Below are 72089 nucleotides of genomic sequence, written 5' to 3'. Positions count from 1 at the left end.
TTTCAATCTTTATCTTATTTACATAGATAAAACACATACAAAAACAATAAAAATTAGGTAGCTTTGACAACTGCTTTGAAATATTTTTAACCAAATATACAAGTTCACAAGTTCATTAGACATTTATTTTATGTTCCACGTCACCACAAGTGACAGTCCTGCCAGTTATTTACCTATGTAAAATAGGTCTCTCATTTTCACTTGCTTCCAACAGCAATTTTCTCAATGCCCTTCCAACCAACTCTAATATTCTCCTCAAGGCTCTTTGGTCTCTGCCTGCCATAGCCGGTTGAAGTGTGTAGGGATCAGTCATATCCTTAATTGAAAAAAATTCCATTTAAGTTAAAATATGAATTTTAGATAAGGGTAGTAGAGAGGGAAGTGAAGTAATAGGAGGGAACACTTACACACACACACTCACATACACACAAAACGAAAGAAAAGAGCATCATCTGTGAGGTTTTGAGGTAGGAAAGAATGGAGCATATTTGAGAAATCAAGGATGGTTGGCTAGTTGGAGAGTGGCACAAGATAAAACAAAGCCTGGCTTAGTAATAATTGTAAAGGTCAAATCAGCTCCCCAAAAATATTTCTCCATACTAAATAAAACACCCACATATTTATGCTTTTCCTTGTGTTGTGTTTTAGGCAATGGAAACATAGTTATATTGGAATTAGATCAAATCCTGGGTATCTCCTGCAGTGTTAATTAACCCTCTGCTGATTCTCATAGTTTGGTTCTCAGAAGTAATCCTATTATATAATATATGCAAATAATACAGGGTAAAACTTCATTAAAATGAGCAAATACCTAAGCAGATTATTTGAAAATAGAAGGGGAGGAAATATCTATCGACCTTTCATTTAATTATGATTACATTTAGAGTTTTTAAATCTTTTATAAATACACTGATCATTCTGTAATTAAATTAATAAAATAAAAAATAACAATTTTAAATCTAGATGCACACATATTGATTCTCTAGTCTGTCCAATATAATTTTCTGGAATGAATGAAATGTTCTATAAGCATGTGCTTTCCAATATTAGCTACTGGCAATATTTGACTATTAAGCACTCAATATGGGACTAATATGACCAACTGAATTTTAAATTTTATTTAATTTTAAGTAACTAAAATTTATATTTAAGCATCCGTATGTGCTTGGTGGCTGCCTATTGGATAGTGCAGTCCTAGTCCAATACTCTCATTATATTTGTGAGGCAGTGGAAACCTAGACATGTTAGTGAAAGTTAACTGCTAAGTTCAGAATATAATTTTTCTCAATAGTCCATCAACTCACTGGGCTGGACATTGGTCATTTAGTCTAACCTGAGGTTAGTTCAGTTATGGAAACTGGGCCTTGATTATTCAAAGCATCTAGAAAGGTAAAGACAACAGATGCAACCTGCACCAGTTAGTTATTACTGCATGTAAAGCAACCCCCAAACAACAATTATTTATTATTGGCCAATTAACCTCAATATGGTTGATCTAGGCTGGTCTTGGCCAGAGAGTCCTGCTTCTCACTGCAGGACTGCACACAGCTCTGCTTCAGGCTGCAAAATCTGGGTCAGTTTGTTTCCATATCTCTTTCATCCTCATGCTGGCACAATGAGGCTAGATGAGGAACATTCTTCTGGTTATGACCCAGGCATAGGAAGTCAAATAGAAAAAAAATGAGGCTTCCTAAGGTCTATGCTAAGAACTAGCACGCTGCGTCTTCTGCCCATTCACCGCTGGCTAAAGTTCCACCTATGATGACAGAGAACAGGTATAAGCTCAGAGAGGGGTAAAGAATTGGGGCCCCTAAAGCAATGTATAACAAAAGCCTTTACTTAAGAGGCATCCATGCATAAAATCAAAAAAGCTGAATTTCATCATCAAATGCAAAGGGAAATATAGGACATAGAAAGAAAGGCAAAATCAATGCATCAGACTGGAAACGAGCATAGAGTGAAACTAACGCAATTACTGTGAAAGAATATATACATAGAAGAGTTGCAAAATGGATATTCATAATTGCAAGGAAGGACTAGTATAATTTAATGGCACTGCATTTGGGAAGATGGAAAAGCACTTGATTAGGAGATATCTTCTTATTTGGGCTCAATTTATCATCAATAAAAATAAGGAAAAATTTAATGTTATTTTATAGACAGATGTTTTAGATCATTTCTGTTTTAGGTTGTTCTACAAAATTAAATATTCAGAAAACATTTTTATTTTATAGTGTGAAAAAGTAGCTAAAATTGAGGTCTTTGGGTTTCATGCATATTTCAAATCTTTATGAATTAGGTGGCATAGAATATTTGCATAAGACTTATTTATGATGCTTCCTTATGCCTGTGTTTGTTTTTCATTAATTATGCAAGATCTCCTAAAACTACCTAAATCCCAACATGCTGCAGGCTGCATTCCAAAATTTTACTTTTATTTGTAGTGTGCACAATGGGAAAGCCCAATCCTGAGGGAAGTGTTTAATTCAATTGTTAGTGAAACAGAGAACACTATTTCTTCAAGTCTATTCTGTCTTTTCTATTGCTGAAAACTCATTGTTGTTTTCTCCAAATTTGGTGTTTAATTACACAATATTAGTATACGCACAAATGTTAATATTTTTCAGAGTCTTAAACAACCTCTATTGGAGATAAATCAGGTTAGTTCCACATACACATTCCCATTTAAGAGAAACTTCCCTTAATTCTAACTCCTATTCAGCACCCTGTAAAGTAATTAGGCAATAAAATCTGGACCCAACATTTTGACACTAAATCTCTCAGCTGTCTCTTAATAATTTTGAACTTGGAAATGAAGCTAGATTACTGGTCAGTTCATAAGTAAATTTTGTGCTGAAATGATTCTCTGAAATAATCCATAAAATGGCAGTAGCATGATGGACTATACATAAAAAGTAGTTATGAACAAATGAACTACTGAACTCATTAAGTGAAAAGAAGAATTACAGCATGGGCGTAGATGGGGATTACAAAAGAAGTAGAAACACAGTGACAATGAGAAAGATGGGGTGGGGGAAGGGAGAGAGATAAAGAGAGAGCCTAAGATATCATAATTGCAAAAAATCAAAAAATCTTATTGTTGAAGAGACAACATGATAATCTGGTGACTGAGGCCTCATCCCTGTAACTGGTGAATTTTTCCAGAACCTGAATTGTTGCAGTTGTTAACAGAGGTGACTGAGTGACCATTCCAGTATAAACACGGGTGTTTGGACTCCTTTTTTTCTTTTAATAAAGCCTCTTCGCCTGAAACAGCTTGAGTTGATACAAACCTAAGGATGCCTACAACCATGCCAAAGAAGCCATCCTCATTAGAAGAGAGGGGTTCTCTATCTCTACTTTGGGAAATATTGCGAAAGCATGAAAATGAATTTAGACAATTCAATACACTCGGTATCAATAAACCATTGTATCAACACTGCATTGTGATATAGTTATTATTTGCACTTTAAAAGTTAAGTTCAGAGAGGCATGCTGACAGAGCTATTAAATGCTAGAGTGTGGATGCAAATTCATTTTTCTCATTCTAATTACTAGGTTCTTGCTAAATCTATTAAATACAATATAAACTGTGTGCTGAAGAATAAATATGCTATGATACTATGAAAGGTGCTTTATTACTTGAAATGATATTTTGTAATCTATGATTATAAATTAATTTGAAATTATCAAATGTGAAGTGATTTTAAGGAGATTAAAAGCAAATTCAGGTACAGCAACATTTACCAACAGGTAGAATCATATCATCTATTTATGGGCACTGTTCTTTTCAGTGTAAATAATGCATAGATGTTAAGGATCATCACCTACCTATAGTCTGTAAATCCAGATGAAAGGACAGGTTTGTCACTTTGATCTTAACAGAAGGCAGAAATGTCATGCTGTTCACCATCTAATCTCTCATTGGCTAAAATGTCACTTCATCTATGGAGACAATTTATTTATTGCCTGTGTAATCCATAGAGTATATGAAACCTAAAATTGTTCTTGAGATGATACAATTAAATGCTTACTTAGAAATACATCATATAAATTTATGATGCTAATAATTACCTCTTTTTAAATATGTTTCCTGGCCACCTAAAGAATTTAAAAGAAGAGTCATTTCTTTAAAAGCAGGCAAGCATTTACACGTTTTCAATCAGTTTAATAAATGTTGGCATTTTGACATGAAACTTGTTTAGTCCGCAAGAGGAAAGTGGAAAAATTATGTGCCTTACATACAGTGGGCAAATAACTGTAATTTGCATTGAATTAAACATTATATCAGCATTAGGCTGATATGTTTGATATGTTTGCAATTTAACTGGATGAAATCAAAAGATTCATTTATTAGATTTGATGGTGGAATGCATAATTTGCTCCACAAATTTGAGTATTTGAAAATACCATTCCCAGAAATCATGTGTCTGTTCTTACAAGCAGAAATTGCTTTGATGAAACAGATTTTCCACTAGCCTTAGTCTTCACAGCTTAAGGTGAATTATATTTCACGAAACTTTAAACATTATTCAAGTAATATTTAAAATACATTTGGCTGTAATTTGAATACATAATTTAAAGAAAAAGGTCAGGATACAATAATAAATTATATTTTACCTATTAAGTGAATAATACTAGCACAAATGGACTTAGTACTTTGGGATGGGGATTTTAAGAGTATGTTTAGCAGACGCTTTTTGTTGATCATATAATTTATTTCCCCTTCCTTCTTTGCTGTCAGAAATCTTACTCTGCTCAATGCCTAACCCCTAGGAATGACATGATATTTTTAAGCCAATCATGACATTTTCATCCCTTCAGTCAACTTGGTAACTTTCCCAGTCTTCCTTGCAACTGGAGATGCCCAGTTGGGCACATTATATTTCTAGCCCATAGTGTGCAAGGAAATAGATGCTTGTGTTACTTAAGTGATAAAAAATGCTTCCCATAGAAAAGAAAATAACATAGAGAACCTCAGGAGGAGAAAGATTTTTAAACATATAACTTCCTTTCTCTGTAGGATGTGAGTTTTTGAGGATCTACAGTTATCCTACAAATATCATGAAATTATATTTCCTTGACATTGTAATCCAAAGTAAAGGACAACAGGATGATATGCCAGAGCATGGTTTGGGAATTGGGCAAGGAAACTAACAGTTGGCACTGGCCAAGATGTAGATTTGGACAAGTCAATTTTATCTGATTTCCTCATATTTTCAATGAAGAAATTAAGCAAAATACTGTCTTAGGCAAAATCTTTCTCTTAAATATATGTTTCAAGGGACATAAAAGAGTGAATATTCTTAGAGCAAATAAAATAGATGTGGCATAGTATGTAAGGGAAACAAAGATGATTATTTAACAGTTTTACATATAAAATTTACCAGAAATATCTTGTGACCACTTTCAATTGGAAATATAGGTTCTCTATTTAAACTCAACGTTCATGAGGAAAAATGCAATTTATGGTCAGTAGACTCTCTACATTTGTTCAAATATTATCAAAGAAAAATTTGAGTCTAAATGAGTGGGGAAGTTTTTAAGAACATGTTTAATAAACCAAAGTAGCATAAATAAATCAAAATTCACTAGCAAACCAGAGTTATAACTTAACTGACAACTATCTTAAGCTTTTCAGATTTTGAAGCTATAATATCAAAACATCATTTTCAGTTTAATATCACCCAGATATAATTATTCTGAGCATGAAAAGAACCTTCTAATTTAACTGGAAGAAAGCAAAAAAAAAAGAAAGAAAGAAAGAAAGAAAGAAAGAAAGAAAAATTCCTTATATAACATATTCTGATCAGTGAAAAACTGTTAGCTAAAGTAATTTGCTATTTGAGCAATATTATACTAAAGTGCAAGCTTTGATTTATTTATTTCTGGAATTTTCTAATTGTTTCCACATCCTGTGTTACCTCTTATAGAATTAAACTTGGTACATTTTGAGGACCAAATCTCATTTAACTTTCCCTATGATTGTATTGTATTTCAATAAGATTGAGATATTTCATTGCATTTATATAAAACAGAAATTTTTCTCCAGTATCAGAAGTGTGCATTGGATAAGATGCTTCTTGATTAAAAATATATATATATTTCTAAAATGCATTTTCCTATGTAAATATAGCATACAGTGTGGTATTTATAATATTCATTAATAACAGAGCAATTTCCTGAGAACTCACTCCAAGTTGTCATGAGTATCTGGCCAGAATTTAATCTAGACATATGAACCAAGGTTCCTGTACTGAATCTCAGAAGATAATAAACAAGGAGGACATCAATGGCCATTTTTCTGTTTTATAATTTATTCCAAATACTTGACTCCTTTCTTGACAGATAAACCTAGGCCACCTAAGAACCTCCCTTTTCCTTAGCCAAACTTGAATTTTTTGCCCTTTTTCCATGTACCATGAAAAATTTTTCACTACGTCTATTTTCTTCTTTGCTTTAAGAGCCTTATCTCCTAGTATTTTGGAAAAAATCATGACTTTGAGAATTTCTTTATATAAGCCTTCATCCTGTTATCCCCACTCCAGGAGCTAATAATTGAAATCTTGAAGACAATAATGGTGTACATGTGTCATAATTTGTGGGATGGGACTGAACCATTTCTTTTAGACACTTAAAGAAAACTAAATTGCAATGTCAGGAATTAATGATTCTAATTTCAGATACTGTGGTAAAATGGTTAACATTTTTATTCTTTTGATAACCATATACAAAATACAAAGCGTATTTCTATTTTTCTGTGCATAAGTAAACACAAGTTACATAACAATTTCCTAGCTTTTTATTGTGAACTATACCTTTGTTGTCTGAATTTTCATCATGTGCACACTCACACACGCGTGTATATTGTTGATATGTGTGCAGCTTGAGAGGAGGGAGTGTTCATACGTGAAATATTTCCTTAGCCCTTGTAGGTTTCATAATATACTTCATTTTTTTTTTTGACTCAAAAGCAATTTATCTTCAAAGAGATTTCTGGGGTCACACTCTTTTGTCTCAAAATGCAATTCTCCTCTAAATGTGTTTTCGTAGTATCGGTGGCCAGCCTATTTTCATACTCGTGATGTAAGAGGACATTGTTTTTGCTCTCATTTCTATGACTTTACAGTATGGGTCCTGTGGAATGTTTTATTTTACCTTGGATTTGGCAATCTGATAAATATATGTCTCAAACTCTATCCATCATTAATGGAATCTGGATCCTAGAACTGTCAAAAGCTGAGCTGAGCTGAGAAAGGACTGAGCTGCGCTACCAAGGACTGAAGGCAGCCGATTACAGCAATCAAAGCCACAATGGAAACAACAATAAAACCGTTAATCACTTATTGCCATGGTACAAGCAAGAGACTAACCTGGAAAAAAAGTACTGGCTCCTTTGTGTTCTATTTTCCCACATGGAGTGGTAGCACTGGGTGAGGCTCAGAAGGATCGGTGCAGATATAGTGTAGGTCTCACTGCTGAGGAAACCCTGAACAAAAGGGTCCTACCAATTTATGGATGTGGTGGCTAAAAGAGAGTAGTAAGAGTGAAAATGTACTGACTACTGAGTCAGAATGTAGAAAGATGTCTTCAAGGATGCCCCCTCTCCCACCCTAAACCCCTATAAGGAGGTCTCAGCAGAGACGCCTGTGGAAGGCTTCAGCTTAGGAATGCAGCTGTGTGTAAGGGCGTGACCTGCCAGGAAGTCCAGCTCTTGACTGCATCTCCCTTCAGAGACTGTAATGCACCAGTTTTGTACCCAGTATAAATGGAGGAGGGCAGCCTGCCAGGGAAAGCTTTTGTAATTGCTTATGGTCAGGTCTGAAAAATCACACATGGGATTTTGGCCAGGAGCTGAATCTGAGAGAACAAGTTATGCCACCTTAATTGCAAATGCAGTTTATTTTTCATTTAATGAAACTCCCATTTTCTATTATATGCTTTAATTATTTTTGTTCAATATATTCTATTTGATGTAACATAACCAAATGTTATAACTTATTAATTTATTTATGTTTGCATTTTTCTGAATTTTAGGATTTCTTAAATCTCAGATCTTTAAAAGCAAACTGAAACTTGTGTTCCATTAATTTGCAGAATAAAATACAAATTTAAACTATTTTTAAAATAACTTAAGAATATTAAAATTTCAAATACTTTTAGAGATTTTTAAAATTATTTTTCTATTTACTTACTATTCACAATTATGGCTAATGAGCAAATAATTGTTAGCTCTTCACATAGTGACCATAGGACTTTCATGTCATGTGATATTTATGATATCAGTTATTAATTTTAAATAATAAAGATATTTTGTAGAAATGTAGCTAAACCTCTGCTTTAAATGTTAGAGATAGCTTGGATAATTTATCTTTAAATAGTGGAATGCGTTATTTTTCCAATGTTGGAACATTCATTTACCTGCATTAAAGTTTCATTTTTTTACCACAACTTTGAAGAGAAATATAAAATAGGAACTCTTCTTAAAAAGTAAACACTCAAATCCTGATGTAAGTGCACAAAATCCAAGGCATGTAGCAATCACAATCATCGAGGCACCGTAAGCTTCAGTATTGATTTTGTTCTACAGATTCACTGTATCCTAACTAATGATAAAGTTCAGTTTTTGTGAAGCCATATAAAGGGAACTCTCCAGTAATACTCTGCCAGCCTCCTGGAGAGAAACACGTTGGAGAGTGACAACAAGTGCCAATACACCTTGGCCTAAATAGAGCTTACTTTGACCTTGGCATTTCAGTTTTCAACAGCAAGGGAAGCAGTCAGCCATTTCAACATCATTTGTGTGGATATGGTGTGACTTAATGGAAAGTAACAAATGCATTAAAAATCTTGATAGCTATTCTAGAAGCTTTTTTTCTGAAATGGGTGAAATAAGAGGTCTTTTAACAATGAACTCATAAAGTTAGTTGGACATGTGAGAGTGAAGAAAACATCTTGGAAGGATGATTGATGAGTGGCTCAGAACTTATCCTTGGGAAACTAGGTTCAAGGTGGACAAGTCACCAGAGCCTGAAGTATACCAGCTGAAGTAATTAAACCCTCTGCCACATGCAGGATTGCATGTGGAACAACATTATGATGATACAAATTTTGAAAATGTCTTTCTTTGGATATTGCTCTTATACTTTTTTAAAAGAATACACAATTATTGGTTCTTTGGTAAATTGATAGATAAAGTAACAATTATTCTGCATTCTATAATATATTTGTTACAAAATATAATCATGATAAATTAATTAGGTATTTCATTTTGTTATTTTAGGGGATGGTCATAAGTGTAATAGTTCATAAATTGAGAAAAAGAAAATGAATTGAGTGTGTTATTGTTTGAAAATTAGAAGCAAGATTTTTTCCATGAATATATTCAGCAGAATGGACAGTTCTACCTATTAGCATGATAGAAAGTCAAGAGCTATGCCATTGAATTTTTCAACTGTTTCATGACCATTGTGTATTCATGCACAAGATCAGAGGAGTGAAAAGATATGGGACACTACATTTTACTTACCATATTAAGATCCATTTATGCTTAGGAGTTTGTGTGTGTTTAGTATTTGATTTCCCTTGTCCCACAGGCTACTAAGACTCTGTAAGAGCAGTAAGCAGTAAACTCACATTTACTTTAACAACAGGTTGTTTGGGTGGTGATTATCAGTCAACAGTCAGCAAGGTCTTAATAAGTGCCATGAAAATCAAACATTTATTCATTCATGTATACAACAATATTCATTATGGGCGTCTATGTTCTTAATTTTATTAAAAAATGTTAATAACTTCAAACATGTTTAAATTCTGTAGCAACTGTCAAAGCCTGTTTTCGTGCAAAAGTGCATTATGAATTGTCAAGTGGGACCAATTCTTCACAATTTTCAAAGGAAATTTCTAGCAACTAATGTTTTGCATAGTACAAATATAGGAAGGATTATAGATGAATTACTGCCTGAGGCAAATCAAAGGAGAAAGTATTATTATCATCTCATCATTTGCAGGAAGTATTTTAATTTAGAGAGACTAACTTGCCTAAGTTCATTCTTACATTAGTAAGTACCAGTACTGGGACTAGCACTCTGGTCCTTCAATGTCATGTCTGGTATATATGTTACTGCCCAATGACCTACAGATATAGAACTTAAAGTAGCTACTGCATTAAGACAGCTATAAGAGTGAAGACTTCTTATTTTCAGCTTAAAGGAGACATAACTCGTACAGCAAGGTTAATATTGATTCTAAACACCTGAACATTTACTGCAGTGTTTTAGAGCTTTCAAATATGTCAATATTGATCCAGTTCTCCCCAGTCTTCCAGAATTGATATTCCAAGCATTCATGGATTCAGTATCAGGTAAGAGTGGGGGTCCATGCGATTGGCATCACATTCCCTTTATGTTATTAAAAACTTGATTCCTGTTACTCTCCACCTAATTTACTGCACTCTGATCATGTCAATATCTGTGTGATGCACATTGTTACCCGAAAGGTTTAGATACAAATTCTCATATTCTGGTCAATAGACAAATGATATTCACTCCAAAGCACACCCCTCTCCTGATCAAGTATAGAGTAACTGCATTAACAACTCAATTGTGGAGAGAGAGAAATAGGCATACAATGAAATCACTAATCATTTATAAAAGCTTCCTAGACAGATATTATATAGACTCCCTTTCTCAGTGGTGGACTAACTTATTTATAAGAACATCTTTGACAGGATTGTTCTTGTCTGCTCTGCCCATATCTAAAATAAGCATCCAAGAGAGTGTCTTACTGGTGGGGCAGTGCTTTTACACCCAAATCCCTTTGGGTTCATGTTTGTAGGTTTACGATTACCTGAGGAATTGAACAATCAGACTTTAAAGTTAGACTTGTTTCTGCGCAATCCAATTTTCTCAAACACTTAGGAAGTTTCTGATTTATTTGTCCTCATTCAGCAACATGTGAAAGAAACTACAATCAAAAGTCTCACCTGGACTAATACTTAAGCTTGGATGACTTTCCTCTTTTATTTACTGACATCTATATTCATTTTAGTGGCAGCTATCTTTATGTCATCCAAAATAATAAGTTGGGTGAACAGACCATATACATAATCCAATCTTTGCAGCTAGGCAGGTTACCATATATGTCCAAAAACATTTATGGGTAGTCTCTATAACCTTATTGAATGCTGTTCAGTGTACAGAAACAGTTGGCTTTTATAACTCTGTAAGACTCCAAGTTCGTGTGTCCTCAGACAATTTAGAATGCAGCTGCAATCAGAGAAAGCCTCAATGGTACAGTGGCATGTACTCTATCTTTGCTTTCTCTTAACAATCTGCCCTGTACCACCTTGCTAAAAGAAGCAAAGGATTAAAAAGAAATACGACATTTGGACTTTTCTAAAAACTTTGTAGATATTGTGTTTGCCTCCCATGGTAATGCAGTGAAAGTAAGGGTAGCATAATACATCTCAAAATCAGTTTACTTTCAATTCCAATTCTGATTATTAGCTCAGACACGGAAATTTAACAATGACTGTTAAAAAAGTTCATTGTTAAAACTGCAAAATGATTCTTTCTGCCAAAACTTTCATGGTGTAGATGGCTAGCCAAGAGAAGGAAAATTGTTCCACTTCAAGAGATCATCCATGAATCCTGGTTTGTTTCACCTTGTGACTCCATCGACTCTTAGGGCTTTGTTGTCATGGGCATAGCTGAAGCTGGCTCTCTGGCATCACATCTGAATTCTAGTTCTAGGGAAAGGGGTGAAAGGTAAAAAGAAAAATGAGTTTCCATTTGAAAGAATTGACCCATAAGATGGAAATGTCACTTCCACTCATGTCTGACATTGGAACCCTTTGGTTTCAGGACTATACACAGATGCAAGAATGTCTGTCATCTGCAGTTGAATAATCTTAGTGCTGCTACAACTCAGAAAGTGTTGGTTTCCTTTATGAAAGTACAAAGGGGAGAATTCATGCTGGGGTAGGAGGCACAATTGGCAGCTTCTACCATAGGTGATATACACTATGGGTCATTTATGTCCCCTCTGCTGTAAATAGCTGTGCCCACATTCTGTCTAATTTTATGTGAGGTTCATGCTTTCCCTCTTAATGATTTGTAGGTGATACACACACACTTACACACACATATGTATACACAAAAATATAATTCTACATTATATATAAAGTATCATATATATATATCTTCACAAACCTACAAATTAATCTTTATGTATTTTACGTATTCCATGTAATGCCTCACCATTTGAAGGAGAACACCTTTTATACATAGTTTTTTGAATTAGAAGTTCTTGATTTTAATGAAACTGAATTTTTCAAAATTATGCTTCATAGTTATCTTATTATGTTTTGTTTAAGAAATCCCTTCCTACTCTAAGGTCATAAAGATATTCTATACAACATTTTAAAATTTAAAATTGGCCTATAATAATTGTCTTTGATTCTTCTAAATAAAAACTAATGTGTAGAGGCGGGGCAAGATGGTGGGTTGGTGAGGTGTATGTTTTAGTTACTCCTCCAGGGAAGTAGGTAGAAAGCCAGGAACTGCATGGAATGGCCACCACAGAGCAATCTGACTTTGGGCATACTTCATACAACACTCAACAAAACGTGGAACTGCTGAGATCAGTGAAATCTGTAAGTTTTTGCGGCCAGGGGACCCGTGCCCCTGCCAGGCTCAGTCCCGTGGGAGGAGGGGCTGTCAGCACTGGGAAGGAGAAGGGAGAACTGCAGTAGCAGCTCTTATCGGAAACTCATTCTACTGATCCAAACTCCAACCATAGATAGACTGAGACCAGACACCAGAGAATCTGAGAGCAGCCAGCCCAGCAGAGAGGAGATAGGCATAGCAAAAAACAGCAAGACAAACTCAAAAATAAAAGCGGAGGGTTTTTGGAGTTCTGGTGAACATAGAAAGGGGAAGGGCAGAGCTCAGGCCCGCAGGCTCATTTGCAAAACCAGAAGAAAAACTGATCTCTCTTCCCCCTGGATCTTTCCTTAATAGCCCTAATTGCTTTGTCTCTTAGTATTTCAATAACGCATTAGATCTGCCTGGAGGGCCCTTTTTTTTTTCTTTTTTTTAATCTTTTTTTCATTTTCTAAAACAATTACTCTAAGAAGCCCAATACAGAAAGCTTCAAAGACTTGCAATTTGGGCAGGTCAAGACAAGAGCAGAACTGAGAGCTCTGAGACAAAAGACAATAATCCAGTGGCTGAGAAAATTCACTAAACACCACAACTTCCCATGAAAAGGGGGGCGTCCTCTCGCAGCCATCATCCTGGTGGACAGGAAACACTCTTGCCCGTCACTGGCCCCATAGCGCAGAGCTGCCCCAGACAACCGAATGTGACGGAAGTGCTTACAATTACACGCATACACCACAAAATTGGGCGTGAACATTGGCCTTCCCTGCACCCTTAGCTGGTTGTCCCAGAGTTGGGAAGGTGGAGCAGTGGGAATTAACAAGCCCCATTCAGACATCATTTCAGCAGACTGGGAGCCTCCCTACACAGACCGGCAGCCCAGAACCACCCTGGGGGTATGACACTCACCTGTGACATAGCACAGTCATCCCTCAACAGAGGGCCAGGGGGTACACAGCCTGGAATAGGGACCCACTCACAAGTCTCAGGGGTCACACACCAATACCAAGGACTTGTGGGTCAGTGGCAGAGACAAACTGTCACAGGACTGAACTGAAGGATTAAACTATTGCAGCAGCTTTAAAACTCCAGGAACACCAGGGAGATTTGGTTGTTAGAGCTGCCCCCCTCCCTGACCGCCCAGACACACACCCCATATACAGCGCGGGCAACACCAACTGTACACGCAAGCTTGGTACACAAACTGGACCCCACAAGACTTACTCCCCCACTCACCACAGAGGCAAAGTGGGGGAGAACTGGCTTGAGGGGAACAGGTGGCTTGTGGATGCCACCTGCTAGTTAGTCACAGAAAGTGTACTCCACGAAGCTGTAGACCTGACAAATTAGAGATAAGGATTTCAATTGGTCTACAAATCCTAAAAGAACCCTACCAAGTTAAGCACATGCCAAAAGGCCAAAAACAACAGAAAATTTTAAAGCATATGAAAAAACCAGACGATATGGATAACCCAAGCCCAAGCACCCAAATCAAAAGATCAGAAGAAATACAGTACTTAGAGCAACTAATTAAAGAACAAAAGATGAACGATGAGACCATGGCACAGGATATAAAGGACATCAAGAAGAGCATGGAACAGGATATAAAGGACATCAAGAAGACCCTAGAAGAGCATAAAGAAGACATTGCAAGACTAAATAAAAAATAGATGATCTTATGGAAATTAAAGAAACTGTTGACCAAATTAAAAAGATTCTGGATACTCATAGTACAAGACTAGAGGAAGTTAAACAATGAGTCAGTGACCTGGAAGATGACAGAACGGAAAATGAAAGCACAAAAGAAAGAATGGGGAAAACAACCAAAAAAATCAAAATGGACCTCAGGGATATGAGAGATAATATAAAACGTCCAAATATAAGACTCATTGGTGTTCCAGAAGGAGAAGAAAAGGGTAAAGGTCTAGGAAGAGTATTCAAAGAAATTGTTGGGGAGAACTTCCCAAATCTTCTAAACACCATAAATACACAAATCATAAATGCCCAGTGAACTCCAAATAGAATAAATCCAAATAAACCCACTCCAAGACACATTCTGATCACACTGCCAAATACAGAAGAGAAGGAGCAAGTTCTGAAAGCAGCAAGAGAAAAGCAATTCACCACATACAAAGGAAACAGCATAAGACTAAGTAGTGACTACTCAGCAGCCACCATGGAAGCGAGAAGGCAGTGGCATGACATATTTAAAATTCTGAGTGAGAAAAATTTCCAACCAAGAATACTTTATCCAGCAAAGCTCTCCTTCAAATTTGAGGGAGAGCTTAAATTTTTCACAGACAAACAAATGCTGAGAGAATTTGCTAACAAGAGACCTGCCCTACTGGAGATACTAAAGGGAGCCCTACAGACAGAGAAACAAAGAAAGGACAGAGAGACATGGAGAAAGGTTCAGTACTAAAGAGATTCGGTATGGGTACATTAAAGGATATTAATAGAGAAAGGGAAAAATATATACGACAAACATAAACCAAAGGGTAAGATGGCTGATTCAAGAAATGCCTTCACGGTTATAACATTGAATGTAAATGGATTAAACTCACCAATTAAAAGGTATAGATTTGCAGAATGGATCAAAAAAATGAACCATCAGTATGCTTTATACAAGAGACTCATCTTAGACATAGGGACACAAAGAAATTGAAAGTGAAAGGATGGAAAAAAATATTTCATGCCAGCTACAGCCAAAAGAAAGCAGGTGTAGCAATATTAATCTCAGATAAAATAGACTTTAAATGCAGGAATGTTTTGAGAGACAAAGAAGGCCACTACATACTAATAAAAGGGGCAATTCAACAAGAAGAAATAACAATCATAAATGTTTATGCACCCAATCAAGGTGCCACAAAATACATGAGAGAAACACTGGCAAAACTAAAGGAAGCAATTGATGTTTCCACAATAATTGTGGGAGACTTCAACACATCACTCTCTCCTATAGATAGATCAACCAGACAGAAGACCAATAAGGAAATTGAAAACCTAAACAATCTGATAAATGAATTGGATTTAACAGACATATATAGAACATTACATCCCAAATCACCAGGATACACATAATTCTCTAGTGCTCATGGAACTTTCTTCAGAATAGATCATATGCTGGGACATAAAACAAGGCTCAATAAATTTAAAAAGATTGAAATTATTCAAAGTACATACTCTGACCACAATGGAATACAATTAGAAGTCAATAACCCTAAGAGACTTAGAAAATTCACAAATACCTGGAGGTTAAACAACACACTCCTAAACAATCAGTGGGTTAAAAAAGAAATAGTAAGAGAAATTGCTAAATATATAGAGATGAAAGAAAATGAGAACACAACATACCAAAACCTATGGGATGCAGCAAAAGCGGTACTGAGGGGGAAATTTACACCACTAAATGCATATCTTAAAAAGGAAGAAAGAGCCAAAATCAAAGAACTAACGGATCAACTGAAAAAGCTAGAAAATGAACACCAATCCAATCCTAAACCAAGTAGAAGAAAAAAAAAATAAAGATTAAAGCAGAAATAAATGACATAGAGAACAAAAAAACAATAGAGAAGATAAATAACACAAAAAGTTGGTTCTTTGAGAAGATCAACAAGATTGACAAGCCCCTAGCTAGAGTGACAAAATCAAAAAAAGAGACGACCCATATAAACAAAATAATGAATGAGAAAGGTGACATTACTGCAGATCCCAAGGAAATTAAAAAAATTATAAGAGGGTGCTATGAACAACTGTACGGCAACAAACTGGATAATATAGAGGAAATGGACAATTTCCTGGAAACATATGAACAACCTAGACTGACCAGAGAAGAAACAGAAGACCTCAACCAACCCATCACAAGCAGAGATTCAATCAGTCATCAAAAAGCTTCCCACAAATAAATGCCCAGGGCCAGATGGCTTCAAAGGGGAATTATACCAAACTTTCCAAAAAGAATTGACACCAATCTTACTTAAACTCTTTCAAAACATTGAAGAAAATGGAACACTACCTAATTCATTTTATGAAGCTAACATCAATCTAATACCAAAACCAGGCAAAGATGCTATAAAAAAGGAAAACTACTGGCCAATCTCCCTAATGAATATAGATGCAAAAATCCTCAAAAAAGTACTTGCAAATTGAATCAAAAGACACATTAAAAAAATCATACACCATGACCAAGTGGGGCTCATTCCAGGCATGCAAGGATGGTTCAGCATAAGAAAATCAATCAATGTATTACAACACATTAACAAATCAAAAGGGAAAAATCAAATGATCATCTCAATAGATACTGAAAAAGCATTCAACAAAATCCAAGATCCCTTTTTGATAAAAACACTTCAAAAGGTAGGAATTGAAGGGAACTTCCTCAATATGATAAAGAGCATATATGAAAAACCCACAGCCAGCATAGTACTCAATGGTGAGAGACTGAAAACCTTCCCTCTAAGATCAGGAACAAGACAAGGATGCCTGCTATCACCACTGTTATTCAACATTGTGCTAGAAGTGCTAGCCAGGGCAATCCGGCAAGACAAAGAAATAAAAGGCATCCAAATTGGAACGGAAGAAGTAAAACTGTCATTGTTTGCAGATGGTATGATCTTATATCTGGAAAACCCCGAGAAATCGGCGATACAGCTACTAGAGCTAATAAACAAATTTAGCAAAGTAGCAGGATACAAGATTAATGCACATAAGTCAGTAATGTTTCTATATGCTAGAAATGAACAAACTGAAGAGACACTCAAGAAAAGATACCATTTTCAATAGCAACTAAGAAAATCAAGTACGTAGGAATAAACTTAACCAAAGATGTAAAAGACCTATACAAAGAAAACTACATAACTCTATACAAAGAAATAGAAGCGGACTTTAAAGATGGAAAAATATTCCATGTTCATGGATAGGAAGGCTAAATGTCATTAAGATGTCAATTCTACCCAAACTCATCTACAGATTCAATGCAATCCCAATCAAAATTCCATCAACCTACTTTGCAGACTTGGAAAAGCTAGTTATCAAATTTATTTGGAAAGGGAAGATGCCTCGAATTGCTAAAGACACTCTAAAAAAGAAAAACGAAGTGGGAGGACTTACACTCCCTGACTTTGAAGCTTATTATAAAGCCACAGTTGTCAAAACAGCATGGTACTGACACAAAGATAGACATATAGATCAATGGAATCAAATTGAGAATTCGGAGATAGACCCTCAGATCTATGGCCGACTGATCTTTGATAAGGCCACCAAAGTCACTGAACTGGGTCATAAAGATCTTTTCAACAAATGGGGCTGGGAGATTTGGATATCCATATCCAAAAGAATGAAAGAGGACTCCTACCTCATGCCCTACACAAAAATTAACTCAAAATGGACCAAAGATCTCAATATAAAAGAAAGTACCATAAAACTCCTAGAAGATAATGTAGGAAAACATCTTCAAGACCTTGTATTAGGCGGCCACTTCCTAGACTTTACACTCAAAGCACAAGCAACAAAAGAAAAAATAGATAAATGGGAACTCCTCAAGCTTAGAAGTTTCTGTACCTCAAAGGAATTTCTCAAAATGGTAAACCGGCAGCCAACTCAATGGGAAAAAATTTTTGGAAACCATGTATCTGACAAAAGACTGATATCTTGCATATATAAAGAAATCCTACAACTCAATGACAATAGTACAGACAGCCCAATTATAAAATGGGCAAAAGATATGAAAAGACAGTTCTCTGAAGAGGAAATACAAATGGCCAAGAAACACATGAAAAAATGTTCAGCTTCACTAGCTATTAGAGAGATGCAAATTAAGACCACAATGAGATACCATCTCACACCAATTAGAATGGCTGCCATTAAACAAACAGGAAACTACAAATGCTGGAGGGGATGTGGAGAAATTGGGACGCTTATTCATTGTTGGTGGGACTGTATAATGGTTCAGCCACTCTGGAAGTCAGTCTGGCAGTTCCTTAGAAAACTAGATATAGAGTTACCGTTCAATCCAGCGATTGCACTTCTCAGTATATACCCGGAAGATCGGAGAGCAGTGACACAAACAGATATCTGCATGCCAATGTTCATAGCAGCATTATTCACAATTGCCAAGAAACGGAAACAACCCAAATGTCCTTCAGCAGATGAGTGGATAAATAAAATGTGATATATACACACGATGGAATACTACATGGCAGTAAGAAGGAACGATCTCATGAAACATATGACAACATGGATGAACCTTGAAGCCATAATGCTGAGCGAAATAAGCCAGGCACAAAAAGGGAAATATTATATGCTACCACTAATGTGAACTTTGAAAAATGTAAAACAAATGGTTTATAATGTAGAATGTAGGGGAACTAGCGATAGAGAGCAATTAAGGAAGGGGGAACAATCATCCAAGAAGAACAGATAAGCTATCATGGGTAAATTTAATGTTTTGGGAATGCCCAGGAATGACTATGGTCTATTAATTTCTGACGGGTATAGTAGGACGAAGTTCACAGAAATGTTGCTATATTAGGTTACTTTCTTGGGGTAGAGTAAGAACACGTTGGAAGTAAAGTAGTTAGGTTAGTTGTCTTTTTCTTACTCCCTTGTTATGGTCTCTTTGAAATGTTCCTTTACTGTATTTTTTAATTTTTTTAAATTTTTTTAATTTTTCATACAGCTGATTCAGAAAAAAAAAGTTAAAAAAAAAAAAAGAAAAAAATATGCAGAGCCCCCTTGAGGAGCTGGTGGAGAATGCAGGGATATTGGCCTGCCCTACCTCGATGGTTCCTAACATGCTCACAGACATAGGGGACTGGTGTTTTGATGGATTGGGCCCTCTACCACAGGACTTGCCCTTGGGAAGACTGTTGCTGCAAAGGAGAGGCTAGGCCTCCCTATAATTGTGCCTAAGAGCCTCCTCCCGTATGCCTCTTTGTTGCTCAGATGTGGCCCTCTCTCTCTACCTAAGCCAACTTGAAAGGTGAAATCACTGCCCTCCCCACTATGTGGGATCAGACACCCAGGGGAGTGAATCTCCCTGGCAACGTGGAACATGACTCCCGGGGAGGAATGTAGACCCGGCATCGTGGGATGGAGAACATCTTCTTGACCAAAAGGGGGATGTGAAAGGAAATGAAATAAGCTTCAGTGGCAGAGAGATTCCAAAAGGAGCCTAGATGTCACTCTGGTGGGCACTCTTGCGCACAATTTAGACAACCCTTTTTAGGTTCTAATGAATTGGGGTAGCTGGTGGTGGATACCTGAAACTATCAAACTACAACCCGGAACCCATGAATCTTGAAGACAATTGTATAAAAATGTGGTTTATAAGGGGGGACAGTGGGATTGGGGGGGGCATAGGGATCACACTCCCATTTGTCTAGTTTGTGGATGGATAAGTCGAAAAGTGGGGGAAGGAAGCAAACAAACAAACAAACAGACAAGGGCGCCCAGTGTTCTTTTTTACTTTAGTTGCTCCTTTTCACTTTAATTATTATTCTGGTTATTTTTGTGTGTGTGGTAATGAGGGTGTCAGGGATTGATTTTGGTAATGAATGTACAACTATGTAATGGTACTGTGAACAATCAAATGTACAATTTGTTTTGTATGACTGCGTGGTATGTGAATATATCTCAATAAAATGAATAATAATAATAAAAGAAACTAATGTGTAGAAATGAGTTAGAAATCCCATTTAATTTTTGTTTCTATACAGATAAAAACTGCCCCAGCAGCATCGTTTTAAAGTTTAATGAAATCCTCTTGCTCAAAATAAGATACCTTATTTGACTGAGTTTCTTACAGATCAGTTTATTGAGTTTATTTTTCCATTTTAATTGCAGTACATGAAACTTCTATGTCAGCACCTTGACTATTTGTGACTTTTGGTCTTTCTTGGCATTTCAATGAAACTTGGAGATTTTTAAAGAAATACAAAGAAGCCATAAACATGTGGAGTGGTTTTGTATATTTATTATTTAAGCCTGCCATTTCATAGCAATGGTATATCTGTTCATTTATTTCACAATTTTGAATAGCTTTTCATAAAGTTTTATCATTATTGATATAGTTTGACAAATTTATTCTTATGTGTGTATAGTTTTAAATCATTTTTTATAACTATTGCAAATATTTAGAAATTTAAATTAACATTAGTATATGTTATTCTCGGAAATTGCATTTTCTTTCTAGACATCCCAGTAATATACTGAAATATCCATTTTTGTAATTAATGACAAATATTCATTCATTTTATTAGGAGGACTGATCATAAAACTTATTCTGCCATATTATTGACAGTGTTTTATACTATTACTGAAACACGTTCTAAAGCATGATGACCCTAAATTTTGAAACAGTTTTCCACCTATAGAAAAAAAAAAAAAAAACAATGCTTTGATATTCTTGGTGCTTTTGAATTTTCAGTTGACCATTAAAGTGAAAGAAATACAATCTATCTTTCTACTTGCTTTCTCTAAAAACATCAGTCATTCTTGTTTTGAAAATTATAACATTTTTTTTCCTATGTAGTTAGTCATATGGTTAAATAAATACATTGATTTTCAAATGTTGATCAGCCTTACTTGAATCTTAAAACAAACAAATAAAAAACAGGGAGAAACCAAACTTGAAGTAATAGAAGGGAAAAACTAAATAATTAGAGTGGAATATGAAAGCAAAAAATCTGTGGATAAAGCAATGAAACCAAGAGCTGGTTATTTGAAAATATTAAAGTATTGATTAAATTAATTAATCTAACAAAGGAAAAAAAGAGAGAGAAGATGCAATAGAAGCATAAGAAGAGGATAGAAAGAAACTTTATACACATAAATTTGATAACTTACATTAAATGAACTAATTTATTAAAAGACACAAACTTCCTAAACCCACTCAGAAGACTTAAATAACTTGAATACTCCAAATCTACTATAAAAATAGAAATTAAGCTTAAAAATATTTTTTAAAATAAGACACATATGTCTAGATGATTACTCTGGTGTATTCTACCAAACATTAAAGAAAGAAATCATACTAATTCTACACCACTCCTAAAAGAAAAAAGAAACAAAGGAAGACATTACAAGCAAATAAAACTACATACCAGTATCTCTCATGATCAAATATCAAAGAAAACATGAGCAAATTGAAACCAGAAATATAAAATTATAATAAATCACTACTGCATGAGGTTTATCCTAGGAATATAGGACAGGCAAACAATCAAATATTAATCAATGTAGTACAAAATATAATCAGAATAAAATTTTAAAATCCATACGATAATATCAATAGATACAGAGAAACAACTAAATTCAACAATCATTCATGATAACACCTTTTGGCAAACTAAGAATACATGGGCACATTTTTAACCTAATAGACTGCCTACGAAACATACATCTTACATCATACTTAATTTGAGAGACTGAATGTCATCTCCTTACTATCAGAAACAAGGCAAAGATGTCATCACTCACCAATTCTTTTCAAGATTCTGTTGGACAGACTCAGTAGGAAAGTTAAATAGCCAGTGCAATAGAAAAGTTAAGTAAAAGCTATGGAGATTAGAAAGGATGAAATAAACATGACTCTATTCACAGAAAACATGATTGTGTATGAAAAAATCCTAAAATATCTATAAAAAAGCCCACAATTCCTAGTGCCAATAAGTAAGTTTAGAAAAAAACACACAAAGTAAATTACAATATCATATACCAGCAATAAATAACTGCAATTTGACCTTAAAAATAACATTTCCAAGAGCATCCCAAAATAAATAGAATTAGATATAAATTTAATGAAATATGTACAGACACTTTTGATGAAAGTTACAAACCACGGAAGAAATTAATTAAAAAGTAAAATGGAGAGAGATACTGTATTAATGGATTGGAAGAATTCATATTAACATTTCAATTGTCCTTAATGTGCTCTATAAAGTAATGCAAAACAAACCAAAATCTCAGCAAGTCTTTTATAGATATTAATAAAGTGATTCTAAAATTTATATGGAAATGGAAAGAAACAAGATTAACCAAAAAAATTCTGAGAAAGAAGACTGAAAGAAAAAAATTACTTCATTTCAAGTCTTACTGTAAATAATACAATAATCAATGGCAGGGTGATATTGGCAAAAGGATATAAAAATTATATAGAATGAAACTGAAAATGTCTCAACATGAAAAAGAGTGTTAAGAAAATGAAAAGACAAGCTGGCAAGTCACATGCACAAATAGTTGCAAATCCTATATCGGATGAAGAATTTGCATCCAAAATGTGAACAGAACTATTAAAACTCTGCAGTAAGTAAACAAAAAAAAATTAAAAAATGGAAAAATAATGTGGACAGACATTTCACCAAAAAGGTTGTAAGGTCGCAAATAAAAAGAATAACAGATGCTCAAGTGCAAATTGAAATCTTAATGATGTAGCAGTGTACACATATTGGAATGGCTAAGATGAAAATAAAATATATACAATTTAAAAATGCTGATGAAGATGCAGAGCAACAGAAAATCTCATTCACTGGAGGTGGAAAAGCAAAGTGTTGCTGCCAATTTAAAAAAAATTTCGGCTGATCATTAAAAATATAATGTATCACCCTGCCATCATACTCCTGGGTATTTAATCAAGCGGATTGAAACTTAAGTTGACACCAAAAACTGTATAGTAAAACCTGTATTTATAGAGGCTATATTCATAATTTGAGAAACCTGAAAGCAACAAAGATGTCCTTCTCCTGGGGAACATACAAATATATTGCTACTTCCATACAATGGAATATTAACTATAAAAACAAACTATTGATGCAAGTAAAAATTGCATGAATCTTAAATTCGTTCTCTTAAAGGAAAGAAGCCAGACCATAAGGCTACTAATTGCTTGATTCCATTTATATGACATTCTTGAAAAGACAAAACTTCACAGACAGAAACAAATCAGTAACTGTCAGGGATTGCAAGTGAAGAGAGCAGTCAACTATGAAGGGGATTAGATGGGTATTTTGAGGGTGACAGATTTTGTTTTGTATGGATCCATGTTGGTAGATACAGGGTTCTATGAATCTGTCAAAACCGTTAAAATTGATAATGAACTTTAATGAATAAAACCGATCAGGTTGCCAAGGGATTCTAGGGTCCAAAGCAGATACTATACATAGATATATTCGTATCACCAATGTATGGCAATCACACTTAAAGTGGTGAGGGAAAAAGGAGCTGACTTAAGTAACATATCAAGTAATTAATTTCAAGTTACTTGAGTAACTTCTTCAAGTGCTGTTTCTTTTTTCCTTAGTAGTTCAGTTCTTAGTTTATCTCTTTCTTATCATATTTTACTGCAAGCAGCAAAGAGAAACCAGTCCATACTGCCACAATTTGCTTGGACATGTCCTCAGCTATATGTCCAAATTCATTACTTATATGTTCCATTTTCAATCCAATTAAAGCTTTTTCAGAGAAAGAAATGCCACATATAAATGTATTAAATTTGGGTGAATATAGGAAAAATAGATATTAATATATTATTTTGTTAAAAGTAAGAATATGATGCATTGTAGCACTTATAATTACTCTGTCAAGGGATATAATGCAGAAATAGTTGATTTACATATATTTGAAATATCACCACTCTCACCTATTACTGAACATCTAGTAAGTGCAATAATAAAGGAAAATGAAATACAATGTATTCAGATTGGAAATGAAGAAATAAAACTGCCTTTATTTGAAGATGACATGATTGCCTAAGTAAAATATCCTCCCAAAATGAGGAAATAATACTTATGGAATTAATAAACAATTATAGCATGATCACAGGATACAAGGTTAATATAGAAAAGTTAATTGTTATACTGTATACTTGCATTGAACAACTAATCTGAAATTAAAAGCAAAACACCATTTACAATAGCACCAAAGAGAAATATGTACATACAAAGTTAAAAATATGTACAGAATCCATAGGTGAAAAACTACAAATCCTTGATGAAGAATATCAAATACAAGCTAAACAAATGGAGAGAGAATTTATGTCATTGGATTAAAGGACTCAATATTGTTAAGAGTTCAGTTATTTCCAACTTGATGTATAGATTCAGTACAATCACAATAAAAATCCTAACAAGATATCCTTGAATATATCAACAACTTAATTCTAATATTTATATGAAAAGCTAAAAGACCTGAATAGCTGACACAGAGTTAAAGAAGAATTTTTTTTGCATGCACTGACACTACCAAGTTGAAGAATTACTGTTAAGCTGCTATAATCAAGTCCTGGGGGAGGAAATAAGATGGTGGCATAGAGAAGAGTGGAATTTAGTTAGTCCCCTGGAACAACTAATAAACAACCAGGAACAACTAGTAAATAATTTGGAATAACTGCTGGGAGATAACAATGACTGTCCACACATCGTACACCAACCTGGACTGAGAAGAATGCTTGAGATTGCAGCATAAAATTTATAAGTAAAAACAATGGAACTGCACTGGGAACCCCTTACCCCCACAGCAGGCTGAGCCATAAAACCTCATTGTGGTAGAAAGCACAGCACATTGTGAGCAAGCAAATATAGCTCAGCCCAACTCCAACTGAGGATTTAATTAACAAGTGTGGGCTTCTGAGTACAAGCTACAAACCTCTAACAAGCAGACAGAGTCTTTAGGGATGACTGATCTTAAAGAACCAGAAGAATCTGCTGTCCCAGGAGGCAGAGCCCAGAGGACCAGGTGTTACATCCGGTCAATGGACTGGCTCTGAAAGGAGGGCTTTCTGTTCATTTTTCTCTCCCTCAATGTAAAGGGCTTAGTGGAGAGAGCCTCAGCCATTTTCAGTTTATGGTGCTCTGAGCCAGACAAGGGTGGAGATAACAGAGCCAGAGAGACAAAGAAGCCATTCAAATGCAGATGATAATTCCCTAGGGGGTTTATCTTCCCTAAGAGGAAAGAGGTGCTGCCCAGCTCTACTACCAGTCTTCCCTTCAGAACCAGACCCTAGAGCCTGGGGAAAACAGCCAAAACAGAAACTAAAGGGGCCACACCACCTTACACCATTTGGGAGTGACAAGCTGACAGGCACCATCTGCTGGGCAGGTTAGGAAAAGCAGAGTGGCAAGACACCTCACAGGAAAGTCTGTCAGTCTCTAAGAAAAGCTGCAGGGAGACTTTAAACTGAATATAATCCCATTCTGAGATCTGAACCCATTCCGGTCTGGAAAAATCTGAGTGGGGTAACCAAGGAAACCAGATGACTAGACAACAGAAAACTACAATCTACGCTAGGAAAAATGAAGATATGGTTAAGTCAAAGGAACAAATTTACACCTCAATCAAGATACAGCTGAGATATTGTTTCACTCTAATGAAACAATCTATTAAAGATTTTAAAAGAAATATGCTAAATCAAATAAAAAACAAAATCAATGAATTCAGGGAAGATATGGCAAAACAGATGAAGGCTATAAGGAAAACACTGGGCAAATATGAGGTAGATATTGAAGGTCTGAAAGAAACAACTGACAATATCTATGGAAATGAAAGGCACCACTCAATAGATGAAAAATGCAATGGAGACAAATGATCAAGAGGCAGAAGAAAACACTCAGGAACTGGAGAACAAGACACCTGAAAGCCTACACACAAAAGAGCAGACAGGAAAAAGAATGGAAAAATATAAGCAATGTCTCAGGGAATTGAATGGCAACAACAAGTGCATGAATGTACATGACACGGGTGTCCAAGAAGGAGAAGAGGCAGGAAAAGGGGAAGAAGCAATAATAGAGGAAATAATAAATGAGTATTTCTCATCTCTTATGACAGACATAAAATTACAGATCCAGGAAGTGCAGCATACCCCAAATAGAACAGATCTGAATAGACCTATGCCAAGACATTTAATAATCAGATTATCAAACACCAAAGACAAAGAGAGAATCCTGAAAGCAGCAAAAGAAAAGTGATCCATTACATACAAAGGAAGCTTGATAAGATTATGTGTAGATTTCTCAGTAGAAACCATGGAGGCAAGAAGGAAGTGGGGTGATATATTTAAGATAATGAAAGAGAAAATCTGCCAACCAAGAATTCTGGCAAAACTGCCCTTAGAATATGAGGGAGAGTTTAAAATATTCTCTGACAGACAATGAGAGAATTTGTGAAAAAAAAAATACCTGAGCTATAGGAAATAGTAAAGGGAGCACTACAGACAGATAGGAAAAGACAGGAGGGAGAGGTTTGGAACACAATTTTGAGTGTTGGTAGCAGAGCACTGTAAGTACACTGAACAAAGATGACTGTGAATATGGTTGAAAGAGGAATGTTAGGAGCATGTGGGACACCAGAAGGAAAGAGGAAAGACATAGACTGGGACCGTATAACTCAGTGAAACCAAGAGTGCTCAACAACTGTGATAAAATGTACAAATTATTTTTACATGAGGGAGAAAAACTGAGTATCAACCTTGCAATGGGTTAAAAATAGGGTGGTATTGGGGAAAAATACAATCAATGCAAACTAGAGACTATACTTAACAGAAACAATGTATTATCATTCCTTTAATGCAACAAAAGCAATAGACCAAAGTTAAATGCCTATATGAGGGGGATATATAGGAGGCGTATGGGACTCTTGGCATTTGTGATGTTGTCTCTTTTATTCTACTTTAGTTTAATTCTATCTTTCCTTTTGTTTCTTTTAGCTGTCATGTTTTTTTTTCTTTCTTTTCCTTTTCCTTTGTCTTTCTACCTTCTTTGACTCTTCCTCTTTCTTTGCAAAAGAATTGGAGAGGATGTGGTGATAGTGGAGAATACATAAATGTGACTGAGTATACAGGGAATCATTGAATGTTTATTTAGGAAGGAAAGTATGGTGGGTAAACAAAACCATATTTAAAAAAAATGGGTTGATGAAGAAACCTTGAAGGCACTATATTGGGTAAAATAAGTCAGACACATAAGGACAAATACTACATGATCTCACTGATATGAACTAATTATAATATGTAAACTCATAGACGAGAAATGTAAGTTACTAGAGTATAGAATGAGGCTAGAGAATGGGGAGAAGTTGCTTATTATGAGTAGAATGTTCAACTAGGTTGAACTTACATGCTTGGAAATGGACAGAGGTGATGGTAACATATTATTGTGAGAATAACTAACAGTGCTGAATGTTGTGTGTGGTGAAAAAGGGAAGCTTAGAGTCATGTTTGTCACTAGAAGGAAAATTGGAGGTTAAAAGATGGGATGTATAAAACAGTGACTCTCATATTGGACAATGTCTGTGATTAACTGTGCAAATAGTAGAAATCACTTTCATGAATCAAAACTAATGTATGACACTATAACTAGAAGTTAATAATAGAGGGGTATATAGGGAAAAATATATCTATTGAAAACTATGTACTACAGTTAGTAGTATTTTAACATTCTTTCATCAACAGTGAGTAATATACTATACCAATACTATGAGTCAATAATGGAGGGGGGGTGGTAGTTAGGGGTATGGGAGGATTTGAGTTTTCTTTTTTTGTCTTTATTTCCTTTCTAGATTAATGAAAATGATCTAAAAATTGAAAAAAAAATTGTGGTGATGGATGCACAGCTGTATGGTGGTACCATGGGCTATAGATTATGCTCTTTGGATCTTGGATAATTGTATGGCATGTGAACAATTTCAATAAATTAATTTTTTGAAAAAAGCAGAGGGGTTTCTCCAGCTGGTCACAAAAGAGGAAGTCAAAGATTTGAAGAAAGAAAAGAATTTAAGCTACTGGTTTGAAAAAGGAGTGAGCATCATGAGAAAGAATGAGGATGACCTCTAGGAATGGAGAGCCACCCATGGTTAATAGCCAGCAAGGATACAGGGACCTCAGAGCTACAGTCCCAAGGAACCAAGTTCTACTCACAATCTGAACAAGCTTGGAAGCAGATTCTTCCCCAGAGTCTCCAGGTAAAAGCCCAGCCTGGCTAACAACATGGGGTGCTCTATGGGAGACCCTAACTAGAGAACCCAACTCAATCCACCCAGACTTCCAACTTCCAGGACCATAGACTAATAAATTAGTTTCATTTTAAGCAACAAACAAACAAACAAAACAAAACAGTATATTCCTTTCAATAAATGGTGTTAGACAACTTATATGTCCATATGAAAAAGTCATATACACACACACACCTTACAATTTTTACAAAACCTAATTCAAAATGATTTATACACCTATATAGAAAATGTAATAATATAAAACTACCAGCAGAAATTGTATGGGAAAATCTGTGTGACTTTGGGTTTCACAGTGTGCACAATACCTAGAATGAAATCAATGAATAAAATATTCAATGAAATTGAATTTTTGTGAATTGTAAAAACAAAACAAAACAAAAATTCTACTCTGTGAAGTACACTGTTAAGAGAATGAAAAGACAAGCCATTGGAGAAGACAAAATATTTGCCTGAGAAAAGACTTGTGTCTAAAATATACAAAGAACACTTACAATTCAACAATAAGAAAACAAGAATCCAATTTTTAAAATGGACAAATGATCTGAACAGACACCTCACCAATTAAGAGATATAAATGGCAGATAAGCACCTGAAAAGACCTTAACATTATTAATTATTAGGAAATCGTAACCTAAAACACCAATGAGATACAACTACACATCTGTATGAATGACTAAAATCAAAAAAAAAATGGCATTATAAAATGCTGGCAAGATTGCAGAGAAACAGTAACTCTCATTCAATGCTAGTGGGAATGAAAAATAGAATAGGCAATTTAGGAGATATTTTAGCAGTTTATTAAAAAGCTAAACATAATCTTCCCAGTCTTGCTTATAGATGTATACCCAAATGGCTTTAAAATATGTCCCCACAAACACCTGCAAACAAATCATTTTAACTATTCTATCCATAATCACCAAAATTTGGAAGCAACCAAAATGTCCTCACACAAGTAAATAGATAAACAAACTGTGGAAAACCCATACCATGGATTATTAGTCAATGATAAAAAGAAATGAGTTATTAAGCCATGAGAAGACATCAAAGAAACTTAAATGTGTATTGCTAAGTGAAAGATGCCAGTCTGAAATAGATACATATTTTATGATGTCAAAAATAAGACATTCTGTAAAAGGCAAAACTAGATAATAAAAAGATCAGTGATTGCCTGAGGTTTAGTTAAAGAGGAAAGGGATTAATAGGTGAAGCACAGGGGATTTGAGGGAGGTGAAGCACAGGGGATTTGAGGGAAGTGAAACTGTTCTCTATGATACTGTAATAGTGGTAATATGGCATTATTTGTCAAAATACATAGAACTTAACAGCACAAAGAGTGAAACAACAAATGCAAATTAAAAAAAAAAAGAAATGATTTAGAAGGCCAGGGGAACTCTGGGAGGAATTCAGACTGTGACAAGAGAATCTAACTGCATTGTAAATGTGTGAAACAACCTCAGTGAAGGGAAATGGGGAGTAGGGTGGGGGCAGGTGCTGACCTAAGAAACTTTGGAAATGTATAGGGTATATAAGACTCAAGTAATATAAAGAAAACTTCATATAAGGACTGTAGTCTAAGTGATAATATTTTTCCCATGGGGAATATTAGCAACTCTAATACTGCTTACATGTATACTGAAATTGCACAATGAAGTAAATGGATAGAAGGTGTTGACAGTCAGGTTTCCCCATTTAAGTAGGAATATACATGTAAGCAGGAGGAGAAGACTAGAATGATTCTTCTGGCAATAGATTAGACTTGGAGTAAGAACTCATAGTTTAATATAGATAAAATTATAATATATATAAATAAACTATTTATTGGTGTGTGATTTTATGCGGGTTAGCATGCCCTACAAGAAATAACACTCCAGTACAAAAAGCATATACAGAACCCATATGTTTTCTGATACTATTCTCCAAAAACAGGAAACAGGACCCCTTTTATAAATGGTTGATCCTAGGAAAATATACAATATGAGCCTGGCACTTCTTGTAGTGTCAGAAAATAAGGAAATTAAAAAAAAAATGCCTTCATTGATGGGAGTGAAAAAAGATACATAAGAACCCCTGAAAGAGCTCCCAATAGCCAGAGCTGAAACAATTTGATCAAGAAAATAAAGTATTATTGAATTGTAATTCAAAGCATAAACTAAGTATTCATGAGTTTATTTTGATATAAATAAATGATTTAATAAATAAATGATTTGGGCAAGAAGACATAAATCTTCCATGCAGAAGAATTTCAAATAATTTATGTTGCTGCTCCCACCTCAAGTAGGTGGAGCATAACTCTCCACTTCTTAAATGTGGGCACTCATAGTGACTTTATTCCAAAGAGTACAGTGTGGATAGGGGAAAAAAGGAGAAACTTTATATTGGAGAAACCTGAAAAGCACTATCTCATATGGGGATCAAGGTCTACCTCAACAGTCATTAATCATGTTGATGGCATGTACCACTGATATGTGATGAAAATAGCACTTTCTCTCTCTGATCATCTCTGCAGACTCACAACCTAATGTAATCACGTTAAATCATCAGAAAAATATTTCAGTATGAGGGCATTCTACAAAATACCTGACCAGTTGTCCTCAAAACTCTCAAGAACTTCAAAAAAATCTAAAAATCTGACACGGTCATAAGGAGTCCAAGGAGACATGGTAACTAAATGAGATGTGGTGTGTTGGATGGAATCCTGGCACATAAGATAGACTTTAGGTAAAACTTAAGGAACTCTGAATAAACAAGGAACTTTAATTAAGAAAATATATCAATATTGGTTCAAAGTATTATAATAAATGTACCATACTAAAGTCATAGGTTAATAATTGTGGAAACTGGATGTGGGATGAATTATGAATTATTTTGAAATTCTAAAACTTTTTATAATAAGATCACTGTCCTTAAAATAACCTTCAAAGTCCTCCATGACATGGACAAAATTCCACCTCTCTAATCACATTTTTCACTGCCTGCCTTTTTGTCATTCTGCCTCAGTCATGCTGGGCTCATGCTCATCCTTAAAAACACTATTATCTGCTTGCACCTCAGGGATCACCTACTGTTACTTCTACCTGGAATACTCCATCTACAGATATTTGCATAGCTCATAACCTCTATTCTTCAGGTTTCTGTTCAAATATCTCCTAATAAGGGAGAAATCCTGTGGTTATTCTATACAAAATAGGATCCTCTTCCCGTACTACCTCAAGTAATCACTATCATTCTTGCTCAGCTTTATAATCCTTCCAAGTATTCATCAGTATTTGATATGTTATATTTTTATGTAGTATATAAGCTATGTGTGTGGAGGATTTGCTTTATTCGCTGCTGTATACTCAAAATTTCAAAGAGTATATGTTTATGATTGATGTTAAATCAATTAATGAATTAATCATACAATAGGCTGATGAATGTATGTAGACTATCTATAAATATATAGGCTTGTATAATATATATAACGTATATTTATAAAGCCTATGTATACTAAGAGTTTTAATAATAATTTTCTCCTTGCTCATCCTTAATTTCTGTGAATTTTTCAGAGTTTAAGCTTGCATTTTATATCCATGCAGCAGTTTATAACACTTCCTTATAACAGCCACATTAAGCCTAATGCTGTTTGCATCTCAGTGTGGATCACAATCTGGAATATATAATGTTTAAACTCCTGACTGAACTGGAATATATGGTTTAGCAATGCAGTAAAAAAAAGTGCATCAGTTTGGCATTAAAAATGACAATAAAATATTATTACCAAAAAGACATTTTAGAAGGCTTCCTGAGTGAGAACTAGAAAGGAAATGCTTTACTAATAATCAGTTCATGAACTTTACTACAGAAAAAAAAATAGACGGTGGGGTTACATAGTGGTGTTACAATTTGGATGTAATATCAAAAAGCTGGAGGATGAGAAATGTGAGAAATAAAATACTAAATATGTTTTCTACTGAGAATTCAAATCTGTTTTAAACACAAAATGATGCTATAAAATTCTATTTTAATTGTCTTCCAACTGTATAAGGTGGAGAAATGCTGTGCTGTAGATTGAATATGTTGAAATTAGCTACAGTAGAGATTAAGATGTAAAACAAGTGATCTGGAAATACTCATTATTGAGAGACAGCTTTAAACAATGAAAAGTAAGATACGTTTATGACATTTCAAGTATTATCTGTAACATTGACTGCTTTTGGCAAAGATAGTAACAACACACTTCAAAAAATTCTCACAATGCTTAACAGTCATTAATATGTTCTTCATATGCATCATAACACCTAATATTTCTAGACTGTTTCTCATTACCATTTTTGACTGCATTAAGGCTTTCAGTAAAAGCTCCAGGTTTTGGGCTTGGAAAACTCAATGTGATCCAAATTTTTAAATGTATCTGAAATACTTTTTTAACACTTCATTGGAAAACAATAAACTAGTCATTGGATAAATATTCATATTCTTCAAGAAATATTTGTGGAACATCTACTATGCTGTTAAGGAACTATTCACAAAGAAATTTTCATTGCAATTTATTATATTGAAGGAAAATTCACAAAGAATAAATTTGAAGAATTATATAGCGAAGATAAAACTTCCTGAATAAATATTTATAATAAAAACACTATTTTAAGAGGTGTATAACTATTTCTGTACATTTTTCAATAGATAAGTGTGTTGTTCCACACAAGATATTTGGTAATATACATGGGTTTCTGGCTGCCTCTCCTAAACCCAGCCTTAGACATGTCACAGAAGAAAGAAAGGAATTATATGGATCTAAACCTGAAGTAACACCATAAGAAACCCTGATGGCATGAGAAAGCATGGAGAAGCTCTATGGGAGCAACAGACCAAGGGGGAGGAGGATTAAAATCAATGAGATTCGGGGGACGACATCATCAACATGGTGATGTAAACAGCTACTAAAGACGTCTCTCCAGAGATTCAATGAAAACAAACAAAGGACAAATCTGAATTGTTCAGAACTCTGGAGGAGGATATAGATTGGGGAAGGATTCTGCAAATGCTGAATTGAAGAAATAAAAAAGAAATATCAGGTAAGAATCTTACGTCTGGGACCAGGCAGTCCCCTCCCCTACACTTCACTAGGACTATGTGTGGGAAAGTCACAGAATCAGCATACAGGACCCCTCCCCAGGAGTCACAGACTGTAAAATCTCTCACAACAGTGGACTGTGTTTCCAGCCCTGGCTCTGAAAGCCCTTCCCCCACTCATGACAGTAGCAGCAGCAGGTGGCCATTAACTTGCCTGGGGGAAGGCTGGAGGACTGGGTCAGCTGGGAGACTCCTCTGCCACAGATAGAGCCCCATATCAAGCCAGAACGTGGCCAGCAATGTGAGGGCATAGGAATCCCACAGTTTCAGCTCACCTGTGAAGATGCAGCTTGTGCTCAGAGGCAAAGCAGCTTCTGAGGTTGATTATGTTACTGAACCACACCATCTGCTGGATAGAGCAGAAGGTGAAAGGGAATTGAAAGACTTTTAAAAAGATAGTCAATAGTATTTCTTAGGAACATAGGAGCTGGTCTACACATTCTGCATGGAAACCTGGCCCTGTTTTGGCTGAGAAATACAGATGACCTAACTGTTAAAGCAGGGCTCTAAAACAAACCCAGATTGTGCTGGCCAGTGAAAAACAGAGCATCACTGGAAGTCAGCAGATTTGTTTTACCACACACATTGAACTTGCTGGGGTGCCCAGAGCCTACATCCCATTCAAGAGGCGGGCCACCCGATTTTGGGGGGAAGACAGGGCAGGGCCAATCTAACAACTGGCTGGTGAGAGAAACAAAGAAAACAACATGAAAAACCTAGAAAAAAGGGAGGAAAATGACCTCTGGAATAAACTAATCAAGAAAATTAGATGCCTAGACAGCAAAAATGAGTTACACCAGGAATCATGAAGTTACTGTCCTATCAAAGGAACAAACTAACACCTCACTGAGATTTGGAAGTTGAAATTACTTAAAGATATTCAAACAAATCTAAATCAAATCAAGTTGAAAGAAAATGTGGCAAGAGATGAAGGATATAAGTAAGACACAGGGTGTCCATTCAGAAGAACTCAAAAGCTTGAGAAAACAAATGACAGAAATTATGGGAATGAAAGGCACAATAGAAGAGATGAAAAACACAATAGAGACATACAACAGCAGACTTGAAGAGGCAGAAGAAAGGATTAGTGAACCAGAGGATAGGATATCTGAAATCATATGCACAAAAGAACAAATAGGGAAAAGAATAGAAAAATACCAGCAGGGTTTCAGATAACTGAATGAAAACATGAAGTGCATGAACATACATGTCCCAGAAGAAGAAGAAGAGAAGAGAAAACAGGCAGAAAGAATGATAGAGGAAGTAATCAATGAAAATTTCCCAACTCTTATGAAAGGTTCAAGTTACAGTTCCAAGAACCACATTTTACACAAAACAGAATTAATCCAAATAGATCTACCCCAAGACATGTACTTGTCAGATTTTCAAATGTCAAAGACAAAGAGAATTCTGAAAGCAACAAGAGAAAAGCAAAGCATCACATACAAGGGAAGCTCAATATGACTAAGTGAGACTCTTTCAGCAGAAGCCATGGAGGCAAGAATGTAGTAGTATGATATATTCAAGATAATGAAAGAGAAAAACTGCTAATGAAGAATTCCAGATCCAGCAAAGGTGTCCTTCAATAGTGAGGGAAAATTTAAAATATTTACAGATAAACAGACACAGCGAGTATGAACAGGAGATCTGCTCTACAAGAAATAGTAAGGGAGTGTAGAGAAAGATAGGAAAGGACAGGAGAGATAAGTTTGGTGAAGAATGTAGAAATGAAGAATAGCAGTAAGGGTAACTAAAAGGGTAAAAAAAAATAAGATATGACATTTAAAATTTAAAAGGAAAAAAGTGGTTGAAGAAATAATGCCTTTACAGTAATCACATTAAATGTTACTGAATTAAACTCTCCAATTAAAAGACAGATTGGCAGAGTGGATAAAAACAACAGGATCCATCTATATGCTGTTTGCAAGAGACTCACTTAAGACTCATGGACAAAAGCAGGTCAAATGTGAAATGTTGGAAAAAGATATTTCATGCAAACAACAACCAGAAAAGAGTGGGGTAGCTATTCTAATATCAGGCAGAGTAGACTTCAAATGTAAAACAATTAATAGACATAAAGATAGACACTATATATTAATAAAAGGACACTCCAACAAGAAGAAATAACAATCATAAGTACCTAGGCACTGAGCCAAAGTGCCCAAAATACATGAGGCAGCACTGACAAAATTGGAGAGAGAAGTACACACTTCTCCAATAGTAGTTGGAGACTTCAATACACTACTGTCATCATGGATAGAACATCTAGACAGAAGATCAATAAAGAAACAAAGATTTTGAATAAAATTATAAGTAAAGTAGACTTAACAGACATTTGCAGAACATTACACCCAACAACAACAGGATATACATTTTTCTCAATTGCTCATGGATCATTTTCTAGGATATACCACAAGTTTGGTCACAAAGTTGGTCTCAATAAATTTAAAAAGATTAAAATTATACAAAGCACTTTCTCAGATCATAATGGAATGAAGTTAGAAATCAATAACAGGGGGAAGGACAGAAAATTCACAAAATGTGGAGGTTAAACAACACACTTTTAAGCAACCTTTGTGTCAAGGAAGAAATGATAAGAGAAGTCAGCAAACATTCCAAGGCAAATGTAAATGTAAACACAACAAATCAAAACATGAATTTATTATTTATTATGAACTTATTAGCAAAGGGAAATTTATCACCTCAAATGCCTATATTTAAAAGCCAATACTAAAAAGGAAGGAAGAATTGGGATGTCCTCAAAATTCAACACTTTTGTACATCAAAGGACTTTGTCAGAAAGGTAAAAAAGGAAGCCTACCCAATGGGAGACAATATTTGAAAATCACATGGCAGATGAGGATTTAATATCCAGAATATATAAAGAGATCCCAAAACTCAAACACAGAAAGACGAAAAAAAAAAAATTAAAAAATGGGCAAAAGACATGGATAGACACTTTTCTGAAGAGAAAATACAAATGATTCAAAAAAATATGAAAATGTGCTCAACTTCAGTGGCTATTAGGGAAATGCAAATCAAAACCACAATGAGGTATCATCTCATACCTACTAGAATGGTTGTTTTCAATAAAACAGAAAATTGCCATATGATCCAGCAATTCCATTACTAGGTATATACTCAGAGGAACTGAAAGCTAAGACATGAATGGAATGGACATTTGTAAACTGGTGTTTAGAGCAGCATTCATGATTGCCAAGAGACGGAAACAGCCCAAATGTCTATCAATGGATGAGTGGATAAAGCAACTGGTATATACACATGGTGAAATACTGTGCAGCTGTAAGACAGAACACAGTCACAGAACATATAATAATGTGGATGAACCTTGAGAACATTATGCTAAGCAAAGTTAGCCAAAAACAGAAGGACAAATACTGTACAGTCCCACTAATATGAATTAACATTAATGAGCAAACTTTGAGAGTCAAAAGCTGAGAACACAGGTTATTAGTAGATAGAAAGAGGGTAGAGATTGGGTATTTGGTGCTGAAGGAGTATAGAATGTTCAACAGGATTGATAAGATCCAGAAATGGATAGCATAATACTGTGTGATGGTAACACAATATTGTAAGTAAACTGAACAAAGATGTCTATAAGTAAAGCAGAAAGAGGAGGGCTAAGGGTAAGTATGACACCAGAAGGAAAGATAGATGATAAAGACTGCAATTGTATAACTTAGTGAAAACTAGAGTGGTCAGTGATGGTGACTAAATGTACAAATATAAAAATGTTGATACATGTGGGAGAACAAATGAATGTCAACCTTGCAAGGTGTTGAAGAAAGGATGGTATTGGGAAAAAATGTGATCAAAGCAAGCTGGAGTTTACGCTTAACAGTAACATTGTAACATGCTTCCATTAAATGTAACAATGGCAATATATGAATGCTGGATATCTATGAGAGGGATATATAAGGCTGGGGTATGAGATTCTTGGTAGGGATGATGTCTGACCTTATTATATTGTATTGATGGTATTTTAATTTTTTAAATATATTTTATTATTCTTTTTAAAGTTTTTAAAATTTTTTTTGAAGTAATGAATATGCTCAAGTGATGACTGTGGTAATGAATCCACAACTATATGATGATACTGTGAACTATTGATGGTACACAACAGAGGATTGTATAGTATGTGAATATATCTCTAAAAATTGCAAGGAAAATATAAACAGAGGGATACAAGTGCTGGAGAAAACATGGAGAAATGGATTTACCTATTCACTGTTGTGGGGAAGTAGAATGGAGTAGCCTATCAGGAGGACAGTGTGGTGGTTCCATAAGAAGCTAACCATGTGGTTACCATAAAGTCCTGCAACCTCATTATGGGGTATATACTTGGAAGATCTGAGAACAAGGACTTGAATGGACATTTGCCCACTGGTGTTTAAGGAATAGAATATTGAGGAGCTGCAAGAAGGAATGTGAGATATGCAACTAGGTGAATGGATCTTAAGGATAGCATTTTCAGTGAAGTACACCAGAAATGAAAAGAAACACATTATGATGCCTCTCTAATACGGACTAACTATAATCTGTAAACACTGAGAATTGAATCTTAGGGCACAGCTTATCAGAGGAATGCTTATTATAATGGTCCCTAGATTGTAAGTTCTTGCAGCAGTCACATCTATTCCTGAGTTGTAATGGTTATCTCCAAACTCTGAGATTCTGGGGTCTTTGTGTATGACCTGGTTGGTCTCTGGAACTTTGGGTATCTGTGTGACACCTGAAACTCAGAGCTAGAGCTTGGCAGCTATGAATGTCAGTATTACCTCATACAGCAACAGTTAAAAAAGCTGAAAAGGATTTCAGACCTCAAATAGATATATGAATGGAGCAGATCTGGTTTGGACTTAGTCAAATCAGACCAAGGTGTAAAGAACAATATTGACTGTTATTTAAAACTTCAACTTCTGGGTGAGACCAAGGGAAGACATGTTTATTGGTGCAGGATCCATATTTTCTGTAACACACTAAATAAGTAAACATGTATGGTCAGTTTATTCAAACACCATAATTACTTGAACTTTGAATAGGAAATGAAATCTGCTAGGTTTGTACAGTTTAGTGTGAAATTCCAATACATCCCAAAGTAATTTGGGCAGAGAATGAGGAAATATTTGCAGGGCCCCCTGGGGAACTGGGAAGGAATGCAGAAATATTTGACTTCCCCATCTGAGTTGTTACTGGTTTTCTCACAAATATTGAGGACTGAAAGTTTGGTAGGATAAGCCTTCAGTCTTGGGGCATGACTTTGTGAAATTTGTTGCTGCAAAGGAGAGGCTAAGCTTACTTATAATTTTGCCTAAATGTCTTCCCCAGAGAACTCGTTTGTTTCTCAGATGTGGCCTCTCTCTCTCTCTCTAAGCCCACAGGGCAGGTGAACTAACTGCCCTCTGCCCTACATGAAACTTGACTCCCAGGGGTATAAATATCCCTAGCAACTTGGGACATGACTCCTGGGGATAAGCCTGGATACAGAATTGTGGGATTGAGAACATCTTATTGACCAAAAGGGGGAATGAAATGAAACAAAGTATTAGGGCTGAGTGATTCCAAACGGAGTCAAGAGGTCACTCTGGAAGGCATTCCTATGTGCTATATAGATATCCCTTTTTAGTTTTTAGTGTATTGGAATAGCTAGAAGGAAATACCAGAATCTGTTGAACTGCAACCCAGGGTGTGACTGTATGATTGTGATAATTTCATGGCTCACATTCCCTTTGTACAGCATAGGGACAGGTGAGTAGAAAAAATGGGGTTAAAAATTAAATGAAAAATAGGGTGAGATGGGGGAATGGAATGTTATGGGTGTCCTTTTTCCTTTTATTTTTATTTATTTATTTATTTGTTTGTTTTGGAGTAAGAAAAATGTTCAAAAGTTGATTCTGGTGATGATGCACAACAATATGATGGTACTGTGAATAGTTGATTGTACACTGAGGATGATTGTAGGGTATCTGAATATATCTCAATAAAACCGTATGAAAAAAAAGATGAGAAAATATCAAGGACTTATCTGCTCACCTAGAGGAACTTGAGAAAGAATAGCAAACTAACTCCAAAGCAAACAGAAGGAAATAAATTACAAAAATTAGAGTAGAAATAAAGGAAATTGAGAACATGAAAACAATAGAGAGAATCAACAAAACCAGGAGTTGGTTCTTTGAGAAAATCAATAAAATAGATCGACCCTTAGCCAGGCTGACAAACACAAAAAGAGAGAGGATGCAAATAAAATTGGAAATGGGAAAGGGGACATAACTACTGACCCAACAGAAATAAGGGAGATAATGAGAAGATATTATGAACAACTGTATGCTAACAATCTAGACAACCTAGAATAAATGGACAACTTCCTAGAAAAATATTAACAGCTAACATTGACTCAAGAAGAAATAGAAGATCTCAACCACCCAAGTAAACAGACTGAATCAATCATCTAAAATCTCTCAAAAAATAAAAGTCCAGGACCAAATGGCTTCACATGTGAATTCTACCAAGCATTTAAGAAAGAATAAGTACCAATCCTGCTCAAACACTTCCAAAAAATTGAGGAGAGAATGCTACCTATATAATTCTATGAATCCAATATCACCCTAATTCCAAAGTCAGACAAAGATACTACAAGGAAAGAAAATTACAGACCATGCTCTTTAATGAGTATAGACCAAAAAATCCTCAACAGAATACTTGCAAATCAAATCTATCAGCAAATTAAAGGAATTACACTTCATGACAAAGTGTCCCCCCCACCCCCCGCCCAGGTACACAAGGATGGTTCAACACAAGAAAATCAATTAACATATTACACCATATTAATAAATTGAAGAGGAAAAACTATAAGATCATCTTGATTAATGCAGAAAAGGCATTTGACAAAATTCAGCATCCTTTCTTCATGAAAACCCTTCAAAGGAAAAGAATAGAAGAAAACTTCCTCAAGATGACAAAAGCAATATATGAAAAACCTACAGCTCATCATATACTCAATGGGAAAAGACTGAAAGCTTTCCCTCTAAGATCAGGAACAAGACAAGGTTGCCCACTGTCAAAATTGTTATTCAACATTGTACTAGAAGTTCTACCTAGAACAATTATGCAAGATAGAGAAATAAAAGGCATCCAAATTGGAAAGGAAGTAGTAAAAATTTCACTGTTAGCAGATGAGAAGATATTATATGTAGAAAATCCCAAAAACCTACAGAAAAGCCACTAGAGCTAATAAACAAGTACAGCAGCATGGCAGGATACAAGATCAATGTGCAAAGATCAGTAGTGTTTCTATACACTAGTAAGGAGCAATCTGAGGTGGAAATCAAGAAAAAACCCCAATTTACAATAGCAATCAAAACAATCAAATATTTAGGAATAAATTTAACCAAGAACATGACAGACCTATACACAGAAAACTATAAAAAATTGCTGAAATAAATCAAGGAAAACCAAATAAATAGGACATATGTGTTTATGGATTGGAAGACTAAATGTAGTTAATATGTCAATTCTACCTAAATTAATTTATAGATTCAATGCAATACCAAATTAAAATTTAAATAACTTACTTTGCAGAAATAGAAAAAAAAAAAAACAATAATTAAATTTATTTGGAAGGGCAGGGTGCCCCAAATAGCTAAAAATATCTTGAGAAAGAAAAATGAAGTGGGAGATCTCACACTACCTGGCATTAAAGCATATTACAAAGCTACAGTGATAAAAACAGCATAGTATTGGCATAAAGCTAGGTATACTGACCAATGCAATTGATTTGAGTGTTCAGAAATAGACCCTCTAATCTATGGGCAATTGATCTTCAACAAGGTGGTCAAGTTGACTCCACTGGGAAGGGCAGCCTCTTCAACTATGTTGTTTGGAGAACTGGATATCCACATCCAGAAGAATGAAAGAGGAACCCTATCTCACACCTTATACAAAAATTAACTCAAAATGGATCAAAGACCTAAACACTAGAGCTAAGACCATAAAATTTTTAGAAGAAAATACAGGGAAATATCCTAAAGATCTTATGACAGGATGTGGTTTCCTAGATCTTACAGCCAAAGCACAAGCAATGAAAGAAGAAATAGACTAATGGGACCTCCTCAAAATTGAAAACTTTTGTTTATCAAAGGACTTTGTCAGGAAAGTAAAAAAGGTAGCTGATACAAGAGACAATATTTGGAAACCACATAACAGAAAAGTTCTTAATATCTTGATATATGAAGACATCCTACAACACAACAATAAAAAGATAAGCATCCCAATAAAAAATAGGGAAAAGACATGGACAGACAGTTTTCTGTAGGGGAAATACACTGGCTCAAAAATATATAAAAAGATGCTCAACTTCACTAGCTAATAGGGAAATGCAAATCAAAACCACAATGAGATACTGTCTCACATCTACTAAAATGGCCTTTATAAATTAAAAAAAAAATACACAGAAAACTACAAGTGTTGGAGAGGATATGGAGCAAGAGGTACACTTATTCACTGTTGGTGGGAATGCAGAATGGTGCAACTGCTTTGGAAGGCAGTTTGGTGGATCCTCAGGGAGCTAAGTATAGAATTGATACAGCAATCCCATTACTAGGTATATACTCAGAGGAACTGAAGGACATTTGTAAACCAATGTGTATAGTGGCATTATTCACAATTGCCAAGAGATGGAAATAGCCCCCAAATATCCTTTATTGGACAAGTGACTAAAAGCATGGTATATGCATATGATGGAATATCATGCAGCTGTAAGACAAAATAAAGTCATGATGCATATAACAATGTATATGAAACTTGAGGACATTATGTTGTGTGAAATTAGCAAGAAACAAAAGGACTAATGCTGTATGGCCTCCCTAATATGAACTAATTATAGTTAGCAAACTTTGAGAGTTAAAGCTGAGAACCCGGGTTATCAGGAAATAGAATGAAGGTAGAGATCGGGCATTTGATGCTGAAGAATAGAATGTTCAATAGGATTGACTGTATAGTTCCAGAAGTGGATAGCACAATACTATGTGATGGTAGAACAATATTGTAAGTATAATGCATAAAGCTGAGTTTGAAAGAGGAGGTCTAGGGACATATATGACACCAGAAAGAAAGATGCAGGATAAAATGGGGACTGTATACCTTAGTAAATCTAGAGTGGACAATGATTGTGGTCAAACATAGAAATATAAGAAAGTTTTTACATGAGGAAGAACAAGTGAATGTCATCATTGCAGGGTGTTGAAAATGGGATGGTGTATGGGAAAAATACAATCAATGAATATTAAGGTCTATAGTTAACAATAACACTGTAATAGTCTTCATTTAATTTTAACAAAGGGAATACACCAAAGCTGATGTCAACAGAGGAGTGTATAAGGGACAGGTATGGAATTTTTGTTGTTGTTGTTATTATTATTGTTTCTCCTTTATTATTTAGCACTATTTTATTTTATTCTTTTGTCTTTTATCTTTTTTTTTCTTCACCTTCTTTTTTTCTAAAGAAATGGAATTGTTTTCATATTAATTTTAATGAAGAAAGTATAATTATGCTATTATACTGGGAACTATTGATTGGTTACTCAGGATGGATTGCATGGCATGCAAATAAAACTGTTTAAAAACCAGACAGAAAATACAAGTGCTGGAGAAGATTCAGAGAGAGTGACATATCTATCTCCTTTGGAGAGCAGTGTGGCATCCAGTTCTTCCAGTGTCCCCGCTGTGGGTCCCAGCAGCTCCTGTGGTGGGAGGAGCGGCAGTGCCCAGCAGCCCAGCTTCCCCAAGGTTCTCGTTGTGTGGTGGCCTGCAGCACCTGGCATGCACTGGCTTCACCACCAAGATGCACAACAGGAAGTTTAGCCCAGAGGAAGGCATGGGGAAGAAGGGGCCCAAGAGGAGGTCTGCAAAGCTGTCATTTAAAGCTTGCTCCTACAAAAGTGGAAACAAAGCCAGAAAAGGAGAGGAAAGTGTAAGTCTTCAGACAAAAATGTGCAACCAAAAGGGAGAAGAGGAGCAAAGGGAAAACAAGCTGAAGTGGCTAACCAAGAAACTTAAGAAGATTTACCTGCAGAAAATGGAGAAACTAAAAATGAAGAGAGTCCAGTCTCTGATGAAGCAGGAGAGAAAGAAGCCAAGTCTAATTAGTATCATATACCTGTCTTGTCAGTGCTCCCTGTTTCTCCCTTCTTGTACAATCCAGAGGAATATTTTTATCAACTATTTTGTAAATGCAAGTTTTTTTTTAGTAGCTCTACAAGAAACATTTTTAAGAAGGAGATTGACATGCCACCCCATCTTATTTTTTTTTAAGTGTAAATGCTTTTTATTTTAGGATGAGAAATCATTTGCTGGTTATTTTTTGGTACAACCAGAAAATAGTAGGATATTGAATTATGAGAGGCTTTGACTGTCTTGGATATCAATTTTAACATTCCAAAGGATTAAAAAGGATAGAAAAGGGATGATTTGAAGGAAGAATGACTTCAAAGGCAGAATCATGGAAGCTGAGGTCTGGGCTTAAGATATCTCTTTGGGCCAAGACAGCAGGCCCACTCATGGGTGTGGACAGAGAGGTCCACCCCTGGGCTTGCATGGGGCAGTTCATCTACCCCAGCCCTTGTAGGGGGCTAGCCTTTGGCTCTATTGTTCCCAAAGAGTTCTGCAACCCCAATGCTTGGAGTGGGTGGGGCTTGTGTCCCAATTGTGTAGAACCCAGATAATATCCTGATGCTTGGAGTGAATGAGGCCTGTGCCCAGGGATTTGCAGAAAGCCTGTTTCCCACCCCAACACTCAGCTTAGCAGCCACCCCAGTGTTCATGAAGAGCTTGGTCAATATCCTGATTCTCAAAGAGGATGGAGCCTTCACCGCAATATTCAGGGAAAGCATGGCCATTGTGCAAGCACCTGGAAGGGGTGGAGCTCCCACTGCATCAGGTGCAGAGAATATAACTTCAATCCATAGCTGGCTCTCAGACCTTCAAATTTAAAGGGAATTGTTAGGAACTAGTGACTCTTGTTTTCCTTCCAATTTCTGCCTTCTGGAACAGGAATGTATATCCTATGCCTGTTGCTCCATTGTATATTGGAAGCAGTAACTTGTTTTCTAGGTTTCACAGGTCCACTGACAGAGGAAAATTGTGCCCCAGGTGACCACACCTATAACCAATTACGATTAGACTTTTTGCTAGGCATTGTTACCAAAATGATTTAAGGTTTTTGGGATATTGTGTTAGAATGAATATATTTTTCATATAGAAAGAAGATATCTTTTGGGGGTCCAAAAGGCAGACAGTGGTGGTTTGGAGCTATATGCCTCAGAAAAACATATTTTTAAATTTAATCCACTCCTGTGGGTGTGAACCCATTGTAAATAGGACCTTTTGATGAGGTTGCTTCAATTACAATGCGGCTTAACTCAATCAGTATGGGTTTTAATTCTATTGGTAGAATTCTTTATAAGCAGAATGCAATTTAGGCAGATAAAAAGCAAGCCATGGTCAGCAAGAAGTGGAAAATTAATGAAACAAGGAAGAGAAGGGAGAGGCGAAAAGAGGCCACCGTGTGCGTTTCCATGTGACAGAGGAATGAAGAGCTAAGGATTGCTGGCAGCCAGCCTCAGAATACCAGTGTTCTGGGAGGAAGCATTGCCTTGATGATGCCTTGATTTGACATTACACCCAACTTCAAAACCATGAGCTAATGAATTCCCATTGTTTAAGCCAATCTGTTGCATGTGCTTTTTTTAAAGCTCAATCTATTATTCTCTCTTTTCATATGAGAATTCAGTTCAATTTCATTGATTAGAAAAATGGCATGTGGATTTTATCAGTTACATCTTACTTTAGTTGAACTGTTTCTTGTCTCCTTTTATTTCAATATTTCAATGTATCCTTGGACTATGAGTTTTATAAATTTGCCATTGTTCCAGTTTACTAATGCTGGCATTATGCAGAATACCAGAAATGGATTAGCCTTTACAAACAGGATTTATTGGGTTAGAAATTTACAGTTCCAAGGCCATAAATGTTTCCAAACTAAGACATCAACAAGAGGATACCTTACCTGAAGGAAGGCCGATGGTGTCCAGAACACCTCTGTCAGCTGGGAAGGCATGTGACTGGCATTTGCTGGTCCTTTGCTCTAAGGTTGCATTTCAAAATGGGTCCCTCCAAAATGTCTCTTCTTGGTTCTCTTGGGGTATTTCTCTCTAAGCATCTGGGAGTCTTCTCTGTTTCTCCAAAACAAACTCTGAGCTTCATCTCTTAGCTTCTCCAAACATCCTTCTTTCTGCATCTCTAAGTGTCCCCAAGCATCAGTGTCTGTGTTGGCTCTTGAGTGCTCTTAAATACTCTGGTGAACTAACCAAGACCCCCCTCCCCAAATGGGGAGGGCCACATTTCCATGGAAATAATCTGATAAAAATGTCTTGCCCACAGTTGAGGTGAGTTACTTCTCCATGGAAACACTCAAACAAAAGTTTCCACACTAATGAAAAGACTAATAAGTCTGTCCCCACAAGATTGCCTTAAAGAACGTGACTTTTCTGGGGGTCATAATATATCCAAACTGGCGCAACCATTTTCTCCCATTTTCTCTTTTGTTACTTTATCAAATGTACTCTCTTAATTTGTTACCTTGAAAAGTCAACATTAATTTCTAATTAAAAATCTACAAATACACCTACAGTATTGATAAACTAAAATACAATTAAACAAATATCACTAACACTCCAATGGAATATACATTTAAAATGAATAGGGATTATTACTGTCAACTCATCCAAGACCACAAGAATAACACATTTGTTAGGCAACAATAAGTTTATTAATTCTACTATGGTGATAGAGAATAGCACAATGAGGCAGCCAGTAATTTTCCAGTAAAACGAAATGAGAGGAGAGGAGTTTTGTAGAGTTAGAGTCTGTGATAAAGAGGTTAAAGGTGGGTACTTCATTCAAAACAGGTAACTGATGGGGATTGGACAGAGTGTATGTTATAATTGGTTAGGACTGGTAGATAATAAGTAGTGGGTATCTTAGAGTGCATTTCAATAAATAAGGTCTTATTTGATAAGCAAGCTGCTTAACCAGTTGAACCATCCATGGTTTTGAGAAAATAGTGTTTAGCCTAGATAATTAGCAAATTATTTGACTGGAAATATTGGATGGCAAGAATTTTGAGCAGTGAATAGAGAAATTTTTAAGTTGATTTACAGCCTTATCATTCTTAGCAATGATTTCCTGCCACCAATATTTGTCATATGGACACAATCCTTATTATTTCACAGTCCTGGTTGTTAAGCTACATGGTATAGGCTGTCGTAATTCTCACCCTTATACCTCCATGTTAATTTTTCATCTTGAGCTGGTAGATATACCATTAATATTTGGGAATCTGATAAATTCAGATATGTATTGCTGTTGGAAGTATTGCAATTACGTATTAAGTACTGGTGCATATAAAGTGTCTGGAACATATCAGGCATCAGGTTTTCATATTCTTGAACATTTCTTGATAATTTACAGGTCAATAGATGGCAGCAGCATTCAAAATTCTGGATATCTCACATTTGATCAATGCAACACATAGAACAGAGTACCTATCATACTTCCAAATAAGGGTCCAAATTGGACCAAGGAGGCTAATGCAAGATCAACATTCCTACTCTAATAAGAACCCAATCCCTGTCATGCAGTTGGTATTATATCTAAAGAACTGTTTTGAACAACACTTCTTGTACAATTTTATTAATCTCCCAGATAAAGAGCTTTATGGCAAAAGTGACATTTTCTCATTTTCATGCTCTTCTCTAAGCGATAGCATGTTGAATTTTCCCTTGCTTTCCTATCTTCTTGTAAAATGTGAAACTAAGAGGCTCGAGGACACAAAAAAGTAGTACACAATTTCCCTTGAGTGGTTAGGGTTTGGGGTCTCAATTTGAGATCCGGTTTTTCTTCTTTTTGAATTATGTTATATAACAATTTCTTCTACCAGAAAGAGGAATCAATGGGCAAAAATGGATTCTGAGTGATATCAAGTATTATCCTGAAGGTTACCGGAACCAATTTACTAATACAAAAAAAAAAAAAAATTCTGATTTGTAATTAGTAGCCAATAAGATTTTGTGGTACGAATCCAGCATGAGTGGCTATGGGTCAGCCAATGTTATGGTTTCAGACCAAATAGCCTATGATGTGTGAAAATTACATTGTATCATTTTTCACTGCTCATCAAGGGTAATTCAGCTTCAGGCAATCCAATTTGTGGTATAGAAATTATCAGGTAGATCTAAACAAGCAATCTTGACTTAAGTTTAAGTAATCTACCTTATTTGTAAGGTCTGTAAAAGTTTGACAGCCTCCAAATATGTGTCACTGGTTCCCTATTTTTCCCATATTCTATTTCTATTAAAGTTTGGTAACAAAATCTACCTCTTCTCAAAAGTTCCTCATGTTATTTCGGTGCAACTGGGACCTACCTTTGTAGAATAACATAGTAGTGCAAGGGAAATATATTTTGGCAGTTAGGCTTCTTTTAATGTTGGCCATCTTAAAAAGAATCACTTAGTGATTGAAACCAGTTACCCAGGAAACCAGTTGATGTATTAGAAGGAACTGGTAACAAATGAAAAATGGGAACAAATCCAGCAGTCAGTTTGATTTTTTTTCTTTCAACCAAATCTCATGCAAAGCATTGCCAGGTTTTGGACTCATGCCAAGAAGGGACCAAGGATACAAAAATCATTACTGAGGACAGGAAACTCATTAGAGTTAACATTCATCTGTTAGTTACCTATAACTTAAATTAACAGAGAGGAAATTAAATAGATAGGGAATGAAGAATAAAAGCACACAGTTTCAAGTTTGAAAATATGTTGCTCCGTATATCTGGATTTTGTTTTCTGGGATTTCATTTGTTGTTTACCTCATGCAAATGTTTGCTTTATTTGATGATCTTGGGTGTAAGCAGTCTCTTCCTGAAGATCATATACATATTGAAGACTCGTAAGAATCCTTGATATATCTTCAGTCAAAACAACATCTAATGAATTAAGAATTATTTCTGTCTCTTTTGTTCATAGATAGAGATCCAAGGAATAGCCTTTTAGCATTTTACTATATGCTAGCTATTAGTAATATGCATATGGATCCACTGGGGTTTGAAGGCTATGTTTCTCTGATCTCTTTTCCAGATGACCAGATATCCAAGTTTATGTCATGCATGGGTTGTTAGAAAATATGGAGGAAAGGTTGCCTGTTGATGACAAGACTTAGTGTTTTGCATGAGTGCCTTGTATTATTTGCCCTTTTTTGCTTGCAATAGGATAGAGCCTAGAATTGGGTCTGACATTCCTAGATGACTGGGCTTTCCTATAACTAATTCATAAGTAAGGAGTTAATGAAGCCCAGTTAACCCTTCCGGTTTTTGGTTAATACTTGACAGTTGTTGTTGTTGTTTTTACTAATGTCCTTTTGAAATACAGTATATACAATTGTGTTTATCAAGAAAATCCTCCCTTTGTTTGGAGTGGATACATCCAGTTGTTTGATCTGCAAGGCTGTATGTTTATATAGGGTTTTATTTTGCTATTGTTCTAGGTCTCTTGAAAATGTTTGGTGATGAGTTGTAGAGCTAGCAAAGGGAATTTTTCCTATTCCAGTTTTGCATGCTAAATCCATCATTCTGGGTTAAAGCTTTTCACAAAAAGTGGAGTCACATCTGGTTAAGAATCTACTACTGATTGCTAATTGAACATATCACAGAGCCTATCCTTAAAGTCTCTAATGAACTCAAAATGTTTTTACTGTAAAACTGGATTAAAGGACAATCTGGTTTCAAAAGAATAACTTTGGAGTAGACCCTAAAAGGCCTGGAGTCTGTCTTCAGCTTTTCTGAAACTTGTTTTCTTTAAATGCAATTTAGGGTCCTTAAAGTCATTTTCAGTGTCTTTGCAGTCTTCTTTTCAATCCAATTTTTCCTGAGTCCAATCTGCATAAATCTTGGACCCTGCATTTTTTATTTAGAGAAATTCTGATTTCTTCTTTAAATTTCTTCCTCTCTTTAAGCTTTGGAAAGTCTTTGACAATAGTGAGCGGCTCAGATCAAGGCTAGCACTTATAACTAACCATACAAGGAACGTCACCTGATGAAAGAGTTTGACTTTAAGAGGTAATTAAGTTCAGAAATTTCTGTATGTACAGAAATGAAAAGAAGCAGATCATAAAGGAGGGTGGGGCAAAAGCTCAGTAAAAGAGTATAGGGTAGGTTTTTGAAAAGTGATGGAGGGATAAAAGGCATTAGTTTCATGTCAATATTTGGAGTAATCTAATAGATAAATTTAAAATTTTTACATTTTTATTTGCTTTGGCTTTGGAATTTGTGAGGAAGGGATTTCTTAGGAAGCATTTTCATATTAATTAAAAATGTTAAGACTATTAGCAGCTTTAGGAGTTTATGGTATCTTTTCCTCTTTTTTCTTTGTATGCTGCCTCTCAAATGAACAATTTTGTTCATATCAAAAGTTCCCCTTAAGTTGTGACTGTAATTTTAAATAATCATTGGTAAAAGTATGCTATTTAGAAATACAAATCCATGGATTAGAGATATTGTTTTTAGGACATTGAAGAAAGGATTTGGACTTAGACTAAAAAGACAGTGTGATGTTCAGGGGATGTGTCACATATATCCCCATGTATCAGAACAAAATCTCATGGCTGGCTTTCTCCACTTGCAGGTCCAACAAATTTGCCAATCTCAGTGGATAAAAGGCTTGGAACAGGGATTTCTACCAGAACTAGATTCTTTCCAACAACAAAAAAATATATAACTAAAAAAGGTTCTTACATTTTTTTTTTAATTGTATTCTTTTTTTTTTTTTTTGGAGTGATGGGATAAAGAAGCCATTGTGTTTTTACATCATATACTGCACATAACCCTTATATTTTACCAACAAACAAGCAAACTAATCTTATACTCATTTTCCAAAAGAATAAAGGAAAACCCAGATTTCTTTCTTTTAAGGCATTGTAAGTCATAAGTTCTTTTATTTTTCTGTGTGCCTACACAATTTTCATACTTTTCTCGAGAATTCCTATCCTGGCAAATAAGATACCTGTAGATTTCTCATAATGGAACACTTAAATTCTACAAAGTTAGGTATTTCCCTTTGTTGTAATTAATTTTCCTTGAAGTTTTAATACGAGCAAAAATATATTTTCTCCTATTTTTTTCTAGCACATACAGACAGATCCATGCCTTAAGGTCATCTGGAAATCACTGGATAAGATATTTAGGTAAGGATGAAGTAGCATGTTAATAATTGCCAGAGTGAATAAAACTGAAGTATTAGATGGTTAAATTTTGGAGCATATGATTTTTCTTTTTTAGTCAAGATCTTTAAGCTCTAAACAAGGAATAAATTCTCCCTGTCAAGGGCTTCTGGATAGAGAGAGAGGAAAGAAAAGGAACTGGGGTTTTTGCTCCACTCATCAGTCATTAGGCTCACACTTGACCTCCATGCATTTGCCTGAGCTACTTCCTTTTTAGTTTTTTCATGCTTGAATGGAAGAAATTTTGAGGTCCTAGGAGTAATCCATGCCCAAGAAAGTCAGAGGCCACAAGTAAAGTCACAGAAGGGTCTTAGTGGTGAACAACTCAAGATATAAAGCTATGGCTTTTCTCAAGCAAAGTTATCAGCCTAATGAAAAGTTCCAAGCAGGCATCAATAATCTTACTGAAATAACTGGAAAGACTAAAGGAGAAAATTAAATGAATGTAAATATACTTTATAAAAATAGTCCTAAGTAAATAAGAAAAGAAAAAGCATTAAGTAAAAGCAGGATAGGAGAAAGTCGGTTAGGGAATTTAACACTTTTCTAGCTGAAGGTAATAGATCTCAGACCAACACGAGACCATCATGATATTTATTATATATTTTTCAGAAAGATGTTTCTATTTCTCAAGAGGTTTTCTTATTTGGTTTCCTCTTTATGAAAATCATCGTCAACCTGTAGCACCAACACTGGAATATTCAGCACCCTCAAGGCAGAGTTTGGTTTTCTTGCAAATGAAACATGCTTCACTTTGACCATGACTGTGCAATAAAAGCTGGCTCAGTGTCTTATTATTCTTCCCTGGCCCTGAAGAACAGAATTTTCAAACAAACCAGGATAGTTGACTGGAAGTAGATGAAGTTATATGACTGATTCAGTTGCCTGGTACAGAATAGAAGGCCATTTGATGTAAATGAGGGAGTTTTTTCAAAATGACGTTTTTGCAAAATATGTTTATGTTTCCTAGATAGAGAGCTTTTAGGACTTGAGCCTCATATGTAGGTTCCTTTAAGTTGTGGGACCTGTATCAGACTCTGGGCCATGTAACTGGTAGATTCCCATGACTCCTTTCATAAGATTTTGATAGGTGTCAAGGCAAACTTCATCCTATGAAGATACTGGTATAACAAGAATTTCTAGATAGCTCAAGAGATAACTTATTGGAAATTTTAACTTGTCCATTTCCTTAGGAACTTCATCTTAGAGACTCACATTAAAAACATAAATTGCAGACAGAGAAACAATCAGAAGTTGTAATAGAGTCTGATTCCATATTTAGATGTTTGCTGACAAATTTTAAGCCTCTCCTTTCCTTCTCTCCATCTGCCTCACATCTGGGAAAATTGAAAAGAAAGCCTGGGTGAGTCTGTCTTTCATGCTAATGGAAGATTTAAGCCACACAATCCCCTGCTCATGCATATCCACCCTCAACCCATCCCCACTCCATAACCACTTAAAACCCTAAACCATTCTCCTTTCCCTGCTCTTTCAAACTGTTTTTCAAAACAACTTTGGAGGCTTCCTTGTTCTGCCTATAAAGCCTCATATATAAGTAACTAAACCTTTCATATTCTTTTCATGCTTGTAGCATATTCAGTTCTACTGAACCAAATTTTCAGTAGAGATCCATCCCGTTCCTGTAGAAAGGCTACGGCAGTAGTGCTAGTAATAAGGTAGGCTTGCACCCAGGATACAAGTTTTCAAATATTATTGGACAATTAAAGGATTTCTAAGAAAGTGTTTCCGATTTGTAGGAGAGAAAACCAACTCAGGATTTGGGAGCTTGATGAAAAGAAAACAGAGTGCAAATATCTTGGGAGACTTAACATCAACACTGCAGTCAGTGAGATGCCCAGGTTTAGATCAAAGGTCCTCAGGGGATTAAACTATTCCTGAATTCAAGATCTTGAGCTGGTTGGCAAGGCTTTGTTAATTGGCTCTCACTGAAACACTGAGAATGTGGAATGTCTACTCTACCAAATATCATCAGAGCCAGCTGTTTATCAAGAAAATATAACACTTTTAAATCTATTTCAGTGTGAGAGAACAAATATTGAGAACTATCTACATATATCTGTATCTATCTATACATATATACTGTATATATTATATGCCAATACATACATATGCATATATATCAGTAAATAGTCTTATATGAAACTATAATACAAATAAAGATACCCAGATGACAGATGGATAGATGGTGTATTAGACAGGGTTCTCCAGACAAAATGAATCAAGATATATATATATATATATATATATATATATATATATATATATATGATTTATTATAGGAATTGTCCAAGTTTCATAGGGCAGGCCACAAGTTGGAAATTCCAATGAACGCTTTGATGATCTCAAGTGGAAACTGGCTGGATGAAGTAAAGATGTATAGTCTTTCTGATTGCTGAATCATCACTTCTTTTAATGCGTTCAACTGATTGGATGAGACTTCACTCATTTTTTAAGGCAATCTCCTTTGTTGATTGTAGATGTAAGCAGCCATAGATGCCATCAATTGACTAATGATTTAAGTCCATTAAATATCCTCATAGTAACAATCTGACTAGTATTTGCTCTACCAAACAAACTGGCACCATAACCTGGCCAAGCTGACATATGAACTTAACCATTGCAGTCCAACATTTGTCAACATGGCACCCATACACATCTCCTTATATTTTACTTATTCTCTAAATAAAATCAATAAAAATCACACTTTCACTTAACATAATTCAACTGCCCTGTAGAACATCCTGAGTAGAGGATGCAAGACCTTGGATAATATTGACTCTTAAAATTGATATCCTGTAACTTAAATACTATGGCATAAAGTTAATACAACTTATGTTATATGATAAGGGAATAAGAAAGAGATAAAAACAAAGATATTTGCTTTATGTATAAATTACAAACATATTAATAACAAAACAAGATGAAATACATATAATTATTGTGGTCTTCATTTCATCAACTTGTCACATGGGCATAGCTCATATTTATAATTACACTATCCATTCCATATGCCCTTTAACCCTCAGCAAGCATCTCAGCTGGTCTTGGATCTTTGCTGTTGGAGTGACCCAATCTTTAATTCCTAAAGACTCTGGGCCATTGGTACTGTTGGGTTGGGTTGTTGCAATTTCCTATGGACTTTAATCCCAGGGCATCGTAGTACTCTGAGACACTCTAAGGGTCTCCTGTATTCTAGACAATCTCTTCTTTACCTCCATTGTCTAGTAGCAATTTTATTTCCCCCTTGATAACCAGCATCAGTCACCCCAGCCAGCACAGTAATACCTTTCTTCATCTGTTGATTCAGAGGTATGAGGACCCCAAGGTAGCCAGGTGGTGGTCTTAACTTCCACTTCAGTGGAACCTTTGTAGTATATCCTTTTGGAACTAAGACTTGTAGAACAGCAGAGCTTAAGGGCTTGGGAGCAGGATGCAAACATCCATCTAGTGGATAACAAGGGGTAATGGTATGGTACCACTCCTGTTTCCACCCCTTGATTCTTGGACCCATGAATCTTGGCTATGGAATAAATAGCAGCATAGAATGGATACTAATTAGAGCATATACAACTTCTTGGAGAACATTGCCCCAGCCCTGCAAGGTACTGTCATCCAGTTGACAGCATAATTGAGTCTTCAAGAGGCCGTTCTACTGTTTTATCAATCCAACTGCTTCAGAATAATGGAAAATTTAAGACAAGTGAATTCATGAGACTGTGTACATTCCCAGGTTTCATTTTCTGTGAAGTGGGTCTCTGATCAGAAGCAATTCTCTGTGGAATACCATGGTGGTGAGTAAGGCATTCTGTAAGTTCACAGATGGTGTTTTTGGCATAAGCATCACTTGCAGGGAACACAAATCCATATCTGGAATATTTGTCTTTTCCAGTAAGAAAAAACACTGTTCTTACCATGATGGAATTGGCCCAATGCAATCAACTTCCATCAGGCAGTAGGCTGGTCCCCTCAGGGAATAGTGTCATATCAGGTATTTACTATTGGTCTCTGTTGCTGGCAGACTAAGCACTCAGAAGTGGTTATGGCCAGGAGAGTTTTGGTGAGTGGCAGTCCATGTTTCTAAGCCCATGGGCAACTTCCATCCTTATCAACACGGCCACTTTATTCATGAGCCCATTGGGCAATGACAGGAGTGGCTGAGGAATGAGGCCAATTGATATCCACAGAAGAGTCATCCTATTCACTTGATTAACAAAGTCCTCTGGTGAAGTCACCCTCTGTTGAGCATTCACACAGAACACAAACTTCCTCATTTTTTTTACCTGTTCAGAAAAGTCTATACACACACCTCTTATCCCAGACCACTTTGTGCCAATTTTCCAGTGAGGTCCCTTCCAGTTCCCTGATGATCCAACTAAACCACTGGGCACAGCCCATGAATCTGTATATAAATGTAACTCTAGCCATTTCTCGTTCCAAGAAAAATGAACAACCAGGTTTACTGCTTGAAGTTCTGCCTACTGGGAGGATTTCCCTTCACCACTGTCATTAAGGGATGGCCCAGAAAGGGACACTAGTGGTATCTTGCTAAACAGCATGGTTGCTGTATATATTATGAAGAACTGTCTGTAAACCAGGACTGAATTTTCTCTTCCCAAGTCAACTGATTTTAAGGAACTCCCAAGAGATCATAGCTGCAGACTGGGAAAGAGAAGGTAGTGTGTCAGGAGTGGGAGCCATGGGCATTTGCACCACTTCCTTGTGTAACTTATTTGTGTCATCAGGGCCTGCTCAAGGCCTATCTCATATATATAACTCAGATAAAGAATATGCTGCCTCCAAAATCCAAAGGGACTAACTAGGCATTATGACATTTTTTTTTTTTAATTGTAGGTGGGTCCAGACAGCTTATCCTTCACCACAGAAGGGATATATCAATATGCCCCATATCACTGCATGCATAGAAATTTCACTGTAATTCAGTCACTTGCATAATGAGACTCTGAGTCTTTTTTCCAAAAGTCTCAAGTCTGCAGCTATGTGAAATCTGCATAGATTTTCTGAAAGAGTTTCTTTCAGGACACACTTAGAAACTTTCATGTCTTTCATGTGGAGCTGAAACTTGGAATTTGAAGCCTTAAACTCATCCCTTTCTTTAATAACAGTACCCAGCATATTGAGGAACAAACTGCCAATATCATTATACTTTTCAATTCCAAAAAACTTTATTAAGGCGTCAAGTTCACCATCACCCAGAGCCTTTCTTCTTATAAACATTTGTGTAGCAGTTTCCAATGGTGATATTTTGCATATCTCTATTGCCAATTCATGCCCTGGACAATTAGTGTCATCCTGATAATCAAAACTAGAGTCATTAGTGTCTTTTAATCTAATTATATTAGAGAACCAATTTCAAAACCTTAGAACCAACTCATAAAACTATTCTTAAGATTATCTTTCTCAAGAACCACTCTTTTCACCAATATCTGTATTAATTATGGCTTTCCAGAGAAAACAGAACTGACAGAATGTATATATATGACAGAATATATATATATATATAAAATCTTGTATGTGTGTATATATATATATACTCACATTGTATACACACATATTATACATGAATATACACACACATACATTATATACACATTATAGATAGATATATATAAATATATATAAAATGATAATTTTTATAGGGATTGCCTTGCATGACCTTGGGGCTAGGTGGGATAGGCAAGGCCAAATTTCAAAGATCGGATCACAAGTTGGAAATGCCAATGAAGGTTTCAGTGAATTCCCAGAAGTTAGCTGGCTAAAATAGATACAGAATTTCTTCTTTGTGACTACTGAAATAATCAATCCTCCTTTTAAGATCTTCAACTGATCAGATGAGATTATTCTCATTGTTGAAGGTAATCTCCTTTGTGATTGTAGATGTAATCAGTCAAAAATGCAATCAATTTACTAATGACTTAAATACACAAAATACTCCCAGTAACAATCAGGCTAGTGCTTGCTTGACCAAATATCTGGAAACCTCAACTTAGCCAAGTTGACATAAAAACTTACTCCTCATAGATAGATAGATAGATAGATAGATAGACAGATGTATAGATAGATGATATAATGAACAATAGAAATGGATACCAAAATCTAAAAGTTGGAAAGAAATTGTATTAAGATTTTTTCATGTCTTTTAAGCTTCTCTGGGTAGTATTATTTTAATACATATTTTCTAACAACTTTATGGCTTTTTTATTTCCTAATAATCTACCTTTTCCTTTTCTTCTTTTTATTTTTTTCTGGATTTTGAGTAGTGAGGTTTAAACTATTCATATTTTTCAAATTATGGTACATTATTTTTACTGATCTTAACATAGCTCTATCTCAATTATTCTGTGTGGATGATTCTGTAACTCCACATCCCAGAAGTACTTTGTGTTATCAGCTTTTGAAATTTTGCTGTTCCAACAGGGGTAAATGATATCCCAGTATTATTTTCATTTCCATTTTTTCCTTCATTCTAAGGATTTTGAGTATTCCATTGTATATCGGTAAGCATTTTGAGTTTCTTCTCTAACTTATCTGTTCATATTCTTTGTTACTGTTTTCTTATTTTCAATTTTTATCAATGTAAATAGTTTAATTATTAGGTTCATCATTAAATAAAACAATTAAATATAGTATGTTGCCTTAAATTGAAGTGTTTATGATTTAATGATATTCTCATCTCTTTTAGATAGTTAGAAAAGGTCTTATAAGATGGAAGCGCTTCTCTGTTTTCCTCTCAAAGGAGTTTCTAACCTTTAAATGGCAAAGTTTCAACTGTCAGAAAATATTTTGAGATGTTGGTGCCCTCTTAACCTAGAAGGAAAATAATCTCCATTGGCTCAAGAGCAACAGCAGGGAGTTGGGTCACCCTTCTAGCACCTTTCACTCTCTAAAGTTAAACAAGGGGCAAAGCCTATGTGGAACTTAACTGTGAAAATTACTGTTATTGATGTTTCACTTTTAAAATAAACAGCAAAGTATTTTAAGCTAAGTTTTATAAAGGCATTTATAAAATAAGTTTTTGAAAACTTTTAAGCCAAGTATTCTTTTCTTGTCTCATGAGAAAAAGTTGTATTGGCATTTTCATGATGAATTTGTTAAAAGTAATATTTTCACTGGCTAATATTTCTAGAAGTATTTTATGCAACGTATATAATCAACTTAATTTTGCCTTTTGTAGATAAAGTACATACACTTGAAATTTTTATTATATTGTATTAACAACTATTTTTATATTCTGTATAGTTATATTAGCAAATAATGTCAATAATGGCCTGCAACTACTTAAAGTGATTCATACCTTGTTCACATTATAGCAATAAGCAATTTAATTGACTTTGTTACACAGATTGACCAGGTCAATTGTTTTAAAACACAAATTTTAACTCATCTTTTTCTGCCTATAATAATATTTTTCTATCATTAGATAGTCCAGTTATTGGAGCATAAAGAATGAGTAGCTAAGTTTACAATAACTTTTACCAATTCCAAATTATACCTGATTTACATTATTATTTCCTGAATCTTAATGACTACAATATAAGTTTTTTTGTTAAAATTGAAGAATCTGATAAATATAAATGTGGTAAGACCTGGAAGATAGTCATACAATTGTGTACTTATTCTCTATTTGAAAATAAGTTAATTTTAATGAAGCTATGATTTATCAGAGAAAACATAGTGTTTTTATACTCCTGGTACCAAGAATAATTCCTAAGAAAGATGATGCAATGTGGAAAGTAACTTAGGAGTTTATTTTCTCCCTGTCTACTCCCATTTAAGATTGAGGCATTAAAAATGGCAGTACATGGCTTCAGAAAGCCCAGTGAGTAAAACACATCCAAGAGGTAAGCCTCTAAAAGTAATGGGAGAGGAAAATGACCTGAGTTCATTGAAAATTAGAATGTGGACACTTGTGTGCTGCATGCCATTTCCCCCTTTGTTTAATCAAGAGTTTCTGACCTGTGTGAATCCCTTAGGCAAATTTAGAGTGCTTACTTAGAGTGAAATCTGTTTCAGAGACAATGGCACAGTACGTTCTTATAAGACTCTAAGATTGGCACTCCCAGAAATCTTCTATTTGCAAAGATTTGAAGGGATGGGGTCAGATTAATCTGCATGAAAATTCCAGAGTCTCTTGAGTGGAAAGAAAATACCATAACAAATCCTGTGTCCTGGTAGTAAAGGCTGATTTAGAACTGGATGCCCTCAATCCAGGCACAATAGTAGGAAACAAACCTCTCAAAATAACATTACCAGAATGAAAAAAGAGTAAAGCAAACTGGAGAAAGGTTAAGAAATGGAGCCAATGATTGAGGATAATGACTTCTTGGTACCAAGAAAATAACTAATACAGAAAACGTATTCAGACCTGGTCACATAGTAGAAACCTTGCTTAGAAGAACAATGGTTGAACTGGAGGCATGCCAAAGAATGGAATATTTTAGCCTGACATCTGACATTGCCAGTAGTTAGACACATCATAAAGCTGCAGTTGCAAGGCTCATACCCTCACCTATTTGTCCTTTTGAGGGAGGACCTCTTTTGTTTCTAACCAGGTAGGGTAGAGCTGGTGCTTAGAGGGAATGCTGGTGCTTTCCTAATAATGCAGATTATGTTTCCAACAGCTCGATAATTAATATTCTAATTCTGAACAGGGAAACATGGAGAAAAAGAGTCCGTGGTTTTTATTAACAATTTTGTAAAGAATAACCAAATGAAACTAAAAAGGGGTCAGGCTTCCCTGCGGGGAAGGCTTAATGTATCCCTGATAAAATTTTGTGCTGACAGAATAGAAACATGGGGTATTCTTCCCTGTCATAACTGATGGATTTGTACTGTCAAACTGATTTCTTAATAAAAATAGGATATTCAGAAAAAGCACTGATGGATCATAAGAGAAGAATAAGAAGAACCTCCAAATTTTACACCCTCTCTGTATGCTTAGGATAATGCAAGTGTCAGTTTGGAGGACTCTGGAGGTTTGTTGGTTGAACATGGCCCTAACATCAGTCATCCAGTGATTCAGAAGGGATAGTCAGAATTCATTCTATCTAACACTGGAGCTTCCTTTACAGCTCAGGAAATCAACATGAGGTTGTCTGCACAGGATACAGTAGGAATTCAATGTCCTGGCTATTTCAGCAATCTTGCAGTGTTTCATGACAATGTCAGTGACTAGTCTCACACACTTAAGGGTTGAAATGGCACATATATTGAAGGAGTGGTGCATGATGCTTATAGGCCCACTTTGGGATCAGGTAAGTGGACTGAGAAGTAAGGATCAATTTGTCCAACTCTGATCCTTTGCAGACTGTCCTCTTGAAAATAAGCTGGCCTGCTATGTTCAATGGAAACATATTATTGTCCAATAATTAAAGTATTAAATCTTGGTCATCTTCAAGGCTTTTATCTCAGGGCCTCTAATCATGACAGGGGAATGGCTGGAGCTTCTCCAACCATAAACACTATTGTGGAGAATCTCCAGCTAGCTTGTTATGTCCTATACACAGGCTGAATTATCAACCCTCTGAACACAGTGGGAAGGGGCAAGAGGTAACTGAAACAATAAACACTGAAAGGACAGGAAATCTGGAAGCCACAGTTTGCCACTTAATTATATCTTGGCCACAGATTCCTTAACCATTCAGATTAAAATCCTTGTGTCTGATACCTGGCTTGCTAAATCTCTGTGTACTTTCTTAGAGTGAATGGGTAACTGTGGTTTCACACACCTGCTATATATTTGTCACCATGAGTTTTCTGAAATAAACATCAGGCTTGATATGCATGATGCCTTATCTTTTATTTTTTTAATTTTCATTAAAAATTTATAAACACAAAGAGTGACTGTGGCAGAAATTGTGAATTGCCTACCCAATCCCCATTTACCCTTTAAACTTCCTAACAGAACACTTATTTTGTTGGCATAGAAATGTGTGCAGATAAAATATTACCATTAGTTTACCTATCCCACAGATAGAAGTGGCCAATGCAACTTCAAAAGGAAAACATTGGATGAGGTTTCTTGGGAAGTAGACACAGAGGGCACTCTGCTTATACTCTTTGATCTTTCCCTTTCTAGATGCCTGGAATCTGGCTGTACTTAAAGGTCTGGCAGGCATCTTGAGGGGACAGCTTGAAGGACATACTGTATAATGGTAGAGGGGAAAACTGGACAATGGGTCCTTGATAAGAAGCATTTCGCTCTGAACTTTGTGACTTTTTTAATAGAAAAGAAAAAAATATTATTCGAGTCATGGTGTTTTGGGCTTTCTGGGATATCAGATGAACTCAATCATAATCAGTTGTGAAATGAAAGCATGATGTAAATCCAGTTAACATGGCTACTTTACCTATATTCTTAAATACCGGACTATATAATAACAGGAGTTGTCCTAATAATAAGATGTAGTAATATCTGTGAAATTTAAAAATAGTATATAAATGCATAATAACATTAAATTTTTCATATATAAACTATAGCAAGAAAATGAGACATATTATAGCAATAACTATAAAACTTTATTACTTTAAAATCACAATGCATATTATACAAGAGTAATACATATTATACTGAATATTAATGAAGTGCTTTAAAAAATCAACCGGGTTCTTAATTTTTAAAATACCATGAAGAGACTACTAGATTTCCTCATAGACTCACTTCATTTAATTAATGTAGATTTTATCTGGCACTATAGATGAGAAGATGAAATAAAAGACTGTAGTGAAGATAACATTGGATGCCTTGGATATGTATTTTATTAATACTCTCCAATTCTGTTTGCTATTTCCCCTATTAGATATCATTATAATCCATTCCTAAGAAATCTTAAATAAAGTTTATTTAATAGATAAAAATCACATAGTCCATATTTTCAAGTAGTAGCATGGAAAAAGAAAATTTGGGATTCAATTACTCTGTAGATCAATACTGGCTTTTTTCTCCCTAGAGGTACTATCTTGATATCAAATTCACTAGTTTCTCATGGTCAAAATAAGCATCAGTCTTACTAGTAAAGTGAAAATTAGAGACAATTTATATAATTTAGCCCCCTAATTCCATGTTTGGCTTTTGTAAACATTTGATAATTGGATGTTATACATTATTATTGTTTGCATATGTGGAATTGATAGTTGAATACATATGGGAACAAATAAATTAAATATGAATATATCAAATAATTAATATTTAAAATAAAAAGAACATCTAAATTAAATTAGAAAGTTTGAAGGTGAAAGCTCAGTTACACTGTTTTACCATGAAAAATTCCTTCCCAAATATTTTAGTATGATATTGCATTTAATGGATTGAAAAGTTATTATAATCCAATTTAAAATCTATTTTAAATACATGTTTGAAATAATCATCATGTTATTTAATATTTAATGTGACTGAATTGGAGAAATAGCTTTGCTCATTTTACTTGTACTACATCAGTAATTTAAAGAAAACTTTCTCACCTTAGCATTTGGTTTATAATTAACAATAATTGTTTGCTCCTTCTGTTTTTTGTAGCACATTGTTTATACAAAGTAACCATAAATTTGCTCTTTTCATAGTCACCAAGATGCTTATTATTCCAGATATTAATCCTCAAGGAAGAAGCATATTTATTATTGTATTACTGTTGCCTTGCTAAGTTCCTGATACATAGTCAGTTTTTGATAAATCTTTATTGCATTTTTCTGGAACATTGCTAAGGAGTTGATACATCATATGGTTAGAATTTTATAGTGAACAACATTAAATTATTAGTTATCATGGCCGTTTGTGTCTGTTTCCAAGAAAGTATAAAGAACAGTAATAAATGTCAGTGTTGTTATTGGTTAAAAAAAAAAGTTTTAAGCACATTGAAGTTACATAGCTCTTCAGGATTTATAATAATAGTAAATAGGACAAGTTGTTTAATATTTGGCTGTTTGCCTCATTTTAAAATTATTTAACTAATATTTACAATAGATTATCTAGATGCCCAATATACTTTTAGAAATTAAATTTTTGTGTTGATAACATTAACTGTCATCTTTCTAATTCATATGTATCTGTGCTTTTGGTTTAGAAGTGCATACTATATTTAATAAGAATCTTTATTACCCACCTTAAGGGATATATTGTTAGGTGGTAATGGAAGGTATCTTCATCATTCTCTAATCTTCAACGTAATTGCCTTTTTAGGAAAATAAACTATTTTATTTTGAGATAATTGCAGTTTCACATGCAGTTTTAAGAATTAATGCAGAGTGATCCCACAAATCCTTTACCTAATTTCCCCCAGCGTTGGTGTCTTGGAGAACAATATTACAACACCACAACAAGAATATTGATATTAAAGATATAGAACATTTCTTTTATCACAAGGATCCCTTCTATTACCCTTTTATAGTCACAATCCCTTCCCTCCCATAGCATACTCTCTTTTTCCCCTGGCAGAATAATCTGTTCTCTATTGATATCATTTTGTCATTTTTTTGTTATATAAATGAAATCATACAATATGTGATCTTTTTGAATTTTTTTTTCCCCCAGTTAGAATAATTCTCTGGTGATTCATCCAGGTTGTTGTATGTATCAATAGTCATGTCCTTTTTATTGCTGAGTACTATTTCATTGTATGTATGTACCACAGTTTGCTTAGTCATCCACTCATGGTAGGTTACCCGGGTTTTTCCAGTTTTGGACTATTATGAATAAAGCTGCATTAAACATTTTCACAGGTTTTTGCATTAACATAAGTTTTCCTTTCTCTGAGATAAATGCCCAGAGGTGAAATTGCTGGGTCACATGCTGGTTGCATTTTTATTTTTTGGTTTTATTTCATTTTGTTTGCTTTTAAGAAACTGACACACTGTTTTTCAGTGTGGTTATACCATTTTACACTCCCACAGGCAATGAGTGATCCAGTTGCTCTGCATCATCACCAGCATTTAGTGTTGTCACTGTTTATGGCCATTCTGATAGGTGTGTGGTGATATCTTATTGAAGTTTTAATTTTCATCCTTTAAAGTATAATTCTTTTCATGCATTTACTTCCCATTTTTCCATCTGCATATGCTCTTTGGTTAAATGTCTGGTCATATTTTATATCCATTTTCTAAATGAATCTTTTTTGGTATTTTTTCTGTCGAATTTTGAGAGTTCTTTATAATAAAATAGATATTAGTTCTTTGGCAGATATGTATTTTGCAAATATGTTCTCTCAATTTGTATCTTGTCTTTCACCCTCTTAACAGAATTTTTCACAAAGCAAATTTTTAATTTTGAACTTCAATTTATGTTTTCCCTTTATAAATTATGTTTTTGGTGTCAGGTGTTTGCCTAACCCTGGATCCTGAAGATTTATCTATTTTGTTTTTCTAAATCTTTTGTAGTTTCATGTTTTACATTTAAGTCCATGATCTATTTTGTGTTAATTTTTGTGTAAGGTTTGAGATTTAGATCAAGGTTAATTTTTTTGGCCTATGGAACTTCCTTTGTCCCAGGACAATTTGTTGAAAAGGTTGTTATATACCCCTGTATAAGTTTTGTTGGAAATGCATCTAAATTTTCCATGTTTTTGAGTGGTTGTAATAAGTATGATATTTTTAATTTCAGTGTCCAGATTTTATTGCTAGCCTAGGACGCTAATAGAACATCCATTGATTATCTTTTAATTCAGTTTGAGATCTTCCTACTTTTTTTGTATAACAGATAATTTTCACTTGAAACATGGTCATTTTCAAATTTAAGTTATTAGACATGAGATCTTATTTAGACCATGTTTTCTAGCTGTTACTATTTTTTGACAGTTTTCCAGCTGTGGAATAGTGGCACTGCTTTGTTACTAACAAGAAGAGTTAGAAGCCCGGGTTTCCCACTCAGCCTCTGTCAATGCCTGAAGCAGGGATGGAATGGGGGAGCATCCTCCTTACTGTTGAGCAGAGTTAGAAGTTGGGCTCCATGTGGTCTCCACTGACACCTCAGTGGTCATGAAAGTCCTGACCTCCAAGAAGCCTCTACGGACACCACCCCTACAATGAGGAAGGGGGCACTTTGTTAATTCTGGGTGCAGGAAGATCCTGGACTTCTCTCCATTGACACAGAAAGTGGGTGCTTGTTGCAGACAGAGAGGATGAAAGCCCCATCTTCCTATTATGTCTTCTTAAAACCAACTGATGAGTGTGTTTATGTGTCTGTTACGGCTCCACATGGGTGGAAATCTAGCCTCTCAACTCAGACTTTGCTGGCATGGGTGGAGTGGAAACAGAGTTTTTCTGTGCTGTTTGGCTGGAGCAGAGTGGCTATTGTTAAAAGTTTCCTGTCTTGCTTGGATGCCTCTTTCCTGAAAGGGAGTAAATTTTGTTGTGGCTGTTTTTTGTTGTTGTTGTTATTGTTTTTGTTTTGCTGTTGTTGCTTTTTCAGTTTTTTGTCTGCAACCATTGGCATTTCTGGGTTTCTAACTTATTCAGATCTAAGTCTGAAATACATGACACAGAAAGAATCACCAATATTTGATTCCTCAGATCTCTAAGTCCCTAGCTGGTTTCCCTTCTTCTCTCCACTTTTCAGAGCTTCTTATGATTGTTTTAGAGATAATGCCCAGGGATTTTATTTGTACTTAACAGGAGGAATAGGGAAAATTACATTTACCCCTTCCTCCTAGAAACATAAGTTCTAGAAATGCTATTTAAAATCTATAATTTTATAAAAGAAATATTTAAAATACTAAGGTGACTTTCTTATTATTATTCTCTGAGAAATAATAGGCTGAATTTTCCTTTTTGATCACTGGTATTATCAATTCTTTTTAGCTATTTTTAAAATGTATTCCTAGGATTTGTCTCCCATGTTCTGTAATAACAGTTAGGGTAAAGAATTTGTTTGCATATGCCAAAAATAGAATATAATTTTTACTATGTCTAAATTTGAATGAGAACATTCTCTCCATTTGATTAAATTATACTATAGCTGACAACAAAAATTGGGTTCAATGCCATATTGTTTATCAATATACCTAGCAATTGATGACTACCATCTAAAGACTGAGCACTACTTAACTCTCATTTTAGATAAAACTTTAATATTTATTTTAATCTATTTTTAATCTGTATAAAAGTATATGCCTAATATGCATATCAAATTGCAAGTGTATTTTTACCACAGTCTTCTTTAATGAATCAACACATAATAGCTACATGACCTCCTTTATTATATACCCAAGTTGGTTGTATACATTGGTACATTTTTCAAACATAAATAAATTACTTCTGTTCAAGCATTATGAGCTAAGGAAGTCAGGGATGCTAGTAAGCTGTGTTAAAAATAAAGGGGAAGAGAAGGTGGGGCAAGATGGTGGCAAAGCAAAATGTGGAATTTAGATGGTCCCCTAGAGCAACTAGTAAATAGCGAGGAATAACTAGAAAATAATCTGGAACAACTGATGGGGGGGCAATTATGACCAAACACACATCATTCATCAGTCTGGAATGGGTGGAATGGCTGAGATTACATCATAGAACTGTAAGTAAAGCTTCCCCAAACTGTGGAGCTGACATCCTTCCCCCATTGGCATGGCAGGCTGAGCTGAAACACTTCCCTATGGAAAACAGAAGCAGTCCCTCCCAGAACAAGAGAATGTAGCTTAACCAAGTCCCAATTGCAGTTTTAATTAATAAATTTGGACTACTGAATACATGCTATGAGCACAGATAAACCCAGAGCAAGCAGGAAAGGAACCTGGAGGATTCTCTGGGCAGAGAGGAGGTGGGGCTGATGGAAAAAAAACACACAAATAATTAAAAACAGAGGCTTTTGGATTTCACTGAGCTTAGAATAGTGGAAAAGGGTTTGTCTCAAGAAAAGGGGCACACAGTACTGGGTACCAACTCCAGTACTTGCATGGTGAACTGAAGGGCTGGAGACTGGCTCCAGAAAAGGGACTTGTTTCTTTTTTTTCTTTTTTCCCCTCTCATTCTATGTAGCTCCTTAGAGAAAGCCTCAGATATTTTCAATTGTCTGCACTGGCCCAGGCAAGGGTGGAGTTAAGATAGTTGGAGAGTCAAAGGAAAACACTCAATTGTAGGAGATAATACCCTAAAGGGCTTATCTTGCCTAAACAAACAAACAAACAAAAAAAGAAACACCTTAAGCTTGGCTACTGACACCCTTGGTCCCTGGCTGGGACAGGGTCCACTGAGAATTAAATGCACCACATTTCTTTATGCTGGTGGGGAGATGTGGACTGGCAAGAGCCACCTGCTGGGCAAGATAGGCAAAGCATAGTGTCTAGCGGTCTCACAGGAAAGTCTGACAATCTGGGCCTCACTGTCAGGGAAACCTGATACTGATTACAGTCTCCTCTGTGACCTGGGTCCATCTGGTCTGGGAAAATCTGATGGGGATAATCAAGGAAACCAGATGTCTAGACAACAAAAATTATGAATAACATTAGGAAAAATGAAGATATGTCCCAGTCAAAGGAAAAAACTTACACTTCAAATGAGATACAGGAGTTGAAATAACTAATTAAAGATCATCAAACAAATATACTAAATCAATTCAAAAATAACATCAATGAGTTGAGGGAAGATATTGCAAAAGAGATGAAGGATATAAAGAAGATATTGGGCAAACATATGGAAGAACTTGAAAGTTTGAAAAAAACAATTGGCAGAAATTATGGGAATGAAAGTCATAGCGGAGGATATGGAGAACACAATGGAGAAATACAACAGCAGATTTGAAGAGGCAGAAGAAACCATTCATGAACTTGAGGACAGGACATCTGAAATCCAACATACAAAAGAACAGACAAGGAAAAAGAGTGGAAAACTATGAGCAGCATCTCAGGGAATTGAGTGACAACATGAAGTGCATGAATATACATGTCATGGGTGTCTCAGAAGTAGAAGAGAAGGGAAAAATGGCCGAAAGAATAATGGAGGAAATAATCACTGAAAAATTTCCCATCTCTTATGAAAGACATAAAATCACAGATTGAAGAAGCAAAGTGTACCACAAACAGAATAGGTCTGAGTAGACTGATTTGAAGACACTTAATTATCAGTTTATCAAATGTCAAAAACAAAGAGAGAATTCTGGAAGCAGCAAGAGAAACATGACCCATCACATACAAGGCAAGCTGAATAAGACTATGTGTGAATTTCTTACTAGAAACCATGGAGGCAAGAAGGCAATTGTATGATATATTTAAGGTACTGAAAGAGAAAAATTGCAAGCCAAGAATTCTATATCTGGCAAAACTGTCCTAAAAAAATGAGGGAGAGTTTAAAATATTTTCAGACAAACAGACCCTTATAGAATTTGTGAACAAGATACCTGCTCTGTGAGAAATGCTAAAGGAAGCACTACAGGCAGAGAGGAAAAAACAGGAGAGAAAGGTTTGGAGAAAAGTGTAGAAATGAGGACTATCAGTAAGGGGAAAAGAAAGAGAGGAATAAATAAAAATAAAACAAGATATGAAATATAAAATTCAAAAGACAAAATGGTAGACAGTATGCATTATGTTGAGTGAAATTAGCCAGAAACAAAGGGACAGATACTGTATGGTCTCACTAATATGGACCAACAATTATGAATGAAATTTGAGAGTTGAGGACACAGGTTATCAGGAGATAGAAAGAGGTTAGAGATCGGGTATTTGATGCTGGAGGAGTACAGAATGTTCAACAGGATTGATTGTACAGATCCACAAATAGATAGCACAATACTGTATGATAGTAGCACAATATTGCAAGTAGTCTGAAAAAAGGTGAGTGTAAGTGTGATTGAGAGAGGAAGACTAAGGGCATGTATGACACAAGAAGGAAAGATAGACAATAAAGACTGGGTTTGTATAACTTAGAGAAACCTAGAGTGGTCAATGATGATGAATAAATGCACAAATATAAGAATGTTTTTAAATGAGGGAGAACAAATAAATGTCAACACACCAAGGTGTTGAAAATTAGAGGTTATAGGGGAAAAATAAAAGCAATGCTAACTAGAGTCTGCAGTTAACAGTAACATTGTCAGATGCTTCCATTCAATGTAACAAAGGCAATATACCAAAGCTAAATGTCTATAAGAGGGAGATATAATTGAGTGATATGGGGTACTTGGTGGTGGTGTTGTTGCCTGACCTTTCTGTTGTTTTTTTATTTTTTCTTCTATCTTTTGCATTTTTATTCTTCATTTTTTTTTCCTTTTCCTCTTTCTTTAGGGAAGTAATGGAAATGTCCTCATAAAGGTTCTGATGGTGAATGCATAATTATGTGATTATACTGGGAATCTTTGTTTACTTAGGGTGAATTGTATAGTGTGTGAATAAAACTGTTTAAAAATAAACAGAGGGATAAAAGTTCTGGAGAAAATGTAGAGAAAGGGATCTACCTATTCCCTGTTGGTAGGGAAGTAGAATGGCATGGCCCAGCTGGAGGGCAGTATGGTGGTTCCACAGGAAGCTAACTATAGGGTTCCCATATATCCTGCAACCCTGTTATTGGGAATGTACTTGGAAGAACTGAGAGCAGGGACATAAGGGGACATTGCACACTGGTGTTTATGATGGCAGTATTCATGATTCACAATGGATGGAGGTGATTTAAGGGTACATCAACTGATAAATGGAATGGTGAACCCTGGTGTATACATACAATATAATACTGAGCTGCAGCAAGAAGAAATGAAGTTGTGAGGTATACAACTATGTGAATTGCTCTTAGGAACAGTATGTTGAGTGAAATAGCCAGAATCCAAAAGGCAAACATTATAACACCTCACTAATATGGATTAACTATAATTTGCAAACTCTGAGAATTGAATCTGAGAGCACAGGTTATCAGGGGAAGACTTATGGTAAAGGTTCCTAGATTGTAGGCTCTTAAAACAGTCACATCTATTCATGAGTTGTAATGGTTATCTCTAAATTCTGAGGTGCTGAGCTATCGTATAACCTGGTTAGTCTCTGGAACTTCAGGTATCTGTGTGACACCTGAGAGTCAGAGCCAGAGTTCAGCAGCTATGAATGCCAGCATTACCCTATACAGGAAATGTTAAAGAAGCTGAAAAATAGATCAGATTTCAATTAGAGATATGAACGAAATGGACTTGATTAGAATTAAGGTAAACCAGACTATAGGGAAAAGGATGATATTGACTGTGTTTTAAAACCTCAACTTCTGTGTAAGGCTAAAGGAAGTCATGTTTATTTGGAGCAAAATCTATATTTTCTGTAGCACGTTATATAATTTAACTTGTGTGGTCACTTTATTCAAATACCATAATTACATGGAATTTAAATTTGGGGCTGAGATCTGGTTGTTTTGAACAGGTTAGTGTGAAACCCTGATACATTCCAGAGCAATTTGGACAGATAATTGAAAGCATTTATTTACAAAGCCCTCTTTAGGGCCTGGGGAATAATGTGGAAACATTACACTTCCCCACCTGGGGAATTGCTGATATTCTTGCAAGCACTGGCGACTATCATTGTAGTGGTACAAGTTCTCGATCTTGGGACTTGCCCTTATGAAGCTTGTTACTGCAAAGGAAAGGCTAAGCCTACTTATAATTGTGCCTAAAGTTTCTGCCAGAGAACCTCCTTTGTTGCTCAGATATGGCCTGTCTCTTTCTAAGTCCACTTGGCAGGTAAATTCACTGCTCTACCCCCTACATGGGACATGATTCCCAGGAGTATAAATCTCTCAGGCAACATGGGACATGACTGAAGATGAGTCTGGACTGGGAATCATGGGATTGAGAAAGCCTTCCTGACCAAAAGAGGAAAGAAATATCAAACAAAATAAAGTTTCAGTCACTGAGAGATCTCAAATGGAGTTGAGAGGTCATTCTGATGGCTACTCTTATGCATTATATAGATATCCCTTTTTAGTTTTTAGTGTATTAGAATAGCTAGAAGGAAACACCTGAAACTGTTGAACTGCAATCCAGTATCCTTGATCCTTGAAGACAATCATATAACTATATAGCTAATATGGTGTGACCGTGTGGCTGTGAAAACCTTGTGATGCACACTCTCTTTATCCATTGTATAGAAAGATAAGTAGAAAAAAGATGGGCAAAAAGTAAATGAATAATAGAGGGGGAAAGGAGTATGAGATGTTTGGGTGTTCTTTACTTTCATTTTTATTTTTATTTTTATTCATATGATTATTTTTATTTTTTGGAATAATGAAAATGTTCGAAAAAATTGTGGTGATGAATGCACAACTATGTGATGATACTGTGAACAATTGATTGTAAACTTTGGATGATTGTATGGTATGTGATAATATCTCAATAAAATTGCATTAAAAAATGAAGGGGAAGAAAACAGAAGAGAAACAGGAATAACAGGCAAAGTTCCTTTCAACCTATTTGTAATATTGTGACTTCTTTTCAGTCAGCTTGTGTATATACCACACTGGCATTCCCAAGAGAACTTTTAGTATCATATAGAACAAGCAAAACAACAGAATTCATATATGTGAATGAAGTAGACATACCCAATGCCCTAGGGTAATAAATGAAAGTTACCTATTTCAGGTTGGCCAATGAAAGGTAGATAGAGATGCTAAAAAGTCTCTTGAGAATTGGAGATAACTGAGCTGATCATTAAAGGATATGGACTAGAGAGCACAGTGAGGCAATGAAAAGGATGTATGTGTAGAAAACTTCTGTAATTTGTTAATATTAAAGTAAAAATGTGTCAGAGAGAGGTGTGATACAGTGGTGCAGAGATAGGAGAAAAATTGGCTATCATATTGATGAGCTTGTACCATGCCCTATAAGAATTTCGAGAAGGGTCATGACAATTGCAGTTCATACATAGATCACTTTGGTGAAAGTGTGGAGGTCAGATACTAGGTATGCAAGACTCAAGATCAGGACTACCATTAGCAATTGATTATAATAATCAGATTAGGAAACTATGAAAATAACATCAGCCAAAG

This window comes from Choloepus didactylus, chromosome 2, assembly GCF_015220235.1.
Source record: "Choloepus didactylus isolate mChoDid1 chromosome 2, mChoDid1.pri, whole genome shotgun sequence".
NCBI lineage: Eukaryota > Metazoa > Chordata > Mammalia > Pilosa > Megalonychidae > Choloepus > Choloepus didactylus.
Note: the sequence above shows the minus strand (reverse complement) of the source record.